General features: G+C 39.0%; 1 protein-coding gene across 1 annotated transcript; it reads left to right on the top strand.

Annotated features, from left to right (window-relative positions):
• The first annotated feature begins 38210 nt into the window (after positions 1–38210).
• Positions 38211–40836, top strand: LOC147605490 (uncharacterized). Its single transcript, XM_086793484.1, has 3 exons — positions 38211–38425; positions 38543–38680; positions 38831–40836. The coding sequence occupies exons 1-3, from the start codon at positions 38315–38317 to the stop codon at positions 40367–40369; spliced, it is 1788 nt and encodes a 595-aa protein (XP_086649610.1). The 5' UTR covers positions 38211–38314; the 3' UTR covers positions 40370–40836.
• Positions 40837–72089: the final 31253 nt, after the last annotated feature.

Raw genomic sequence — 72089 nt, 5'->3', positions numbered from 1 at the left:
GAACATCCCAAGGCTCATGAGGTAGAGCAAGCTGAAGAGGCAGAGCCAAAGCCTGAAGAGAAGACAGACGCGAAGAAGCAGACTGTAGAGGCCGAGCCAGGACCTAGTAGGGAGGCGAACAATGAAGAACCTAAGTCTAATGAGGATCCCAAGGCTAGTGAGAATCCCAAGCTTGATAAAGATCCCAAGCCTAATTTACCTAATGTAACTCAATTTTAAGAATTGTTTCTATTAGGTGTTTTTGTCCCTTAACAATGATTATAAGTTTCAATCATATTTAGACTTATTAAAATCATGTCAATGATGGTTCCAGACGCTGAGGAGGCTTATCATCTTGGATGTTAATGGATTTCTGCTAAAAAGACAACCCAAGAGCTTTGGACCAAGTGTTATAGGGAATTACAAAGCCAAGGAAATGCATGTCATGCTAAGGCCCAAACTGTATCAATTTATCAACTTTGTAACTAAGCACTTTAGATTGGCCATCTAGTCCTCAATTATGAACTATAATTTGAGGCCTCTTGTCATGCTAGTTTTGAGAGAATCTAAGATTGAGGAAACAGAATTGTATTTTGTATATGACCAAAGGCACTGTTACATTGACGCAGGTGTTTTTCAGGACCTTTCTTCCATTGTGAATGAAATTAAAGTGTGCTACTGTATCTTGCAAGGATTCTTCGACAATATCCTTCCTTAGTTGTTGTAAATTGCATTTCTCTCGTATAGAAACAATTGTCCCCAGTGTTGAAGCTTCATCAATCACTTCAATGTCTATGACTTTGTCGTCCATTGCACTTGTGGCTTTCTGATCCATTGGTACCAACTCTCCATTGATGTAGCAGGACCTGCTATACCAGAAGGACAAGATAAAAGTTTGAGTTGCAATCATGTACTTTGTAACTACTGTCTCCAGTGCAATGTTACAATGGATATTGTCAAAAACTTTACTCGACCATCCCTTATCAAGAAGTCTTTCTAAGAGGAATGTGTCTAAATCTTTGCAGACAAGCATGGTTCTCGCTATCTTCAACTAAAATAAGCTAAAAAGTTCCACGAACATAGTAATTGGTAGGTAAACAATAATTTTTACTACATGAGTTGGAATGCTCCCTCATAGAAGGTAAACAATAATTTTTACTACATGAGTTGGAATGCTCCCTTATAGAGAGCGTTTCACATCCTTGAAGAGCTTTCTCTTTGCTGACTCCATTACTGAGGTGTCTCGGATAGGCCAATCCATGTAGTTCCACTCAACTTGCAAAGGTAGCTCTTCCAAGCGGACACGATTGTGTTTCTTGTTTAGAAGACGATAGAAATGGTCATAGAAAAAGATTCCTACATCTACAAGGCGTTTGTTGCTCCTTCCCTCATACTATAGCCAACCAATGTGTGCGTGAACCACATTCGTAATTCCAATGATGCACTGAACTAGCTCCCACTCCTCATATGATGAGGGGTACACATCTGCAAACCATAAACATGGACAGTGTACATATTTCATTAGACCATTATGAGAAAATGAAAGATTGACAAGCGATAGATTAACTTATAGTTTGTTCTATGCGAGGGTAATTTTATGTCATCTAGATTCTCAAGCACAAGCTCATTATGCATATATATATGTTGCACTAGGACTTCCTTGATGGTTGTCCTTCCAGCCTCTATCTTGAAGTCTTTCACTCTTCCTTTCTATGACGCCCTAAATGTATTCTTGTTTCTTGTCTTTCTTCTCTTTCTTGACTGCATAAGGACCCATGTGCCCTTGGTGATCAGCACTTCAGTCCATTGATTTTGCACATTGAGAGATTTGGATACAAGTATAGCAAACACTGATGATCTTGGTCTCCTTGCCCTAGGAATTGAATCATCTATGATGGCATTAGTGGGGAAAAATCGAGATAATATAAAACGAGATTTGCTACCCATCTTTTCAAGAAGAAATGGAGTACAAAAGGCCTATGCTTCAGATAATGGAGTGCAGCAGAAGGTAGAGGAAATAAAAAGAGCATGAGATATTGTTTAAGCCCAAGAGGAAGTTTGAGAAGGAGGGAATTTTCCCTCCTTTGCAAAGATGTGTATTCAATACATGGATACGAATAGAAGTTTCCCTCCCTACAACAGTGTAGGTGTGTTTAATGCATTCGGGTGTGAAAAGTGACTATCAAGTGTAAGTAGAGTACATTTTGAGGTGAAAAAGAAGAGTTTTTGGATTTAGAAAAAAGAAATAACCTATTTTTCAACGTTACATTGCCTTCTTCCTGATTGGATGCGCTCCTTTTTCTCTCTCTACTAAAAGGCCCTACGAATGACCTCCAAAATGTCCTAAAATGAAGGTGCAACCCAAGTTTGGATCCCAAAAAAGCAAAAACGTTCTCCCAATGAAGAAAACAACTAGGTTACACCAAAAAGGAACCCATCAATCAAGGTACACTGCTACATCAAGGCAAGGCTAGTTAAGAAGGGTCTAGTAGATGGGGGTGCACAAATTTGCATTATGACAGAGGACCTTATGCAAAGACTAGGCATGCATATTCATGAAACACCTGAAAATAAGGTGAAAATGGCAAACAATAGCAAAGCAAAGTGTCTTGGGATTTGTAAGAATGTTTCTGTGGAAGTTTTTGGCCTTAAGAAGGTTGTTGATTTTTATGTTATGTCTACCAAAAACCTTTTATTTCTTCCACTTCTCATCACTCCCTCTCAATATCTATTAGAGCTTATTCATACTAACATTTGTGGTCTATTCCCTCCATCCAACTCCAAATTCTGTTTTTTTATTACATTTAATAATTATTTTTCTCGATTTACATATGATTCTCTTCTCTACAACATAAATCAAAAGTTCTCAGTGTATTTCAATGATACCGCAAACATGTTTAACTTCAAACTAGTCAAGCCATCAAAGCCATATTAAGTGACGATGGTGGAGAATACATATCCAATTATTTTGAAGAATATTGTGCTGTTAAAATGGCATTCATCATGAACTTACTATTCCCTATTCTCCTCATAAAAAAAGGAGTTACTGTGAGCATAAAAATTGGACCATTATCAATGCCATGAGGTGTCTTCTTATTCAGGCTGGTCTATCAAATATGTTTTAGGGAGAGGCAATTCTTTACATAGTTTATGTTCAAAATTATTTACCTACAAATGCTACTTCTGGTGATATTCCCATTGCGAGTTGGATAGGTACAACACATTCTATCTCTCATTTATGTGTCTTTGGTTGCATTGCCTATATTCATGTTCCTAAAGAGACACGAACAAAGATTGATACTCTTGCTAAGAAGGTCATTTTCATTGGGTATCCTGATAATGCCGAAGGCTATAAGTTTTATGATCCTATCTCTAAGAAGGTCACTTTAAGCTGTGATGCAATTTTTGATGACCATACTCCATCCTCTTCATTTGGAATGTCTATGTTCCATCCTCTTCATTTGGAATGTGATGAAAATAGCCGTGACATTGATATCTACATTGATCTTTCTAATGAAGATGAACATGGTTCTCATACTCCTCACTCATGAGATGATGACATTGAATTTGATGCCATGTCCATTATTAAAGACCACCTGTTGTTCGCATGACAAGTATACGTGTTCTTTTGGCATTTGCAACTCAATTTGATTTAGAAATTCATCAAATGGATGTTAAAAGAACTTTTCTCAATGGTGACTTGAAAGAAGAGATATATATGGAACAACCACTTGGTTTGGTTATCCTAGGAAAGGAACATCTCGTATGTCATCTTCATCGAGCTCTCTATGGTTTTAAAATTGGCTTCTCATGCATGGTACTTAAAGATTGATGCCTCTCTTCAATCACATGGATTTGCTTCGTGTTCTTCTAATCCAAATTTATACTTGAAAAATGACAATACCACTTATTTATTATTATTGCTCTATATGTGGATGATACCATCTTGGTTGCCAATAGTTTATCCTTCCTTCTATATACTAAGAAGCTCTTATCATCATCAGCATTTGAAATGGTGGATCTTGGTGAGATTCATTCTTGTTTTGGCATTCAAATCCAATGATCTTGTGAGAACGGTATTTTGCTTCTTCGACAAACAAAATTCATTACTAACGCTCCTGAAAATTTTTGATTGGTTGATGCACATCTAGTATGTACTCCTATTATTATGCATTCTGCTAAGAATTAGCCTTCAAAATATGATCATCCTTTGATGGATGATTGCCCATATGCAAACCTGGTTGGTTGGCTGGCCTCAATACACGCCTTGATGTTCTTTTCACTACAAATCTTCTTGGTCAATATATTTCTCGGCCTTCTCATGGCAATTGGATTGAAGAAAATCATGCTTTAGAGTATTTAAAGGGCACTAAAGATCATGGCCTTGCCTATCATCAATAGGCATCTTCATCTCACTCTTCACCTTTATGCTTAGTTGGTTATTGTGATGCTAATTGGGCAAGTTCTCATTATTCAATGAGATCTACAAGTGGAATTTTTTTTTAAATCTCCACACCACCTAAATCTCCTCATGCTACCCTTTATTCTCTTCGGAAAGATACTTCTCAACTTTTCACAGGTTCTCTCACATTTACACATTCTCTTTTTACAGCCTCTTGCTAAGGGCTTGTTCCCGCACACACCCTATTCACTTGTATATTTCAACACTAATCAAAGTGCTATGAGTCTGGCAAAGGACTATATTCAACATAGCAAAACCAAACACATTGCTGTTCATTATCACTATCTTCACCATGAAGTGAAGAAGGGATCTATTATGGTTGAATATTACCCAACTGATTGAATGGTTGCAAGCCCCTTGAGCAAACAAAACCAAAAAAATGTAACGAAAGCAATTCGCTCCATTCACGTTGATTGTGACTCGTAGCTTTTTTTGCTGCTATCTACGATTGTACTCGCGTGCTTGCAGTCTGCTCTACTGCCATGACACCCCTATGCACTTCTAGGGTCGGCTCCCATGGCGTATCATCGGTGAGCAGAAATGTTGTTATTCTCATGGAAGTCCGTCAAGAATGCGATTCACCTAACATCGTCATCTGAGCCCGTGCCGTAGTGGCCGCCTCAAGAGGTTGTTGTTTCGAATCTACCCAACTGCACACGTGCGACCGTGTCCAACATCGCTTTGAAGCTCCAAGTGAATGCGATTGCATCTGGACAGACACACTTGATTTGCATATGTTCAGAATAGTTCAAAGCCTCCTGTAGTAAGCGCACTTCATGTGATGACATCGCAGATTGCTGGTACATGGCACTCACTTCTTGTGCTTTTTCAAGCAAGCACTACAAGAGATGGGGAGCATAGCCGCATGAAGAGGAGAGAGAGTAGAGAGGGAGGACCTGAGGAGGTGCAGAGGGTGTACACAATCACAATTCATGGCTATGAATCAGTGCTCGTCTAAAAAGACTTCCCCGAGGGTGCACTAAGGTTAGCCAAGAACCCTCACCACTTCAAGGCCAGTGCTAGCAGGGCAGTTGAAGACAGAGATGACTCTTCCCCCATTCTAGAAAAAGAAATCGAAACTTTATGTCCAGTGGTGGTTGGGGGATCTCTTTCTCTTTTTGCATGACATTGAAAAATCTTGTGGGATTCACATGGATGAATGCCTTAGCATGCTCAAGATGAAATGTGAATTCCCTATGGATGATTTGGGTACATGAAACCTTGAGGATAACCTCCTGCCATTGACAGTTTCCATGGAGGACACAGTGACAATCACACTAGAGGTAGTGAAGAGCACGAAACAAGCTCTTGTAATGGAGGAGAAGTTTTAGACTGCCTAGAAGAATCTCCAACTTATGGTCATGTCGTACTGATAGAAGGGTGGCGGGAGTCCAAAGAGGGCATGTATGGATGATACGAGGTCTAAGATTGATTTGGAATGCAAAGGAGATGAAGATGAAGATAACAAGCAAGAGTTTGTGGTCGAGGTCGACAGCTAGGCCACGCGAGGTGGGGTGACGCGTAGTTCCATTGGCCCATACCCGGCCCTGAAGCATTATATTCCCCTTATCCATGTGGATGATTTTGTTATAATCGAAAAGGACTTCACCCCATCTGCCACTCTTCCACTTTTTGCATTGAAAGCGTTGTCAAAGCAGTTGTGCGTGGCCCCTTTAGGCCAGTAAGCTAGCTATGTGATATTAATTAAGAATTCTATTGTGTAATAACTACATTTGGTACCAACTAGAGAGGTTACGTGTTGGCCCAAATAGGAATTACACAATCTGCAGGCCAAAACTTACCCAAGGACATAGCAAAAGCCATCATAACAAGGGAGCTACCCATAGCTAAAATTCATCAGACAACCCTTGTAAGATTAATCCCACCCTCTCATATGTAAACTCTTATGTAAACAATCTATTTAGAAATGCATTAGACAACCCTTGTAGGATAAATCCCACCCTCTTATATGTAAACTCATATGTAAACAATCTCTTTCAAATTGTTTTTTTACAATCTCTATGAATTAAATTGCAATCTATAACAATGGGATCTTTCAAATTGTAATTCATCTTTTGTGGAGTTTTTATATGATTCATCTTTTTATGTTCTTGGTGAGCTTGTTCATGTGTTCAAAGTGCTAAAAATGTCAAAATCCAAAGGGGCTAGACGGGTGCAAAAAATGCCTTGTGTGGGCCTCCCGCACAGGCCTTTTTTGTACCCTTCTGGGGCCCATCATGTGGATAGGTATTCTTGCTAGTAAACTTAGTATAGAAATATTTGGACACATATTATAGCATTGATATGCATTAGAAAGTCCACAAACATTACACAAAACATCAAAATCCAAAGGGACCACAGGGGTGCAAAAATGCCCTATACGGGATTCCTGCAGAAGCCTTTTTTGCACCCTTCTGACCCATCTTTTGCATGCATTGGTCTTCCATTTAAGCAAAAAGTAGTGAACTCATAGAACAAGAATCGCATAAATTTTATCAATTGAGTGTAGCGTAAACTCAAAGACCCACCATAGCGTAAATTCATCAAATATCGAGTGTCGGATAAATTCTTAGACCGAGTATAGCAAACATTAATCACATAAAACACTCAATCACAAACTATGAAACAAAGATAAAAAAGTAATATTTCATTGACATTTGTGAAAATATTACATTTGTACTTGATTGTTACAGTTCTGAATCTAGCCATATCTTAATCTACGCAAACATTAAAACTCACTTAATCATGCTATTTCCACATAGCAACACAATCAAATCAACCTTCTCAAATAGCAAAATAAGCATGCATGCCATATCCAAGATTTTTATCACATAAGCAAAAAATCGTAGAATCTCAAACAAACATTCACATAATATAAATCTCTATCAATTAAAGGATAGCATCTCAATTAATCAACATGTATGCGTGTATCACCAAATATTATGTCATCATCACCATGCTCGACAAAATGGTTAGTCATAATGACTAAAATCTAGCCAATCTAGGGTTTTCTCCGGTGCGTGTCCACCCAACCTCCACACTAGACATCGCGGCTATCCCCGGTATGCATCTTTTGAATCTCATCCTCTCTGTGTTTTACCACATCGCTCCCGGAGAGCATAAATCTCGTTCTCTTTTCGGCTTTCCTTGTCTAAGGACGGCCGGCCCAAATCTCAAAATCTCATGTCGAGTCTCATCATACACATGAATATCAATCAGTCATACACGTACATATCAATCATTCATTTCAAAACAAAGCAATCATAACTCATACATAACGTCTCACACTCATCTCTAGTCCATAATCTTTCAAGGCATGCATATTCAAATCAATCACAATCAATTTCAAGTATAAAACAAGCTTTTAATTTAAACAGTCTTTAACTTCTCTTTGTCTTTTAAGTCACATGGAAATCCTCGTTTTTAACATAAGCAATTATCTTGTTCTAGCGATCAATGTCATCTCTAGTCACTATAGCTAAATCCTAACTATGCTTATGCGTTAGTCCATCCGGTCTATATAGATAAGATAAGATAGTCAATATTGATAGCAATTTCTAAGGCAAAGCCTAATAACTGGTCTCTTTGGGAGACTAATATCTTCCAATCTATTTAGAATTAGAGAAAAGTCAAAACTATAGAGTTGTAGGACTTCTAATGCTCTCTAAAACATGTCTTAGTGATGGTTCTCTACAAATGAGTTCTAAGGTATCTTTGAGAGCATTCAAAATGGTCAAAGTTGTGTTTTCAGCATGCAACTGTCAAAAACAACCAAGTGCCCCACTTTGCACTCGAATAACTAAAAAACGAAAGGAATTTTGGCTTTCTAGAGTCTCATACACTCTTGTAGAGTTTCTTGTCATCTAAAACTTTCATGTTTACATTAAAATCTGATTCTAAATGTAGGGAAAGATAAACTCTTCACAAAATATCCCCTAATGAAAGTTTTATCTAGAATCTAGTCAAACTAGTTAAATATTCTATCTTCTAATTCTTTACCTCCAAAAGTTTTTATTCTATGAGTCACATAGACTAAAGAGATCATTTATAATTAATAAAGTCAAGAATTACACATTGTTAACCGCACCCTATATCGACTCAGATTCTCTCATAAATGCACTTATCATTTATTTATTTAATAACAAAAGAATTTAAAGCAAAATAATAAAAAGAGTGTTTGTGTACTTCCTCGATATATTTGCTGATGTCTTGATTGATTGTGGGAATCCATGTCTACTTTTGAGTGTGTTAGAATATCCATGCGAGCCCATGTGGGCTCCCCCATTGACCTGTCATCTTTTGACTCAGTCGTCCTGTCCAAATCGTTTTCACTCCTCTGCACATGGTGTCACTGCTGTTGTTGTTGGTGCCATCATAATCCACAAGCAGCCTGCTTTTCTTTTTACTAATGGAGGAATTAAATTCCTCCTGATGTCCTTGGGAGCTACGTCCCTCCTTCTCATCTCCTCTTCTGTGACTTTCTTGATAGTCTTCTTAGTGCACACCATGGCCTCGAATGTATGAAATGGCCCAAAGAGGATTTATGCTCTCGAATGTATGAAATGTCCCAAAGAGAAAAATATCCTTATATAGAGCTCAAAAAAAGCATCATCGTCGCAAGAAACCCTGATTTTAGGAGGCTTTTCACACGAGCTAGAAGGGTGCAAAAAAGCCTAGTCCGAGCACCTCACACATGGCATTTTTGGCCCACCTTTTTTCCAAAAAAACTCAATTCTATAGTACTTGACAATCTTCCGCGCTTGATAATCCACAATTTTGACATTAAATGCCACTTGGAAAAACAAAAAATTGTAGCAAAATGACACTTGAATCCATATATGGCAAAAAACAAAATTCTCATTTATTGGTATCGTATCGTATTACATAGAGAGTATAAGTGAGTATTATAAGCCAAAATTTGGCATCAAAATTCTATCCCTTACAAGATTCTAACTACGTAAATAGATCATTCGAAGAAAGCTTAGAGCTACATTGTATTTAATTGTGCTTGAAACAGCAGGGGACTCTAGTACTTGGAAAATGTTATGCACCATAGCTTCCCGATGTGCAATGTTTGTGGCATAGCACAAGGCCAAGGCTTCGTCTTCTTGGGGCACTGCAGGGTCACTAGGAGCTCTACCACCCGTGACATGGTGGAATGTACTACGGTTTACACAACAAACTTGCAAAACAAGTTTTTCAATCATAAAAAATTTACACCATGAAACAATGATGCTCGAAGTCTCTTACACATTACTTACCCAAGAAGTATGGCCAATGCGGCCACCAAGGTTTTGCGAATCCTAGATGTGGGAACACAATCTCCCTCTCTCTAAGCGTGCTTCTTGGGGGATAGGGAGGTGGCATCCTCTTCAATTAGAAATGGTAGCTATAGGTCAAGCAAATATTGTGCAAGCTCCTCAATTCTCATGGCTGCCATGACAAGGAGCGCTCAGTGAAAAAATGGAATGGAAAATGAGAGGGGGGGCCCAAGGAGGCTACTGGAAGATCCAACCCTATAACCTACTTCCTAGACCCTAGACCAAAACCCTAAACCATATAACCAAAACGCTAGATGTCATTAGGGGCCCAAAGTTTTCCGACTCTCTTTTAAGTTATCCTCCATGCCGCATGCGGGTCCTGTCCCCACCCTCCACCATGGTGCTTTCTTCCCCTTACCTATACGCTTGGCAAGCGAAGCCATCTTGGACCTTTGAGCTCTCTCCCTTGAAATGCTTCTACCAAAGGTGTATCAAAAGAACCAATCAAACATATCCTTGAGATAGTTTATGCGAGTTTTACTACCTCCATGTCATGTGTTATTGAAGTACACTCCTCTTGCAAGGTAATGAATCTTGTCTTTTCCTTCGGCACTCCACATGTCAAGGGAGCCATATATGTTCATGAACCATGCGCCATGCACGTACAATATGTATTGTAGTTAGAGAACAAAACCACATTTATGTAAAATGCATTAATATAATATATCTTTAGTGCAAACCTTACAAATCTTATGGAATACCATGTAGCGCATGATATTCAATTACCCCCATGTGTTGACCACCACTTTAATGAAGCTTTGCAACTCCACTTGAAATTGTTTACATTGTTCCTGAGTTGTGCTGCTTAGATTCATCAACCGCACAACCTTGTTGAAATCTACACACACGTACTCACGCAAGACAACAATATTTGCGTCCAAGCAATCCGAGGTAGTGCAAGCACAAAGATCTTTCTAGACCTCCCATATCTTTGAAGCTATGCTTTCTACACCTTACCTGTATGCATTTGCTAGAACCTTCTTGCCTACGTTTGCAGGCAACTAGAGAAACCTTCCAGCCCTTGAGCCACAATAAAACCTTTTGCACAACCATATGAGAATGTCCTGAGGTCTTTTGGTTCACTCAATTCTCCATGTTACCACCATGATAACCAATCCCATTGAGAATGTTCTCTATTTTAGTAATCGTCTCATCTTGTCGAGATTTACTAGGCATAATGAAAGCATAGTCTATGTGACACTTTAAGAGGCGGTCTCCAAGATACGCATGAAAGCATGCAAAGTAAAAATTTGAACATTCTTGAGAGGAAAAGGAAGAATGGGGTTCCAACTATTATCTCGCAAATCCCTTGTCAGAGATGCCAGCATAGGTGATGAAAATACACCAACATCCCATTCACCCTTGCAGGCTACCCATTTTGTCACATTCCTCTTCACCAATGTCTCTCCCCTTTCATTTCTTCTTGTCTTTTTGTTTTACTCCACGCATACACCAAGAGCATGGATGAGTAGTATTTGCACCTTCAAAGCAACCAAGCATACACTTGATTATCTTCAGGTCCCCATCTAGATGCCAATCAATTGAAAAACTTTGTAGACCCTCAACATGCAAGTGCTCCCCCTCTATTTGTATCTTAATCACATTACTAACCCAAGGCAATCTCTCAAATACCCATGCTAGCACCTCATCCTTCTCCTTGGGAACCTCAAAGGCTCCCAACTACCATATTTCTTTCTCTGATTGAACACGAATAGAAAGTTAGTATTTGTCCTGCTCTCATCACTAGCTTTATCAGTAGATTCATCACTCAAACTATCAATCTCCCCATCACCAGCTCCATCACGCTCTAATTCCTCATGACCGGCACCATCTTTAAAGGCTCCTTGCCATATCACACTTCATGAGTGTAATACTCACTCTCTCTAGCCTCCTTCCCTTCATTAGTGTAATACTCACTCTTCATGTTTGACCTATGAAATCCACAAACAAACACAATGTTGCGCTCTCTTAGCGAAAACATGCACATGAACAAAAACGTTACAAATCCCACTTACATCCTGTAGGAAATCCATAGAATAATACCATAGCCTTTTGTAGCATATGCAGGTCCACAAATATGTTGTTGAATTCGTTGTAAGGGAAAAAACCATATCATGTGCGGTCTTCTTTCTCCCCCATGTTGCAATGGAGAGAGTGTTGTGGATGTGATAGTACTCACCAATCGTGCATTTAACGTCTTCATTGCTCACTCCCTTATCTAATGATATCCTCTTAGGCAAGCGGGAAAAGGTTATGCATGATACCTTTTGTGAGAAGGGTGTCTCCTAGAAACTGATGAAGTGGCTTATAGATGCTCATTCCCTCGATTTTATTTTGGGCTTGAAATCCTAGAGCCGCTTGTGCCCTCGATTTTGGATTAAAAAAACATTTGGAAATGGAGTTAGAGGGGGCAAAATTTATGATTGTTTTATTGTTATGCAGCTTTTTGGCGTTCTGCACGCACCGTCATGCAGAAGTTTCTTTAGCTTTTTTGCTGATTATTTTTGCCTTGTATCGCTATTTTTGGCATGGCATGACCTTTCATATATACGTTTTGGGCAATTTTTCCTATTTTTCAACATATTATTATTTATTTCCCAAAAAGCAATAACACTGCTATTTTGGTGACGTTCATTTTTATTATCAAGGCTTTTTTGCCTCATATATTCTTTATGTCTCGAGAAGCACTAACACTGCTATTTTGGTGACATTCGTTTTTCTTATCAAGGTGATTATCCTCAAAAATGGCTTTTTTTATTCACACATTTTTTTATCTTCATTGCACTCTCACCATGGCAAATATTTCTCTTATTAATTGTTATCCTTCTGGTCAACGATCGATTCCTATTTTTTCAAGGCCATGGTTTTCCTGGTTGGAAGGCAAAGATGACTTCGATTCTTGAAGGTAACAATCTTTCGAACACTATATATGTAAATTCTCCATGTCCTCAACGACCTATTGATGTTGCTAGTTCACTTATTATGATGTCCTCAACAACCTATTGATGTTGCTAGTTCACTTATTATGATGTTACTGATGGGAAATTATTTATTCATTAGAAAATACCTTCATCCGAATGGACAAAGAAAGATAAGGCTGTATATTTTGTCTGCTCTTCATGATTCTCTTATGTTGGATGTATTTAATCTTCCCACTTCGAATGATATTTGGAAATATCTTATTTCTACTTTTGAGAAGAAATCTATCACTGAAATTCTTCATCTGTGTAATATATTCGACGGGTTGGATTAAAAAGTTTCTACTTTTATGAGTTCTCATATTAAATCATTCAAAGAATTGTTAATCAACTTGCTGCTGCTAGTGCTCCTATTACACGACCTCAACTTGTTGTTGAGCTTCTTCACACTACCAAAGATGATAATATTGTCACGAACAACAACGATGGTATTTATTTTGATAGTTCTTGCATATCTCTTATTGAATATTCACAATGTCATAAACCACGTACAGAGCCCTCTGCAGATGCTCTTCATACACATCACTCATATGCTTCTGAGCCTGCTCTTCTTACCCCCAAAAAGCACTCCTTTTCACACTTCCCTCATAGTAGAAATTTCTATTGTTGTGGAGGATCCTCTTATCGACAATATGGTTCTAGCAAGTATTGCAATTATTGTCACAAAAATGGATATTATAAATCTGATTGTTTTGACGATAAAGAACATGGGTTCTCTCGATCTAATAAGAGACCAACCACAAGTCCACCTATGGCACGTACATATTGTGATCGTACAAATCATACCACTTCTCAATGTCTAAAGAGAAAGTATAAGGATGAACGTAATCAAGCTTATGCTATTGATAATTCTCATGATGATATTGATTACGAGAAGGTGAATTGTGTTAGCCACCATATTTCATTAGATGAAGTGCTTCTTGTTTATGATGGTGCTACATTTATAGTGGATTCTAGTGCCACTAGAGACATGACATATCAAGCTCAATGGCTTCATAATTATTATACTTTACCAATCAAGAAGATAGCTTATCTTGCTGATGGTACTACATGTCTAGTTATGGGTATTGGTGATCTTTTATTCAGAACACACTCATCTATTCAAATTTTGCAAGGTGTTTTACATGTTCCTAATCTTGAATGCAATCTTATATTAGTTTCTTGTCTTGTGGATCTTGGTTTATTTGTCGATTTTGACCATACTCAATGTCGACTTGAGAAGGATGGACATATCATCATAGTAATTGTGCCTCGTTCGCGACGATAATCTATTTAAGCTTTCAATAATAGATGTCATAGCTAATGTTGTGAATAGCAAGCTCTGGCATCAGGGATTTCACTGACGTAAACGAAAACATGTGAACATGTTAATAACATATGTTAATAACACAAAAAATCTTGTGATCACATGTTATATTCACAAAGCTTTCACAAGGGCCTAAAAAAATTATCTTTGTCGGGCATAAAAAATCTTCTTAGGTGGCCACTGACCTGCTATTATGTGAAGATGGTAACATGAGAACATGTGAATAGCTTATTCCCATGTGTAGCCAAGCTTTTAAAGGGTTCCCAAATGGTAAGTGACCTGTTATTTTGTGAACGATAACATGAGAACATGTGAATAACTTGTTCACATGTGTTATTATCACAAAAAATCTTGTGATCATGTGAATATTAAATCCCTGTCTAGCATTCTAACCTTGCCCATGCCGACTTCTCAAAAATTCTTGATTTATATCGTTTTGAATTAGTGCATGGTCTTTAATTGAAGCCTCGCTCAACTCTCGGTGCCTGCGACATTGTGCTTTGGGCAAACATTACCAAAAAACTTTTAATTCTTCCACTTCTCATCACTCTCAATATCTAATAGAGCTTATTCATACTTACATTTGTGGTCTATCCCCTCCATCCAACTCCGAATTCCGCTATTTCCTTACATTTATTAATTGTTTTTCTCGATTTACATATGATTCTCTTCTACGACATAAATCAAAAGTTCTCAGTGTATTTCAATGATACCGCAAACATGTTTAACTTCAAACTAGTCAAGCCATCAAAGCCATATTAAGTGACGATGGTGGAGAATACATATCCAATTATTTTGAAGAATATTGTGCTGTTAAAATGGCATTCATTCATGAACTTACTATTTCCTATTCTCCTCAAAAAAAAGGAGTTAGTGAGCGTAAAAATTGGACCATTATCAATGCCATGAGGTGTCTTCTTATTCAGGCTGGTCTATCAAATATGTTTTAGGCAGAGGCAATTTTTTATGGTAGTTTATGTTCAAAATTATTTACGTACAAATGCTACTTCTGGTGATATTCCCATTGCGGGTTGGATAGGTACAACACACTCTATCTCTCATTTATGTGTCTTTGGTTGCATTGCCTATATTCATGTTCCTAAAGAGACACGAACAAAGATTGATCCTCTTGCTAAGAGGGTCATTTTCATTGGGTATCCTGATAATGCCAAATACTATAAGTTTTATGATCCTATCTCTAAGAAGGTCACTTTAAGCTGTGATGCAATTTCTGATGACCATACTGTAAGTGGTGAATGGTCCATTGATCCATCCGATGATTCACAAACCATTCTAACATATTTTTCTTTTCTAACCAATGAATCTCATATTATTGATTCTCAAGTTAAAGTCTATGTTCCATCCTCTTCATTGGAATGTGACGAAAATAGCGGTGACATTGATATCTACATTGATCTTTCTATTGAAGATGAACATGGTTCTCATACTCCTCATGATGATGACATTGAATTTGATGCCATGTCCATTATTGAAGACCCTTGTATATATGAGAAAGCTATTTTTTCTCCACAAAAGAATCACTGGCAAGATGCTATGCAAGTTGAATTTGGTTCTCTCATCTCGAAAGGTACTTGGATTCTAACTGATCTTCCTCATGGACAAACACCTATCAGGTGTAAATGGGTGTACAAGACAAAAGTTAAATCTGATGTTTCTTTTGACAAAACTAAAGCTCGTCTAGTTGCCAAAGGATACTCTCAGGTAGCAGGTGTTGACTATCATGATCCATTCTCACTTGTTGCTCGCATGACAAGTATACGTGTTCTTTTGGCATTTGCAACTCAATTTGATTTAGAAATTCATCAAATGGATGTTAAAAGAACTTTTCTCAATGGTGACTTAAAAGAAGAGATATATATGGAACAACCACTTGGTTTTGTTATCCCAAGAAAGGAACATCTGGTATGTCATCTTCATCGAGCTCTCTATGGTTTGAAACTGGCTTCTCATGCATGGTACTTAAAGATTGATGCCTTTCTTCAACCACATGGATTTGCTTCGTGTTCTTCTAATCCAAATTTATACTTGAAAAATGACAAAACCACTTATTTATTATTATTGCTCTATATGTGGATGATACCATCTTGGTTGCCAATGGTTTATTCTTCCTTCTATATACTAAGAAGCTCTTATCATCAGCATTTGAAATGGTGGATCTTGGTGAAATTCATCCTTGTCTTGGCATTCAAATCCAAAGATCTTGCGAGAAAGGTATTTTGCTTATTCCACAAACAAAATTCATTACTAACGCTCTTGAAAAAATTTGATTGGTTGATGCACATCTAGTATGTACTCCTATTGTTATGCATTCTGTTAAGAATTTGCCTTCAAAATATGATCATCCTTTGATGGATGATTGCCCATATGCAAACCTAGTTGGTTGGTTGGCCTCAATACACGCCCTGATGTTCTTTTCACTACAAATCTTCTTGGTCAATATATTTCTCAGCCTTCTCATGGGGCAATTGGACTAAAGAAAAGCATGCTTTAGAGTATTTAAAGGGCACTAAAGATCATGGCCTCCCCTATTGTCAACAAGCATCTTCATCTCACTCTTCACCTTTATGCTTAGTTGGTTATTGTGATGCTAATTGGGTAAGTTCTCATTATTCAATGAGATCTACAAGTGCAAATTATTATTTTTATCAATGGATGTTTGGTTTCTTGGACAAGTAAGGAACAACGTTGTGTTATAGTTTCAACTACAGAAGCATAATATGTAGCGGTGTCATTGGCAGCTTGTGAGTTGATATGGTTACATGAGCTACTTTTAGACATTGGGTATCCTCCACCTTGTAGCACTCCTCTTGGATGTGATAATCAAAGTGCTATTAGTCTGGCAAAGGACTCTATTCAACATAGCAAAACCAAACACATTGCTATTCATTATCACTATCTTCACCATGAATTGAAGAATGGATCTATTATGGTTGAATATTGCCCAACTGATCAAATGATTGCAGACATTCTTATTACAAAGGGACTTGGTGAAGTTTGATTCACTTATATACGCAATGAAATTGGAGTAATAGCGGCAATTTCTTAGAAACTCATTTATGATCATCATTGTTTATATTCATTCAAAAGTTTAGACACATGTACCAGATAGAACATTCATCCATGGTTTATGGACATCGTTGTATATATTATTCAACACTTATCACATTATGCACATGTCGATTATCACATTTGTATATTAGCTTTCATGAATGTATATAGGATCTCTATTTTTTCCCTTGTACTCCCCAAAGGTTTTTTCATCCACGTGAATAGAGACCTTAGTTGATCAGGGGTGTTGGACTATATATAGCTCACCCTAGCTTGACCTAGATCTCACCTATATATACCAATGCACTATCAATAATACACACTACTTTGGGAGCGATGTCTCCTTTGTAGTGGATCTCGACCATTGTGCATCCGCGGCTTCTATTTCTCTCTCTCTTGCTATTGTCACAAAGATATTTGCTCTTTTATGCATGAGCTATGCATAAAAGAGAGCTCCTTCAAGCTAGCTCTTAAAATCTCTCTTATGCATAATGAGAGCTATGCATGAGCTCTCTTGCATAACCTCTCATAAGTCATGCATGATTTATGAATAAATAGAGCTTTCTTGTATAACCTTTCATGAGGTAAGCTTGAGCTCTCTTATAACCTCTATTATGTATAAAGAGCTAAGTATGAGCTCTCTTAAGAGCTATGTATGATCTCTCTTATTTTTATGAGATTTGTATAAGCTCATAACATAGCTATACACATAGCTATGCATGAGTCTCTTAAGAGCTATGTCTGAGCTCTTGCATAAGCTCTCATGAGTTATGCATAAAGAGAGCTCCTCTTCTGAACTAGATCTAACTTCATTAACAACTAAAATTAAACTAAATTCTTTCTTATGTTTTAGCTCTATGTTAATGTAAAGACTCTTTAGGGTATCGCTTTCTTGAGGCTGGCTTCAATCCTAAACCCAATGCTTTTGTTTTATGGTTTTGTAATTTCTTCTTTTACATTTATGCATACGCTTATGTAGCTATGCTTCTAAATGTGAAAATGTAGAGCTATGTGTAGCTCTATATGTATGGCAAATATAGAGCTATGTATGCTCTATGTATACATACATAGAGCATGCATAGCTCTATGGATGTATACATAGCTCTATGGATGCATACAGAGAGTATGCATAGCAGAGTACGCATAGATCTATGGATGCATCCATGGAAGCATTCATAGCTCTATGTATGCTTACATTGCATGCTTCTGTGTTTATACTTATGTTGTCTACCTCCAAATGAGAAAACATAGAGCAATGCATAGCTCTATGTCTACTCAAATGAGGAAACATAGAGCTACGCATGCTCCATTTATGAATACATAGAGCATACATAGATTTATGCATGCCGAAACAAAGTAAGCATAGCTCTATGTTTGCATATATTAATCTCCACTACTTTTCCCTTTTCTTTTGCTAGCAAAAAAGTGTCATATGTTTATTTATACATGGGATGTAGATGTCAAGCAACCTACCACAACAAGATATTACATGTGAAGGTGAAGTAGATTTTCCTATGGGTTTTGTAAGTATATTGACTTAAATTATATTTTATCGTTTAAGAAAAAAGTATTATCTTATAAGAAATTAAAATTAATATTCATTTGAATCATATATATAGCTTGAAGCAGTGGATTGGCCCCATATACACGATGAATATGAGACTGCATTAATGAGATTTGGAGGCTGTGTTTGAAAAGGTGCATGAAGAAGGATGGATTATTATTTATGGAAGCCCTACTTGGCAAGCATGGCAAGAGAGTCTTAAACCTATAACCTTTTTGTTTTTCTAAATTGTGTTTCACTTGTGTTAGTTTTGTTGTGTTTCAGGATCGCATTACTACGAATCATGGCCATGTGCAACCAAAAAGTAATAGAAATGATCCAGCCTCAAAATAATAAAAATGTGATTGTTGAAGATAAAGTCGCAAGGGGTGATAACAATCAAAATGTGTGTGAGAGAAAGAATTATAACATAGAGATATGTAGTATTCATATTATTCTCTCCCTCTTGATAATATTATATTTTTATCACATTGTTCTATGGTTCTATGCTTTTTTGTTGCATATTTATTCTATGTTTATGCTTATGTTGCACGCTTCTATGTTTATGTTTTTTATTATACGTTTAGGTCTTCCATCTATCTTGTGCAGCCTCTTGCTTGAGTTCACTTTCATAAGTGGTGAAAAAGTCTGCTGAAATTCCTAGCGATTTGCCATATAAAGAGTAAAAGTTTTTAAGGTCCATGTTCATATAATCAAGCACACAAAGTAACAGGTGCTTCGGCGCATAAACATGGAGCATGATTGTAGGTCGAGTGGACAACACCAATAGTTGCTTCTAAAGGGGGTTGCAAGGTCCCTGCTTGCGGCTGCAGTAGTATAAGCCCTGATCGGGCAGTAGTTCCATCCGGACGGAGCTGTAGTAGTGGACGATCGCGGTTTGGTGGGGCATGATGCTGACTGAGTAGACTGGATCGCCGTTCACACCAAGGTTACAGAAGCCATCGTCCCCGGAGACCCTCAAGAGATTGGGGTCCTGCACCATTTCCTGCGTCCAGCCGGGACACCGGAAGACCACGTCCGTCACCCTGCACCCACAGTCGTTGTGTATGTGGGCGCTTCGTACATTGCCGTGGACGCCGTCCGACACGAACTGTCTCACGTGCATGTTCTTGTCCTCGCTGCAGCAGGCTGCGCACGCACAAACATGTTCGGCTTTAGATAATTCTAGAAAGCAAGGTTTATATGAGCTCTGCACACGTGCATGCAGATCAAGGGAGAGCGTACATGAATATAATTGACGCAAGAATTAACAATGCTTACCTGAAGCGCCCCCTACGACCAGACAAAACCAGAAAAATGTAACGAAAGCAATTCGCTCGATTCACGTTGATTGTGACTCGCGGCTGCTGTACTCGCGTGCTTGCAGCTTTTTTTGGCTGCGATGGATTTGGGATGAATCTATAATTGTGCCAATGGCGGAATGAGCTCCGCATGACACCGTGTTATATACGCAGTCGGCTCCCAGAGCGTATCGTCGGCGAGCATAAATGTTGTCATTCACAATTACAATTCACGGCTATGCTTGCTACTAATACGCGGCTATAGCCGTATATACAGCCACGTGCATAGCTGCAAGTATAGCCGTGTACTCGAAAAAAAAATCCAAACATTCCACATAGCATTCCCGAGATGTGAAAATGTTCCAACATCACGGAAGAAGAAGAAGCAGACAATGTATTGTCATACATATGATACCAATAAATGAGAGTTTTGTTTTTTGCCATATATGGATTCAAGTGTCATTTTGCCACAATGTTTTGTTTTTCCAAGTGTCATTTAATGTCAAAATTGTGGATTATCAAAAAGTGAGGGAGATTTTCAAGTATTGTAGAATGGAGTTTTTTAGACAAAAAAAATGTGGGCCAAAAGGGTGCAAAAATGCCCTGCGTGAGGTGCCCGGACTAGGTGTTTTTGCACCCTTCTCGCCCGTGTGAAAAGCCTCCTAAAATTAGGGTTTCTTGTAACGATGATGTTTTTTTGAGCTCTATATAAGGAGATTTTCCTCTTTGGGCCATTTCATACATTTCGAGAGTATACATCCTCTTTGGGGCATGTCATATATTTGAGGCCATGGTGTGCACTAAGCATATTGTGAAGAAAGTCACAGAAGAGGAGATAAGAAGGAGGGAAGCAGCTTGCCAAGGACATCGTAGAGGAATTTAATGCCACCATAAGTAAACAGAAAAGGAGGGTGCTTGTTGATTATGACGACACCAACAGCATCAGTGATAGTGAGTCCGATTCAGAGAGGACTGAGTCGGAGGACAATAGGTCGATGGGGGAGCACACATGGGCTCGCATGGAGATTCCAGCACACCCGGCAATAGCCTTGAAGACTCTGCCTAGAGGTCATACCCCTCCTAGATAGCCAGAGGCCACCAGAACTCCCAAAGAGCACGAACAACTAGAGTCACCTTTGCAACACCGCCACCGTAAGAGCAAGTTTTTCAAGCCCACTGCACGCATGGCCCACCTCTCCCAAGCTCTTCCGCGTGGTCTAGGATTTGAAACGTGCTTTGACTTCAGAGTATTCCAGGAGATACATCATTACCACAAGTCGACGGAGCTACTAATCTGAAGGGTGCCATTGACATGTAAAGAAATTCTATGGGATTACAAGATGGAATGTTGCATGTAGTCTATTGTCCTGGAAGCATTGCAGGAGGTGGGAGGCCTACTTGGTCACTTTTTTTGAAAACACTAACCTCTGTGCAATTCATGCTAAGAGAGTGACCATCATGATGAAGGACATGCAGTTGGCAAGACGAATTCGTAGAGAAAAAGGGTCGCAAAAATAGACCATCTGACGTTTAATGTAATTTGCCTATCAAGTACAAATGTAATATTTCAGCAATTGTCAATTTAATATAACTTTTTTGTCTTTGTTTCATAGTCTACGATTGAGTGTTTGATGTGATGAATGTCTTCTATACTCGGTCTATGAATTTACGCTACACTCGATTGATGAATTTATGCCGTGGGCCAGTCTATGAGTTTACACTATACTCGATTGATAAATTTGTGCGATTTTTGGTCTATGAGTTCAGTACATTCATTTAAATGGAAGAGCAACGTATGCAGAAGATGAGCCAAAAGGGTGCAAAAGAGGCCTTGCGGCGGGAGGCTTGCAGAGGGCATTTTCGCACCCCTCTGGCCCCTTTGGATTTGATGTTTTGTGTAATGTTTGTGGATTTTTTAATGCATATCAATGCTATAATATGTGTCCAAAGATCGCGATACTACGTTTACTAGAGCAAGAAGACCTATCAAAATGTTGGGCCAAAAGGGTGCAAAAAAGGCCTGTGTGGGGGGGACCCGTAGAAGGCATTTTTCATACCTGTCTTGCCCCTTTGGATTTTGATGTTTTGTGCAATTCGAACACATGAAGAAGCTCATAGAGAACATAAAAATGTTAACCATATAAAAACTCCACAAAAGATGAATTAAAATTTGAAAGATCACATTTTTATACGTTGCAATATAGTTCGACAACGATTCATAAAGATTGCAACAAAACAATTTGAAAGAGATTGTTTGCATAAGAGTTTACATATGAGAGGGTGGGATTAATCCTACAAGGGCTGTCCGACGCATTTTGAAAGAGATCATTTACATAAGAGTTTATGTATGAGAGGGTGGGATTCATCTTAAAAGGGTTGTCCGAAGCATTTTAGCTATGGGTAGCTCCCCTGTTTAAATGGCTTCTACTATGTGCTTGGGCGTGTTTTGGCCTACGGATTCTACAATTCCTATTTGGGAGAACACTTTGCGTCTATAGTTGGTACCAAATGTAGTGATTACAAATAGAATTCTTAGCTAATATCACATAGCTAATTGATTTGCCTAAAATGGCCATGCACAACTACTTCGAAAACACTTTCAATGCAAAACGTGGGAAGGTGGTAGATGGGGTGAAGTCCTTATATTTATAAAAAAATCATCCATAGGGAAAAGGGGAATATAATGGTTCACGGTTGGGTATATAGGCCAATGGAACTACGCTTCACCCCACCTTGCATGGCCCTCTATCAACCTCCACCACAACCTCTTGCTTTTTATCTTCATCTTAGTCTACTTTGCATTCCAAATCAATCTTGGACATGGTCTCATCCATATCTGCCCTCTTTGGTCTCCCGCCACCCATCTCCCGGTACGACATGACCACAAGTTGGAGATTTTTCAGGGCAGTCTAAAACTCCTCCTCCTTAGTTATTACAAGAGCTTGTTCGGTGCTCGCTACCTCTAGTGCGATTGCCACTGTGTCCTCCACGTAATCTATCAATGGTAGGAGGTTATCCTCAAGGTTTCATGTACCCAAATCATCTATTAGGAATTTGTATTTCACCTTGAGCATGCTAAGGCACTCATCCATGTGAATCCCACAAGATTTTTTAATGTCATGTAAAAAGGGAAAGAGAACCCCCTAAACCACCACTGGACATAAAGTTTCGATTTTTATTTCTAGAATGGGGGAAGAGTCATCTTTATCTTCAACTGCCTTGCCGCTAGCACTAGCCTTGAAGTAGTGAGGGTTCTTGGGCAACCCCAGTGCACCCTCGTGGAAGTATTTTTGGACGAGCACTGATTCACTGGGACTAGTAGCAACTACCCTATTTTGCTCACCCTTCTCTGTGACAAATCCCCCAAGGCATAGCTGGGGGAGATCAACCTCACCTTCCTCCTCTCTTTCAGAAATGTGAAAGACAAAACATGCCAACAATGAGAGGAAGTGTTGGCCAATATCCCCTTTGTCGAGCTTGCAAACTTGTTGTTTTATGAAGTGACCTGAGAGTGCTACCATACCTTCAAATCCTTTAGCCATTTTTTGAAGGATTTTTTGTTGTGGGCTATGCACTCGAGTAATTTACATGGCACCCAGAAGCCATCATAATCCCGTAATGCCAGTGAGTGTGCCCTCAAGTAGGTCTCCTAGTAGGTTAGTGTGTCAACAAATAGATCTGAGTGAAGTTGGATGGTGGAGGTCCAGTCAACCACATGAGTGAACGTAGCGTGCACATGCATGGGCTTAGGGAAGTCACTCCCACACGTAGAAAGTCCGTGAATTGCTCTAGGGGCATCATGATGAGGACGGTTGTTTAGGTGCTTTGGTGCTCTGGAGAGTGCAAAGAAAAAAATGACACATGAAAGGGGCCTTGGGTATTTATAGAAGGTTTGTTTCCTATCACACAGGACTAGAAAAAATGCAGAACTATATTTTCCAAAATTGCATTAGTTGAAAAGTAGGTTGAGCGAGACCAAGTACACAAAAACACCAAGTATGAAAATAAACCAACCATACCACAAAACCATAATTGCAATAAACTAAAATGCCTATTTAACAAACCAAAGTACCGTAGAAATTAAATATATTTGTAAAACACTATAACAGAGTGAGATTATAGAACAACTCCAAAATGGAGTGAGATTACGAAACATCTGCCCAAAATGGAGTGAGCTTACAAAATGGACACTTCTAGGATAGGTCCCTTGAGCCAAAATGACGCCATCCTACCCCCAATCCGAGGAAACCTTGGTTCTTGCTTCTAGCCACCTTCCAACCTATCCAAACACACCTCAATGTAAGTGAACCATGATAGTTATGAGAAAATACATTTGTTTAAAGAGAAAACAAGCGTTACCTTTCTGCCTTGCAATTTGAAGTAAGCAATGCTGATTCCCTCGTACCCCAAGATGTGTAGGTGATCTTATGAAAATTCAATAGGCTCCAGTGCTTCCTTGCTTAGACAATCTCTACCCCCACACTTGGTAAGCATATCAAGAGAGATATGGGCTCCGCAACCTCCTCTTGAGCTAGTAAGGGAATCCATGTTTAAGAGAAACAATATCCATAGACTTCGCCTCCTCTTCCTCCTATACTAACTCAATCCCTTCCTCAAGCTCTTCCTCCTCAAAAGGTAACTTATCTTCTTGGGGAATTTTATCTTGAATAGAACCTTCATCATACAGTAGTACTTCACCCCTTTCAGGAAGCTCTTTATAGAGGCAGTGCAAGTAGCAGAGGAATCCAAATGTCTCACACAACAACCTGCAGCAACTTAAGTGCAAAATACACCAAGTAGGCTTGTATAGGAAGATGGGATTTCCTGGTACTTCTTGTTGTATAGAAAATTGTTTGCTTTCTTGCTTCGTGCACAATCCAGCAAGTGCACATAAGCCTAATTGTTTAGCAGTAGCCTTCCTTTGGATACTATTTTTTTGAAACTATCCCTATTTTTGGACAAGTACTCTGCATGATGCTGGTCCAAAATTGACTCTACTTGCAAAGGCTTGTTAAACAACTCAGCAATAATGTGAAAGTTGTTCAGTAGCTCCCGCGTTATAGAGAAAATCGAAAAGTTTCTCATCAATTAGAGCAAGATTATTGCTCTCAAAAAATTCCTCCTGTCAGTGCTAAGACGTTGCTCCTTCTTCTTCTGCTTCTTCCTCTTCGGCATCTCTTCCTTAGCCCTCCATTGAGAAATCAAAATCCCTCTTAACCAAAGAGACTCTGGCGAGCAGGTCGCTTAGAAAGGGACACCAAACTAAGAATAGCTACTTTCTCCTGTTCATATGCCTCCATATCCTGGTCTTCTGAATGGGGTTCCTCATCACTATGATCCTTTACAAAGTAAAGGGGGTAACTTGATTCTCCCGGCTCCATAGTTGAAAACCCTTGATCTTCAGTTTGTCCTCTCACACAAGCTGTGGCTCATCTGTCCTTGCCATAACCTCTGCAGGGTCGTCAGTAATGAAGTCAATAGATCTTTTCTTTGTGCTCATCAACAGCTTTGCAGACTTCATCCGCATGTCGCTCCTACCTGCAGCACTAAACTCAGGATCCAGCGTAGCGACTCCCTGCTTAAGCTTTCTCTGTTCTGGATAAGTAAGACACTGGCATGAATTAGAAAAGGAGAGAAACCCCTTTTTATATTTGTATAATTTGGCGTGATAAAGCAACTCCATTACCCTTACAAGAGTCATATCGCACCAAACTGCACAAACTTCTCTCTCTCTCTCTCTCTCTCTCTCTCTCTCTCTCTGGGTGTACTAAATATGTGTGTCTATGTTGTATATGGTTCTGTGTGTGTGTGTGTGTGCGCGCATGTGTGTGTATCTATGGTGTGATATAAATGTATATGTATGTGTGTGTATGTGTGCAATTTGGCGCGATAAAGCACCTCCATTACCCTTACAAGAGCCATATCGTGCCAAACTGCACAAACTTCTCTCTCTCTCTCTCTCTCTCTCTCTCTCTCTCTCTCTCTCTCTCTCTCCTTGTGGGTGTACTGTATGTGTGTGTCTGTGTTGTATATGGTTCTCTCTCTCTCTCTCTCTTTCTCTCTCTCTCTCTCTCTCTCTCTCTCTCTCTCTCTCTCTCCTTGTGGGTGTACTGTATGTGTGTGTCTGTGTTGTATATGGTTCTGTGTGTGTGTGTGTGTGTACTGTATGTGTGTGTCTGTGTTGTATATGGTTCTGTGTGTGTGTGTGTGTGTGTGTGTGAGATAGAGAGATAGAGAGAGACAGAAATAGATTGTGTCTATATGTTCCTGCATGTGTGTGTGTGTGTGTGTGTGTGTGTGTGTGTGTGTAAAATATTGTGTCTATCTATACATGCATGTCTGTGTGTCTATGTAACTATGTGTGCATGCATGAGTGCGTGCGTGCGTGCGTACGTGCGCGCGCGTGTGTGTGTGTGAGAGAGAGAAGAAAGCAAACTTACCTGTTGCCATTGCTTTCTAGTTACGTGGGCGTGGATGCTGGATTCTCTCTCCATCTGTCTAGATTCTCTCTCTGTCTGTTGGTCCTGAAAACACTAGATGCTCTCTCTCTCTCTGTCTCTCTCTCTCTCTCTCTCTCTCTTTCTCTCAAATACGAGAACCATTAATAGTGGCATGAGGATTAAATAACTTTATACGAGCCCACGTGTGTAGTAATAAAACGGACACGTGTGATGTTGACAATTGACACGTGGGGTTTGTGAATATTAAAACTGACTCTTTTTTTATTCTATTTGTAATGGTTTGCCTGAGAGAGAGAGACAAATCCATCGAGCACACGACAGTGATCCATCGACCACCATGACAGCAATCCATCGAGCCACCGACAGCTTTGGTATGTGTTTCTCTTGCACACACTCATGCGCGCACACACACACACACACACTCATGCAAGAACATAGAGACACACACACACTCATGCACACACACACTCATGCACGCACACAATGAGACACGCATACACACACACACACACACAAGGAGAAACACATACAAAACAGACATACACATCCAGTAATGCTACAGAGAGAGAGAGAGAGAGAGAGAGAGAGAGAGAGAGAGAGAGAGAGAGAGTGTGTGCATGGTTTTTATGATTTGGCGCAATAAGGCGCTTTGAAGCCAAACTAAAGAGCTCTATCGCACGCCAAACCGCACACACATATACACTTACATGACATCCACACAAACACACACACACACAGGGAGAGAGAGAGAGAGAGAGAGAGAGAGAGAGAGAGAGAGAGAGAGGTATCTTTTCGGTTTGGCATGATATGGTGCTTGCATGTCTAACGCAAGTTTGATATCGCGCCAAACTGCACTAATTATTATAGAGGCCTTACTGGTGCGGTCTAACACGTATACACACATAGGACATATAGAGACACACACACACACACACACACACACACACAGAGGTAGAGAGAGAGAGAGAGAGAGAGAGAGAGAGAGAGAGAGAGAGAGAGATTGTGTTATGTCTCTTTCTACCAGGCTAATTGGTAGCTCATGGTGGCGAAAACAAAGGCCACTGCAAGGAGACAGGGTAAGGGGCCTGGATTGTTGGCCGCAATGGTTGCCTCTCAGAAAAGAAGCCAAGGAAAGAAAAACCTATCCATATTCTAAAGCTTGCCAAAATAAGGAGATTTTCACAGAACTTCTACATTCTGAGGGAGATCACAAAGGCACAGAATTGTGTAGAGTTATGTGTTCCCAAGCTCCCTTTCCAGAGGGTGTGCTCGTCTATATGTGAGAACTAGAGCCTATCCATAAGGTGGAAGAGGACAACCTTCTCTGTCTACAAGAGGCTGCTGAAGACTTTCTCATAGAGTACTTCAATGACTTGTGTGTGGTGTGTGCCCACGCACATAGGATGACTATAATGCTCAAGGATAGTGAGACACTGAAGAGGCTTAGGTGGAGGTATGAGAAGCTTCTACACCCTGCAGAGCTTATAGACCCAAAGATGAAAAACATCCTCATGATTCCACCAGCAAGAGCTCCTCAAGATAAAATAAAAATTGTAGAGATTACACATGATATTAACTTAAGAGCCAGGGCAAAACAGGAGGCCAGATGGGAGGAAGAGCAGAAGGCAAAACAAAAGAGAAGGATCAACAAGTAAAAACGAACCCAAAGAATCTCCAAGAATAGTACATCAAAGAAACAGAAGAGTTGGAGTCAGTCAACCTGGAGATTAAGGAGCTTGCAGAGGGGCATTTTTGTCTTCGTGAATATGGAAGATGGTGAGCAACAGCTCTCTCTTGACATCGTGGATGTCAAAATTTTGATGGATAGGACATCACAGATCACAGATACTATCCTATACGTCTGTTTAAAGTGGGTATGTGAATTGCATTTTATGATGATATGGTCCTTCCGTCTTTAGTTCTTCCCTTTTTCCTCAATGAGGTACCCTTGTTTTTGCAATTTAATAAAGTGCCAGCTTCCACGTGAGAGCCATTCTGAGGTGTTTATTCTCAACTCTCAGCTGGCACACTGCTAATAAGAAGAAGTACTTCCTACCAGCAAGAGATTCAAAAGTGGTTCACCTATTTTAAACATGCTGGAGATTACCGTATTAATTTTTCCATACGAATCAGGGTATGTTACTCCTCTATCTTGTTAGTTATATGCATCTAATAGATAGAGGATGCCTTAGTTTTAGATATTTCAGATTTTGTAGGAACCATTGGAGCCTTGCTGTTTTTATAGAATTGGATAAGAGAATCATGTGGACTCTTAATTCAGTACCAAGATCACATCCTGAGTTAGACCTGGAAGTAAACATTCAAAGCACCTTTCTCTAGTATCTATGGCTCCTTGAAGTTGGCAACGTATCTTATTGTAAAAGCTTATTTATTATGCAGGTGTATAAAAAGGCTAAATCTTCATGTTCTTGGTTCCCTATATGGAGACTATGACTTGTACAAATCAGAGGTTAAGCCTGTTCAAGTGCCCAAGCAAGGAGACTCACACTCCTATGGATGGAGATCGATGATACATGCAGAATATATTCTCCAGAGTCTCTTCTCCATGAATCCCTTCATGTCGAAGGTAAGTGGAAGAATCATCGAGTGGACATTGATTTATCTAGATTTGTGGTTTGACATTGTGAATTTTATTTTTTCAGACCGCATTACAAAATTATGATAGGAACTATGTGGAGCAGTACAGAGTGACCATGATACGATTAATACTAAATAATAGCACAGAGATGTCTGAGGAGAACTAACCAGAATTCCCCGATCCTATAGATATGGTGGTGCTCCTTCAGGCTGTAGGGGGTGAGCCAAAGCCGTCTGAGCACATAGAGGTAGAGCCAAGGTCCAATGTGGAGGTTAACATTGAACATCCCAAGGCTCATGAGGTAGAGCAAGCTGAAGAGGCAGAGCCAAAGCCTAAAGAGAAGACAGACGTGACGAAGCAGACTGTAGAGGCCGAGCCAGGACCTAATAGGGAGGCGAACAATGAAGAACCTAAGTCTAATGAGGATCCCAAGGCTAGTGAGGATCCCAAGCTTGATGAAGATCCCAAGCCTAATTTACCTAATGTAACTCAATTTTAAGAATTGTTTCTATTAGGTGTTTTTGTCCCTTAACAATGATTATAAGTTTCAATCATATTTAGACTTATTAAAATCATGTCAATAATGGTTCGAGACGCTGAGGAGGCTTATCATCTTGGATGTTAATGGATTTCTGCTCAAAAGACAACCCAAGAGCTTTGGACCAAGTGTTATAGGGAATTACAAAGCCGAGGAAATGCATGTCATGCTAAGGCCCAAACTGTATCAATTTATCAACTTTGTAACTAAGCACTTTAGATTGGCCATCTAGTCCTCAATTATGAACTATAATTTGAGGCCTCTTGTCATGCTAGTTTTGAGAGAATCTAAGATTGAGGAAATAGAATTGTATTTTGTATATGACCAAGGCACTGTTACATTGACGCAGGTGTTTTTCATCCCAACAAACCTAGGGTGTTCTTACTTATGAAGCGCTATGTGGATATCCAACCTCTATATAATCCCACAAATACATTATTAATTGATGATACCCCTGAGAAGGCTATGTATAATCCCATTGGAATATGGATATCACCCCTTCCTTTTAAAGGTAATGCAGATGATGTTTATTTGGAAGAACAATTGATTCCATATTTAGATGGATTGTACAAATCAAAAGACTCTATACAAGATTATGTAATGAGAAATCCTTTTTTGTAATGTAATGTCTTCAACTATTCTATTCTCACTCAAGAAATGTGTCTTGGAAAATAGTATACATTGTCTTGTTTTTTGAAAGTACTGCATCGAACAAAAGACTCTTGATTAATTATGTTAAAAGAGTACATTCAAATTTGTAATGTCAAGTAGGAGTGTCATTAACAAGATAGACTTGATTAATTATGTCAAAAGAGTACATTGGAGTGGGTATTGTCAAGTAGGAATGATCTTGATTGTGTTACCCAATTCTTTACATTTTATTAGTTGCTCCCTTCTAAGGAGGACCTTTCTTCCATTGTGAATGAAATTAAAGTGTGCTAGTGTATCTTGCAGGATTCTTCGACAATATCTTTCCTTAGTTGTTGTAAATTGCATTTCTCTCGTATAGAAACAATTGTCACCAGTGTTGAAGCTTCATCAATCAGTTCAATGTCTATGACTTTGTCGTCCATTGCACTTGTGGCTTTCTGATCCATTGGTACCAAATCTCCATTGATGTAACAGGACCTGCTATACCAGAAGGACAAGATAAAATTTTGAGTTGCAATCATGTACTTTGCAACTACTGTCTCCAGTGCAATGTTACAATGGATATTGTCAAAAGCTTTACTCGACCATCCCTTATCAAGAATTCTTTCTAAGAGGAATGTGTCCAAATCTTTGCAGACAAGCATGGTTCTCGCTATCTTCATCTGAAATAAGCTAAAAAGTTCCACGAACATAGTAATTGGTAGGTAAACAATAATTTTTACTACACGAGTTGGAATGCTCCCTCATAGAAGGTAAACAATAATTTTTAAACATGAGTTGGAATGCTCCCTCATAGAGAGCATTTCACATCCTTGAAGAGCTTTCTCTTTGCTGACTCCATTACTGAGGGGTCTGGGATAGGCCAATCCATGTAGTTCCACTCAACTTGCAAAGGTAGCTCTTCCAAGCGGACACGATTGTGTTTCTTGTTTAGAAGACGATAGAAATGGTCATAGAAAAAGATTCCTACATCTACAAGGCGTTTGTTGCTCCTTCCCTCATACTGTAGCCAACCAATGTGTGCGTGAACCACATTCATAATTCCAATGATGCACTGAACTAGCTCCCACTCCTCATATGATGAGGGGTACACATCTGCAAACCATAAACATGGACAGTGTACACATTTCATTAGACCATTATGAGAAAATGAAAGATTGACAAGCGATAGATTAACTTATAGTTTGGTCTATGCGAGGGCAATTTTATGTCATCTAGATTCTCAAGCACAAGCTCATTATGCATATATATATGTTGCACTAGGACTTCCTTGATGGTTGTCCTTCCAGTCTCTATCTTGAAGTCTTTCACTCTTCCTTTCCATGACGCCCTAAATGTATTCTTGTTTCTTGTCGTTCTTCTCTTTCTTGACTGCATAAGGACCCATGTGCCCTTGGTGATCAGCACTTCAGTCCATTGATTTTGCACATTGAGAGATTTGGATACAAGTATAGCAAACACTGATGATCTTGGTCTCCTTGCCCTAGGAATTGAATCATCTATGATGGCATTAGTGGAGAAAAATCGGGATAATATAAAATGAGATTTGCTACCCATCTTTTCAAGAAGAAATGGAGTACAAAAGGCCTATGCTTCAGATAATGGAGTGCAGCAGAAGGTAGAGGAAATAAAAAGAGCATGAGATATTGTTTAAGCCCAAGAGGAAGTTTGAGAAGGAGGGAATTTTCCCTCCTTTGCAAAGATGTGTATTCAATACATGGATACGAATAGAAGTTTCCCTCCCTACAACAGTGTAGGTGTGTTTAATGCATTCGGGTGTGAAAAGTGACGATCAAGTGTAAGTAGAGTACATTTTGAGGTGAAAAAGAAGAGTTTTTGGATTTAGAAAAAAGAAATAACCTATTTTTCAACGTAACATTGCCTTCTTCCTGATTGGATGCGCTCCTTTTTCTCTCTCTACTAAAAGGCCCTACGAATGACCTCCAAAATGTCCTAAAATGAAGGTGCAACCCAAGTTTGGATCCCAAAAAAGCAAAAACGTTCTCCCAATGAAGAAAACAACTAGGTTACACCAAAAAGGAACCCATCAATCAAGGTACACTGCTACATCAAGGCAAGGCTAGTTAAGAAGGGTCTAGTAGATGGGAGTGCACAAATTTGCATTATGACAGAGGACCTTATGCAAAGACTAGGCATGCATATTCATGAAACACCTGAAAATAAGGTGAAAATGGCAAACAATAGCAAAGCAAAGTGTCTTGGGATTAAGAATGTTTCTGTGGAAGTTTTTGGCATTAAGAAGGTTGTTGATTTTTATGTTATGTCTACCAAAAACCTTTTATTTCTTCCACTTCTCATCACTCCCTCTCAATATCTATTAGAGCTTATTCATACTAACATAGTTTTGCAATTGTATATTAAGTGGAGGTGGGCATGATTGTCCATGGCATATCACAAGGGGCTTTTGATTGATCCCTAGATAGAAACTAATTTCTTAATCCCTATATTATTTTGAAGGTGAAAATGAATGTTCGCCCTATATCGAAATGGATATGCTATACTTCTTGTGTGTGTGTGTGTGTGGGTGCATGTTGTCTGTATTGGTTGGGGGGGTCATGCATTGATAAATGGAATAGCTACACCATCAAGCTAAATGATTCTTACCTCTTGTCTATGGCAATAGCTCAACGTTGAGGAAGCCAACTAGAGTGGTTTTGCATGTTGTTACTTTGCTGCTTTGATATAAGACACACTTTGTCTCCTTGTGTTCATGAATCCAACATACTTTACTTTATTTTAGTATAACTCTCAACTTTCCCAAATCAATTTTTGAGATAATCTATTTCCTTGAAACATCTGATGGGATTATTTCTTCTATGCCATGCCAACTGCTAGTGAAGCTGATGATGCCTCCATGTTTTTCTTTATAAGTGCTTCCGCCGCACAAGAGGGTCCATTTTGGAGGAAATAGGTTGATCACGAAAGAGGCTTCATGTACTAATGTTGGAATAGAACAGATATACACTATGTTTGTTTTTCTAGTACAACACTTTGTTCCTAGAGCAATTTGGGTTTTTTTACAATGCTACATCATGGATTATACAATGAACATGCTTCAAATGAGCAGTATAAAGCAAGTAAAACAAGAAGGGGTGTGCTCTTTGGATTATGCATATGTTGTTTTTCATATTTTAGATGTGTTTACATACTCCACCAACTAGGGAGTTGCCGCATATATGTGGGTGGGGGTAAATATATGTCGAAAGATGCCATGGCTGGTGTTGTAGAAATTGGCCTTTTGTACAAGCTAGGCAAATTAGAGGGGTGCATATCTAGCTCACATCCACACCTTTCCAAACTTCAAGTCTTTAAAGAACTATTGGACTAACTCTTTTATCATTGAAATATTTCTCATATATAAAATAAATTTATTTAAAATTCATCTTTGAATTTAAATAAAGTATCCATTAATTCCAATATGCTAGGAATTTCACTTTTTCCCTTTCAATGATTGAATTCCAAATGTCATAGGAATTCCTCTTTTATCATTTAAATATTTCTCATGCATAATTTTTTTTTAAAAATTCATCTTTGAATTTAAATAGAATATCCATTAATTCCAATATGCTAGGAATTTCACTTTTTCCCTTCAAATGATTGAATTCCAAATGTTATAGGAATTCCTCTTTGATCATTTAAATATTTCTCATGCATAAAATAAATTTATCTAAAATTCAGCTTTGAATTTAAATAAAATATCCATTAATTGCAATATGCTAGGAATTTCACTTTTCCCCTTTAAATGATTGAATTCCAAATGTCATAGGAATTCCTCTTTTATCATTTAAATAGTTCTCATGCATAAAAATAAATTCATCTTTAAATTTAAATAAAATATCCATTAATTCCAATATGCTAGGAATTTCACTTTTACCCTTTAAATGATTGAATTCCAAATGTCGAAGGAATTTCTCTTTTACCATTTAAATATTTCTCATGCATAAAATATTTTTTAAAAAAATTCATCTTTGAATTTAAATAAATTATCCATTAATTTTAATATTCTAGTAATTTCACTTTTTTCCTTTAAATGATTGAATTCCAAATGTCATAGGAATTCTTCTTTTATCATTTAAATATTTCTCGTGCATAAAATAAATTTATATTAAATTCATCCTTGAATTTAAATAAAATATCCATTAATTTCAATATGCTAGGAATTTCACTTTTTCCCTTTAAATGATTGAATTCCAAATGTTGTGGGAATTCCTCTTTTATCATTTAAATAAAATTACCATAATTTTATCCTTTCTTAATTATTGAATTATACATAAACCTTAAAAATTAGTTTTTCATTGAATGTGATGAAAATCATTCTTTTAGCCTAGCATATTCAATCCTAGAATATGGTAGGAAGTCTTCTTTTCACGTTATGCAGCATAAGAATGAATTATGTATCAATTTCTAAAAAAATTTACCATAGCTCCACTACTATTACTGACAATTTTCAATAGTTTTGAGAAGAATAGGACTTAGTAATGTAATTATGATTACATAACTATCTCTTAAATCTAATTTACGGATTTAACTCATAAGATTACCATAATTTACTAGCATATAAGTATAAAAAATCATTTTCTTAACCTCTAGCTTCACAAGCCTAGAGTTTGATTTGTGAATTGAGAATTTCTCCATGACAAGCATCATTTGAATAGAGAATTGTCATAGGAATGACCATTCTTTGGGGGAGAGAGAGATAAACATAAAAGCATCCTAATTTAAGAATAAATAAAAAAATTTCTTAATTATCATTACAACTCTTAAGAAAAGCTTGATTTGCATTATAAACACTTAATTTAAGAAACTTCTCAAGCTTGAGAGGGGTTGAGAAGTGAAAACATTGAGAATAGTATAGAAAAACCATAAAATTACAGTTTATCTCTTGTTTTTGCTTCTATATCATAGAAGAAGCCCCCAACCAATCAATTGGTTTGTGTGTTGAAAGGAAAGCTCCAAGGATGGTTGAAGAGAGAGAGAGGCTCCACTCTCTCCAAAAGTAGAGGATTTTTAAGGGATAATAAAGAATATCATTATTTTAGTATAATACTAGCATGGTATAGTTCACAGATTTTTATATAAAAGACTAAGGATCTATTTATAGGTGAGGGAGGCCACCAAGTCCAACTAGGTTCTAGAATTTTCCAAGTTCAGTTTGGCTGAATTTGGACAAGATTTGCACCTAGTTTGGCTCCCTTTTGATTTGGTTTGATCCAGGAGAGAGGAGAGATAAAAATATCATAATTTTTTTAAGTTAAAAACTCCACCACATGTGTGAAATAGGTGCCTTCCTGAAGTCCTCCCTTCGCCTTTACCAAGGTGTCAAAAATGTATCATTATACGAAAATATCTCATTTTTTTAGTAATATCTCATAGTTTTTAACTAATAAACCTTATACTCAGTCAACTCTTCATCTTACGTGGGTATTTACTCATTTTTGGGTGTTTTCTTTTATTCATTGGATTTATCTCCTCCCCACACTTGGATTAATCTAATTGGTTCCATAGGAACCTTAATTCGACCATAATCCAAAAAATTCTGAAAATCTTGACTCTTAGGCTAGGGTCCTTTATATACATTTTCAATTAATTCCAATTGCACATTGGAAAGTTCTTTTTTGAAATTCTGTTTCAGGGGAAACCATTTTAGACACTAGGAGGATTTTTATATCCAAAAATTTCTCAATTTTGGATTACCTCTCTCTAGACATTTTCTCTCTCCATGCCAAAACAAGGTAAAACAGGATCTTTCTTTTATTTTTGAGAGGGTAGTAATTACAAGATCAGAAGTGGAGGTTCTTACTCCTTTACACCTCAAAAGCTAGAAGGAGGCCCCACTTAAAAAAACGTGAAATGTCCTCATCTCGCACCTGGAGGATAACCATTTTCCTTAAGATCCAACTGATTCTGGGGTTCCTTATAGTTTGGTCACCCCAACAGAATCCTGGACTAAAGATCCCTTATATAGAACTCATTATCAGATAATAATTCATTCAGATCATATCATTCATATCCTTAACATAATAATGGTCCATTAGATCGAAAACTCCATTTGAACATTCGTCCACGGGAATTTCAATTATGCGGGTTTTTAATTTGTCATCCCTTAACTTGATCCACTGGGTCAAGTGTTAACAATAGCAATTTGTCAACACAATCCACTGATCTCATAGTGATTTGCTGAAGTCATTATCATCATTCCAATTACGAACATCATCACAGGGACTCGTCCCATTCATCATAGGGACTCGTCCCATTCATCCCAGGGACTCGTCCCATTCATCCTCATTGTGGCTTTATTAAACTTATCTTCTTTCAACTAGAATTCACGAATTATCATCTTTCAATCGGAATCCAAATCAACTCATCAATTCTCAACCAAAATTCTAAAATCATATCAAAACCAGCATTTGAATTCATCATCTGGATAGCATTTTTGCTTATAATTTCAATGTCTTAGATTTACTCGTATATACTAGCAGTAAAGAGCCACAGTTATACCCTCGGTATATACGGGTAGTCATGGTCCTTGGAATTATAAGGTAAATACCATCATGTCTAGGCCTCAAGCAAGTCACGGATTCCATACAATTGCGATACTTCCATTTGAAGACCCAATTACCTATTTATGAATCTTCATTCCTGAATATCATGTTCTTTATCGTCAAAACAATCAGATTTATAATGTCCATTTTTGTGACAATAATTGCAATACTTGCTAGAACCATATTGTTGATAAGAGGATCCTCCACAACAATAGAAATTTCTACCATGAGGGAACTGTGAAAAGGAGTGCTTTTTGGGGGTAAGAAGAGCAGGCCCAGAAGCATATGAGTGATGTGTATGAAGAGCATCTGCAGAGGGCTCTGTACGTGGTTTATGACATTGTGAATATTCAATAAGAGATATGCAAGAACTATCAAAATAAATATCATCTTTGTTATTCGTGACAATATTATCATGTTTGGTAGTGTGAAGAAGCTCGACAGAAAGTTGAGGTCGTGTAATATGAGCACTAGCAGCAGCAAGTTGATTAACAATTCTTTGAATGATTTAATATGAGAACTCATAAAAGTAGAAACTTTTTAATTCAACCCGTCGAATATATTACACAGATGAAGAATTTCAGTGATAGATTTCTTCTCAAAAGTAGAAATAAGATATTTCCAAATATCATTGGAAGTGGGAAGATTAAATACATCCAACATAAGAGAATCATGAAGAGCAGACAAAATATAATGTCGAGCAGCCTTATCTTTCTTTGTCCAATTATTCGGACGAAAGTATTTTCTAATGAATAAATAATTTCCCATCAGTAACATCATAATAAGTGAACTAGCAACATCAATAGGTCGTTGAGGACATGGAGAATTTACATATATAGTGTTCGAAAGATCGTTACCTTCAAGAATCGAAGTCATCTTTGCCTTCCAACCAGGAAAACCATGGCCTTGAAAAAATAGGAATCGATCGTTGACCAAAAGGATAACAATTAATAAGAGAAATATTTGCCATGGTGAGAGTGCAATGAAGATAAAAAAATGTGTGAATAAAAAAAGCCATTTTTGAGGATAATCACCTTGATAAGAAAAACGAATGTCACCAAAATAGCAGTGTTAATGCTTCTCGAGACATAAAGAATATATGAGGCAAAAGCCTTCATAATGAAAATGAACGTCACCAAAATAGCAGTGTTATTGCCTTTTGGGAAATAAATAATAATATGTTGAAAAATAGGAAAAATTGCCCAAAACGTATATATGAAAGGTCATGTCATGCCAAAAATAGCGATCCAAGGCAAAAATAATCAGCAAAAAAGCTGAAGAAACTTCTACATGACGGTGCGTGCAGAACGCCAAAAAGCTGCATAACAATAAAACAATAAAAAATTTTTGCCCCCTCTAACTCCATTTCCAAATGTTTTTTTATCCAAAATCGAGGGCACAAGTGGCTCTAGGATTTCAAGTGGCTCTAGGCTCTACGCGAGAAGGTCATTATGAAGTGTTAAGTATCTTGCTGAAAGCTGGAGCTTCTCAACCTGCCTGTGAGGAGGCTTTGTTGGAGGCATGCCTTTCTGGTCAAGTGAAGATGGCAGAACTTTTGATCAGCTGGGAGATGACCAGACCAGAAGTTTCAACAAGTGCCCTGATCCATGCAAGCAGCCGGGGGCTTGTTGGTATTGTGGAGCTCTTGATAAAGGCAAGAATGATTATAGTTGAAACTTTCATCTAATCTACCTTTTTAAGTGGCTCATACAGGGAATTCTTATTTAAAAGACATATACACCTCTCATTTGTTATTTTCTCATGTTTGTAGAGGGGTGTGGATGTGAACTCATGGCACAGGGTGCTGCTTCGTTCATTGAAGCCTGTTCTGCACACAAGTGTTGACTGTACTGCTTTGATTGCCGCTGTTGTTTGCAGGCAAGCTACTGTGGTGAAATATTTGCTACAAGTAAGTGTCACAAGGTTAGCATTGAATGATTTTACTGAACTCTAGTTATGCATTTTAATGTCCATGTACAAGCAAGGAGATGAAACATGAATCCCAATGCATCAAATTAGCTCCATGATTTGAGGCTTATTGATACGGGGGAAATTGCAGGCAGGAGCTAAAGCGGATTGCCAAGCTAGACTTGGAGCATGGTCTTGGGATTTAAGTTCAGGAGAAGTTTTGAGGGTGGGTGCTGGAATGGCGGAACCCTATAATGCAGCATGGTGTGCTGTAGAATATTGGGAAGCAAAAGGAACAATACTTCGTATGCTTCTTGAACGTGTTTCAGTTAATACCGAGCAAATGGGCAGATCACTTTTGTGCCATGCTGTTCTTTGTGGCAATGTCGCAGCAGCCCAGATACTCTTAGAGGCTGGAGCAGATGTTGAGTACCGCGTATGTACAGAAGATGGTGGAGAATTTCGTCCTTTACATTTGGCAGCGAGACAAGGGTATTTACCTGTCTTGAAAACATTGGTAGCACATGGATGTGATCTGAATGCGAGGACGGAAACTGGTGAAACTTCTCTCATGCTGTGTGCAGTGTCCGGTCATCATGAATGCTTTGGCGAACTCTTGATTGCAGGAGGAGATTTTGGTACAGCCAACAAGGCAGGACAAACTGTGATTGACATTGTAGATGCTAGTAGCCATCGTTTCCGTGTACACCAGATTATTTGGGATGCCATTTTGTCAGGGAAAAGGCTGCATTCTGGTAACTTGGATTTGTTTTCTCCTCTCCACTTTGTTGCGCGTCATGGAAATTCGAAAGTTATGAAGAAGATCCTTGAGCAGAAGGATCTGGATTTGAATCAGCAAGATAAGTTTGGATTCTCAGCTGCCATGGTTGCAGCTCAAGAGGGCCATATGGAAATCTTCAAAGTGCTGCTGTTTTCTGGAGCTTCTATTGGCTTGAAAAATGCAAAAGGAGAGACTGTGTTGGTGCTGGCAGAAGGAAGTGGTAACAAGGAGCGGTACGAAAGAATTTTGTTTGATGCAATCCTTGGAAACATTTTAAAAGAGGGTGACTTCAGTGCACTTCATTTTGCTGCAAAAAGAGGAAATTCGGAGGTTCTGGCTCATTTGCTAAAGCAAGGATGTTCTATCAATGCTTGGGATGAGGAGGGATACACTTCATTGATGCTCTGTGTAAAAGAGGGTCATGCAGATGCCTGTAAATTTCTTCTCAGTCAAGGAGCCGATTGTTACCTTGTAAATTCAAGGGGTGACACTGCTTTGTCACTTGCAAGGAAAAGTGCCTCTGGAAAAGTAGTTGAGGGAGTTTTATTGGATCATATGGCAAAGAAACTCGTGCTTGCAGGAGGACAGCTTTCTAAACACACACGGCAAGGAAAGGGATGGCCACATGTAAAATTTGTGAAGATGCTGAAGTCAGGAGTTCTTAAATGGGGAGAGTCAAAGTGGAGAAATGTGTTTTGCAAGGAAGCAAGTTTGGGATCAAGCCTCAAGTTTCAGAAAAACAGAAAGAACCGTGACATGGGAAAACCCGTCATCTTCAGAGTTGTGACAACCAGTGGAAGGGAGATACATTTTGATGCAGCTGCTGCTTTCACAGCTGAGCTTTGGGTTCGCGGGATAAATTTGATCACTAAGGAAGCCATGGGAACAAATACTGCTGCGAGCAGGTGATTATTGGTGGAAGTACATTTGTTAAGAATGTGACACCAGTCTGATTCATGACTCCCTTTGTGAAGATACAACAGGCCAGACATCAAGAGCATTTCAAATGATGATCAGAACTTGTGTCCTTGCTTGTGCCTGGGATTTTTACAGAGGCCAAGAAGTGAGAAATGTTCTCGGAGTGACTTGGATAGCAAATGCTTTTGGAAGTTTATCTGAAGATGACGGATTGTAACGAGCTGTGCAGGTTTGGTAGTTGCTCTTAAATCTCTAGATAGGCTGTGAGTTGTCCCCCCTACGAAAAGTCTGATGTTTTTTGGCTACTAAATTTCTATTTTAAAACAAGAATATGACAAAAATAGTGGTCTGTGTATTGTCTAATGGGCGGAATGGAATCTCATGTGATATATCATGTATTTGTGGACTACCATTTTGGTATTGTTGGTGGTGCATTTGACAGCAGTTGATAGTTCTTCTTAAAGTTGCAAACATGAAGATTACAGGTCTGGTTCTGGCTGTTGAGATGCATGGATCAATGCCAAGTTATGGTGGATCAAAAGCAATGGAGTCCATAATGAGAAGACAGATTATGGAATTGAAAGACTCAATAAAATACTTGTCGCTATCCACCAAAAGCAATGGAGTCCATAATGAGAAGACAGATTATGGAATTGAAAGACTCAATAAAATACTTGTCGCTAATAAAAGAGCTCAAAGGCAATAACTAGATATCACATAAAATCACTCCTTTGTCCATTAGCATAAGGGCTTTAAATAGCCAAGGTGCAAGTGACTTTTCCGTCTTCCGTAACTCCTAAGAAACCTTTCGCATTCCATAACTACCAAAGTAACTCCATGAGTAACATCCATCTTGATATAACCTCTCTTTCTTTTTTTTCTTCTTTTTTTTTTTTTTCTCGGGGAAAAAGATCCTTCTATTAGTTAGCGAGAAAACAACCAAAATGGCTACATACAAACTCGTCCTCAAATGGGAAGCGAGAGTCAAGATGCATAAAAGGGGAGGATGCCCTTCTCCTCCGGTTGGCTACTTTAGGAGGAGAAGGCTAACTCATACAATGGGAAACAACCACACATGTGGTCTATAGTGCCAAGTGGACTTGCCACCACTATTAGTGAGAAAGTGACCATGACGTTAGATCCTTAGGAAGGCCTCTCGGTGCTTCTGCATGCCACCCTGAAGCTGCCCCCTGACCATAGAGGGTATGAATGATATCGAGCCAGATGCTTCGGATGGACTCCGTTGGCGGGGTGAGGGTGCCTTCGATGGCTTTGTTGCATTGAACTCATGTGAAGGTGAGAAACGTGAAGAGCTAGTCCCCTACCTTCCTCCTCATATGACGTGACAACCGCGGTCTAAATGGTCTAAGCAACTGTGCCCAACGTAACAATATGGGTGACGGCTTCGTAGGATTCTCTGCCAAACTTGCTAAGCCTTTGGGCAATCCCAAAGACAACGACACTCTCATGAAAGGGTGATTTTTTGCGGCCGAAAAATATCCCACAACCGCTTCCAAAAATGTGAGAGTGCAGTGGGTGACCCTGGGACTGCCAATGTCTTGTTGCTGCTCGAGTGCCCTCTACCTCTGATATCTGAATTCTGTGGCCTAGCTGTGCAGTGTAAGAAAAAAAGGGGATGCCATGCATCTCCTCACTGTCCTTTGGATCCTGCCATGTCCATTCTCTCGGGTCCCACTTGAGACTCATGAGAGGCCAACCCTCCCACATCCATAACCACCAGAGTCTCTTTGGCCACCTTGGCTGGTGGAGGGTCGATGTGCCACTCATGTGCATGGAAACCAATCACCCACACCCTTTGCAAGGTGCATCCCTTGAGGTTCTCTAAAGGGGGGCTCTGCTCTCTCTAGTCTGCCACGAGGTCCAATAGAGAAGGTGAGTAAGGCAGAGCTCTCATCCGGTCCATGAATTTATGAATACCATCTCATGCTCTGTGGCTTGCTTAGGCCAAGGTGGCCTGGAGAGTGATCATCCACCTTGGCCTTGGCAGGTCTCCTGCTGCCAGCCCACAGAAAGTTCTAGATCAAATGTTGAACCTAACTAATACAGGCCTAGGAGGACTAGTAGGAGGTGATGTACCACATGGTGGTGAGAAGAGCCTGGTTCGCCACCACAACCCGGCTAGCTAAGGAAAGCCTGGAAGAACTCCAGTAAAGCAGCTTCTTCCCCTTCTTCCCAATGCTCCGAAGAAGAGGGGCTAGTTGCTGCTCCGGGGAGATATCAATGCCAACTTGGCATCCGAGATAGCGCCCCTAGGGACCCAGTGAAAAGCCCCAATTGGAAGCCAAGTTGGGGCAGGCGATGAGCCAACCCAAAATCCACACAATTTGTGCTCCTGATGCATGACAGAAAATCTCAATCGCCTTTGCGAATCTCTGGAGATTACCCTTTGCCCCTCGACAGGTGTGTTGCCGTATCATCGGGTGAACTCAAAATCGAGCAACTGCTTCTAAGCTCGGATGGGAAGACGCAGTCCCTATAGTTAGGTTTCCTAGGCAGAAAGAAAATTGCTGATGACCTCGACGACAAACATAGGTAAAGGGCTAGGGAGCACCCTTGCCGGATTGAGCGAGAGCGGAACTCTGTCACCTCTAGCTCCCTGAATAAGAACCTGGCTGTGTGAAGCCGAGTAGAGTCCCGACACACCTCGGACCCACTCCTCTAGGAAACCCATCCTACACATCGGCCCCCAATCTATTCTGTCATAGGCTTTCTCGAAACTTGATATGACATCTTTTGACCTTACTTTCACTAATAACTCCATGTTAACTCAAGATCAACATGACCTTTGACACTCATATACGTCCTCTTTAATCTTTAATGTCTATGACTGCTATCATTACCCAATGTCCATAGCATAACTATAATTGGAGATGGCCATTGGAAGCTAGCTTCCAACATCCCCCCTTGGTTTCTACATGTCTGTATTTTGGGCTCTATGTGGACTCTCAAGGGAAAACCATTAGGGATTAAGAAAGAAACATACCGTAACATGATCATGACATGACATTGAGATTAAAAGGCCCATTCATCATCATAGGGAGTGAGATTAGACTATTTTGTGGGGGCTTCTTGAATCATATTGGTTTTGGCTTCTTCAACAATGTTGACTTTGGCTTTGTTTCTGTGGTAATCTCTCTCTTTAAGGTGTCCAAGTTTCCCACAGTAGGTGCATTCCAACTTTGGTTTGTCTTTGCACTTGCAATACTTGAGCATGTGCCCAAATCTACTACAATGAGTGCATTTTGTACCATTTTCAATGCTCTTTATTTCGGATTTGGGATAGAAGGCTTTAAGATCTCCAAAACCTGAGTTGCTTTTGATTCTTTTTTCTTCTTTACGCAAGACACTTTCTACGCCTTCTAGTATGGGATCCTTCATGTATTTCGAAGTAAGCAAAACATTTTCAAATTCTAGTGGCATAGACTTAAGTAACATAGCAATTGCATCACTCTCTTTTATCTCTTCCTTAATGACAGCTAGTTGAACCATCAAGCTTTTCATTTTGTTGATGTGTGATGCCACCATTTCCTCCATCTTCATGTTGAAGCTGTAGAATTCCACCTTCGAGCTAATTTTGATGTTAAGTCCTTGCTCCAAAAGATTTGTCCAAATTTTTCTTAGCAACTTGAGATGACTCATAACTCCCAACATGATGGATATAGTTATCAAGTCCTAGAACAATCATGGCTAATGTTTGTCATCTTTTGTTTGCCATGAAAATTCTCCATCTCTAGTTTGAGACTAAGGAATTTGACCTTGACTATGCCCCAAACACCTTTCATTAAGAGAAATTTCATTTTGTCTTGTGAAGTGTGGAAGGCATGACCTGAAATCTTTTCAATGGGAAGCAGTGTTATGCCATTTTTGAGAAGATCTTACCTTTGACTCAAAGGTAGTGTCTAGATCTCTTACAAAATTATTAAATCTTGGCTTCTAGGATTGTCTCTCACCATACAAGAGCATATTATTGCAAAGAAAGTATAAAAAAACTAAAGCCTTGGCATACCTCTAATAATGTGGCTTGGGCTTGGTTCTTTTTGTTTTTCTTTTAATAATCTTAGGTTTTTGATTTGAGGATGTATATGAAGAAGGCATGGTGAAGGAACTGTGTGAAGTCAGCATATGAATCTGCCCTTAAAACAACACTTTTTCAAAGGTTCTTAAGACTTTTCACATCAAATTTTTTAAGGGTAAACTTTATTATTATTAAGGCTACGAGGAGGAGAGCATTGTGCTTGTTCTTCGTGCCGATGATGGCCACCGATCTCTACTGGTTCTACCAATCTTGTGTGCTTCACTCAAGGACGACCACCGACCTCTGTTGCAAGAACTAGTAGCATCCAAAAACCTTCCATGCCTTCCCCTCACAGTTAATCTTGCAAAGCTCTGAGCTTCTTAGCACTGGACACAGAGATCAACTGTGTGCTTAGAGCAAAGAGTATGGACAAGCTACAAGCTTGCTATAGTCGGACTGCTTGCAGTCTTCAGTCAATGTGCACAATTGCGTTGCATGCTTTTCAATTGTTTTAGTTAGCTCATGAAAAGAAACAGAGAGATGAAGAGAAGAGTTAGAGAGATGAGGAGAAGAGTTGGTGAAAATGGGGAAGGATAAGCATGCCAAAATTAGGAGCTACAAAAGGCTTACCTAGAACAAGAGGGGAGCCTCTGATACCATGTTGAGATGCATGGATCAATACCATAACTCCCCTGTTATACCATGTTGAGATGCATGCATCAAAAGCAATGGTTTCCATAATGAAAAGAAGCATTCAGGAATTGAAAGACTTAATAAAATACTTGTTTGCTAATAAAAGAGCTCAAAGGCAATAACAACCATTCCTTTGTCCATTAGCATAAGGGCTTTAAATGGCCAAAAAATTGGTGGGTTGAGAATTCGGCTATAATATGTATTGTACACAGAGTTAATATTTTAGACAAGCACATTTATTGGTCATAAAAAAAGTTTAAAGCACAAAGTTAATATTTTAAACAAGCACATTTATTGGTCTTAAAAAAAAGTTTAAAGCATTTTCCCATAAAAGCTAGCACATCACATCGACGATAGGCAATGTTAGGCCTTAGGGGAAATATTTTGGAGTAAACAAATAAACACCAGTAAAATTGTTGATATTGGCCCTGAAAGATGGATGTCCACACATCGACTAGGATGAATTTGTAGAATCAATATGGTAATGTTTGTCTAGGGAGGATGAGAAATTCATTCCTTCAGGGTTGATTTTTGATGCTAATTGTCATGGACATTTTCCATGGTTTTGCACGTATTTTATAGCTTGTAATTTTTCATGCCCATCAACCATAAAGGTCTATATTTTGCATTTTGACTAGTGGCATGGCCCGTCTCTGACGGGTAGGAGATGGGCACGCCGCACACCATTCAAAAGATGACTCTACAAAGAAGGCTTTTTGGCATGCAAAAAATAGAAAGTTAGTGATCCTTCCCTCTTATATGTAAGTAGCTTGACCCGTTTATGATGGGTTCCAAAATCTCATCGTATATTTGTTCCTCCTTGTCACATGTTCAGGATGCATGATCTATTTGAAACAGATCAAAGCATTACTACCTTGGCTTTTATGGGAAATTAGCTTACACTTAGCATAGACCAAGAGACAATGTTCTTGATGGACGACTCGTCAAGAACTTGTACTTTTGTAAGAGCGCCACAATCAACATTTAATTCTATTGTAAAGAAATGGCATGCACAAAAAGATTTGGCACTTCCCCTTTATTGATGTAAATGCATCTCAATTCTTTTTTATTTATATTGTACTTGCTATAGAAACCTATCCATATTGTACTTGCTATAGAAACCTATCCATATTTCTTCCATTCCCACAATGCTAAAAATTTACCTTTCCAAACTCTTACTTTAAAATCATTTAAGAAGCTGCTTTAATAATTTTAAAAAACTCAAGGCAATGAATTTTCAACTAAAATTTTGTCAATTAACAAAATGCTAGATAAATATGAAGCCACACTCGATGAATATGAAAGAAAATTGTGCTTCCATTGATGTGTATAGCTAGAAGGTTTAGCATACATTTTTTTGGATTATTTTAAAATTAATAATAAGAAAAACTTATATTTTTGAACCAATACATTTAATATTTTTTTTTAGCCAATGAGAGAAAATTATGAGGTGCTTAGCCAATGAAAGACAATTATGAGGCGCTTGACACTCACATTTTGTGGACTTGTTCAACATTATTCATCTACTCAAGAAGAAATTTTCAAAAGCTCAATTGCATGTGAAAAGGCTTTTAGCACAGACTCGGGAGCAAAGATCATAATTTTAGAGCAAGAGAGTTTTTAGCTTTAAAATTTCTCAACCAATGAGAAATTAAAAAGGTTGAGAAATTAAAAAGGTTGATTTAATACTAGATCTGAGCCAATGAGCAATCGAGAAATGAGATTTTTTAATATAGGGTAGAATTTTCTTCACAAAACTAGAGCCGCCTCCTCTGTGCAAGCTTCTTTTGCGCCATAGATCCTTTGCTCCATCTCGTACACAAATGTCTTCTCTCTGCACACACTCTCTCTCTTTGACTTACTCACTTTCTAGGGCCATCATTCTGTTTTTTTCTCTCTTTCTTTCGACTGAAAATGCAGATGTATCTCTCTCTCTCTCTCTCTCTCTCTCTCTCTCTCTCTCTCTCTCTCTCTGGCCATTATTCTTCTTTTTTCTCTCTTTCTCTCTGCTGAAAATGTAGATGCATCTCTCTCTCTCTCTCTCTCTCTCTTGTAGTAATAGAAGATATATATTACCAAAATTACTTTACAAAATGGCCACCGGCCCGCCAGGTGATGTACTAGCTTTCCCTCACTAATTACTCCGAACCACAGGTGTAACTCGGAGTATCCTCATCCAATATATAGCCGTGTCATTCTCCACCAAATAAGCTGGCCGCAAGGAAGAGACTTGCCACAATAGTAGCCCTTTTATACAACCTATGTGAGTTGTAATACCAACTTTTGCATCAAATATGAAGGCATTCCTAGTTAACCAGATAATGCCGCAAACCTGTCCACCTTAAAAAATGAAAGAAAACTGAATGTTTTGGGCTATCCGGCCCATTTGGAATCTTGCCAAAAATCCAATCTTTAACCTTTATGGGCCTATCTGTCAACGGAATCCATATGCAAGAAAGGAAATCCCACAGCTTCTTTGCCACCGGATATGAAATGAAAAGATGCGGGCATGTTTCCAAGCATGTAGTACAAAACACACAATTATCAAAAGCAATCCACCCCTTTTGCAATTGGTCCCCCAATGGTAGGCCTCCAACTAGCATGCGCCATAGGAACACCTTCCCTTGATATGGAATCTTAGACCGCTAGTAGCTATGACGGTCCCGAATCTAGCCATATCTTAATCATACAACTTAATCTAAGAAAACATTAAAACTCACTTAATTGTGCTATTTTTACATAGCAATACAATCAAATTAACCTTCTCAAATAGCAAACACGCATGCATGCCATATCCAAGATTCTTATCACATAAGCAAAGAAGCATACAATCTCAAACAAACATTCATATAATATAAATCTTATCAATTAAAGCATAGCATCTCAATCAATCATAATGTTTGTGCCTACCTTAAGATTCTATCATCATCACCATGCTCGATAACATGGTTAGTCATAATGACCAAAATCTAGCCAATCTAGGGCTTTCTCCGATGCCCGTCCACCCAACCTCCACAATGGACATTGCGGCTATCCCGGGTATGCCTCTTTTTGAATCTCGTCCTCTCTGGGTTCTACCACATGGCTCCCAGAGAGCATAAATCTCGTTCTCTGTCCAGCGTTCCCTGTTGAGTCTCATCATACACATGCATATCAATCATTCATACACATACATATCAATCATTCATTTCAAAACAAAGCAATCACAAGTCATACTTATCATCTTACACTATCTCTAGTCCATAATCTTTCAAGTCATGCATATTCAAATAAATCAAAATCAGCTTCAAGTATAAAACAAACTTTTAATTCAAACAGTCCTTAACTTCTCTTAGTCTTTTAATTCTTTCGAGTCATATGAGAATCTTTGTTTTTAACATAATCAAGTATCGTATTCTAACCAACGAGATCATATCTAGTCACTAATAGCTAAGTCTTAACTATTCTTATTATGCGTTAGTCCATCCAGTCTATATAGATAAGATAGTCAATCTTAATAGCAATTTCTAAGGAAAAGCCTGACAACTGGTCTCTTTAGGAGAGTAATATCTTCCAATCTATTTGGAATTAGAGAAAAGTCAAAACGACAAAGTTTTAGGAATTCTAATGGTGTATAAAATATATCTCGGTGATGGTTGTCTAAAAATGAGTTCTAAGGTCTCTTTGAGAGCATTCAAAATGGCCAAAGTTGTGTTTTCAGCATAAAACTGTCAAAAACAGTTAAGTGTCCCACTTTGCACTCGAATAACTCAAAAACGAAAGGGTTCTGGCTTTCTAGAGTCTCATGTACTCTTGTAGAGTTTCTTGCTGTCTAAAACTTTCATGTTTACATAAAAAGCTGATTCTAAACGTAGGGAAAGATAAACTCTTCACAAAATAGCCCCTAATAAAGGTTTTATCTAGAATCTAGTCATAAACTAGTTAAATATTCTATCTTTTAATTCTTTATCTCCAAAAGTGTTTATTCTATGAGTCGCATACACGAAAGTGATCATGCATAATTAATACAGTCAAGAATTACTCATCGTTAAGTATGTCCTATATCCTCGGATTCCCTCATATATGCACTTATCGATTTATTTATTTAATATCAAAAGAATTTAAAGCAAAATAATAAAAAGAGTGTTTGTGTACTTCCTTGATATATTTGATAATGCCTTGATTGATTGGGAATCCATGTCTACTCTCCAGAAGTTGTGGAAGAATTGTTTAAAGATTTGACAAGCCTCCCAGATCTGCTGTAAGGATTGCAACCTGCAACATGTATAACTTTGCGTCGAGTTATCAGAAACTAGTTATGTTGATACTTAAAATTACGAGAACATGTGCGGTCTACAACCTATCGTGGGCAGAATCGCCAAAATCACTTGTATGTGAAAGTAAACTCCGAAAATAGGTCACATTTTATTTATTTATTTATCAAATTTTGATTTGCATGTCCATATACACACTTAAAGGCTTCCTTTGAGCACACTAACTAATTGAAAATTCAATCTTGAAATTTCACTTAATTTCAACACAGAATTTTTACCAACTATGAAGAATTGCTAAAAACCTGCTGGAATTCATTACTGTCCAAAACTTAGGATTATCTTTAATCATAACCTGGTTAATCTCGGAGGTATGTTACACTAGCCCTGTAAGATTACTTCCTCCACTAGGCTCTACTTTTCCTGATGTTCCATACCCTATTAGCCTTCTCAATGATCCAACACTTATCTTTCATCATCATATGGTACACTTGATTTGTTGTACGCTGGACAATGTCCCGAGGCTTTTGAAATTCCCAATTTAACCAAGGTTGCTAATCCTCCAACTGAGGAATATCACAAAATGGTGTAAGTCTTGCTCTCACCTTCTCCCATAATTGTATATATCCACGTGGAACCTGAAAATATTGACGGATTTTTTGAAAAGACAATAAGCGGCCTCTACATGGCAACAACGCATCCATAATTCTCACTAGTCCCAATCGAGCCATTCGATGAATTTTGGCTAAACAACTTTATCAGGCCACTCTAGAAGTCTTGAAGTAGCCACACAACACCTCACCTGCCATAGAGTTCAACGGCGGCAACCACTGATTTGAAGGCTTCCATTTAGTGTATGCCAACACCTCCTTCCATGGGATCATCAAATGAGAAGGGAGAGGTGAAGCCACCACTTGAACCTGTTGGGAACCATTCACTACATCCCACCATGGACCATCAATCATGGTATTACCATCATGCACAAGTGCAACCTCCTCTATGAGGGCTTTAGCCATTACCACCAATGGCTCTTGAGATACACACATATCTTGCAATAAAGGCCATCTCCTAGCGACCATATGTAATCTGACATCAAACACGGCTGCCCCTCCACTTGTCTTCGGAGTAGTAACATGTTTCCAAGAAATCCATGTCTGCCCTGGCTTGTTTCTTGCTCTTTTCCATAGCATTAATCTAATTGGCTGTTGTATCTGATGCAAAGCTTTGATTGTCCATGGCAATAAAGGCAAGAAAAAAGATATCATATTAATCACATTGTGCCACTTTGAACCAAACATTCATAAGCCAACCCTGAGATTTTCAATACATAAATTTATCATTTATCCTTGCAGAAATCCATGCCAATGAAGCCTTTGAATCAACATCAACTCCAATTGGATAACCCAAGTGGCGTGTGATGCATCCCCTTTGTATGACCTGTCCATTCCATCCCAAACCAAGCAATTTGCTCTTAGTATAACTTATCAGAGCATATTTCTGCATATTAATCTATAACCCTGAAGAAATACCAAAAGTATCCAAAAAAACCATAGCAATGTGAACATTATCTCTTTGAAATCTCTCTCTCTCTCTCTCTCTCTCTCTCTCTCTCTCTCTCTCTCTCTCAAATGCACACATAATGCTCCTAGTAGACTCTTTTTCTCTCATACACATAGCTTCTTGGCAGTAGACACACACACACTGTCTCTTTTAGGAGAAAAACCCTTATGCTTCATGCATTTTACGCAATCCAAACCTACATCATGAATTGATTCCCCCCCTTATTAACCGCTCTTATGCTACCACACTCTTTTAGCGTGACCACAATTGGAGAAAAACCCTTATGCTTCATGCATTTAACGCAATCCAAACCTTTCTCATTAGAAATATCCTAGGATAAGTTCCTTTTAAGAGACATCATGCCAAATTATATCATGAAAACATAAATTCTCTTTGTCAGCTACTCCTCTACTACAACACACTTTCAACATGTAATTGGAAAGACACTTGTGTTCAATCTATTAAAAAAAGTTTAGTGCTGCTCACTTGACATATCTCATGATTAGTACATTTCAAATGACAACATGCCAAGAAGGGACCTCCTCAAGTACTTGTTCTTATGCCAGAGCACTGCACTTGGCATACATATTTATCAAAGCATTGCAAAGCACAACATTATTTCTTGGCAAACCATGTGTAACAATCACATCATGATACACATGTCTACATATACATTTGTGTATGTGTGCTTTTCTTGTAAATTAAAGCTTTCTCTAATATTGGCCATTCTAACTACAATCAAGCAGCTACTCTCTCTTCACATTGCCCCTTATCCATGTGTCTCCCTCTCTACCTCTTCATGTTACCCCATACTGATCTCTCTCTCTCAATCTCTCTCTCTCTCTCTCTCTCTCTCTCTCACACACACACACACACACACACACACACACACACACACACACACACAAACACACACACAAAGAAATCTCTTTATCTTTCCTCTCTCTCTCTCTCTCTCTCTCTCTCTCTCTCTTATCCATTTGATGCTTCATTAATCGTTTATAAGAATAGCAGGAGATAAGTAGGTGAAAGTTTACTCTATAACCTTTCAACTCCTTCTTAGAACTATACTTGTGGGGTTTTGTTTTTCAAGTGAGGTTTTATTTATTTATATATTTTTAGATGTGCTTGAATGATATTTAATATGTAGTTGTTAAGTTTTTGTCGGTGAGGTGACAACATATAATGTTGTTTGTATTCCATTTTGAAAACTTTCATTTTTCAACTATTCTTGAAAGGTTGATTATGCTATCATTTCTTTAAATTCGCAGAGTGCAGATAAATGTTATCTTTACATTCCTCTTATAGTGTAGTCACACTGGTATGGGCTCAAAGTGCATCATTTCTTGTTGCATTTTGTAGCTTATGCACTATCAAAAGTACATTGCTTATAATAAAAATATCTAGAAACTAATTTTATAAAATCAATATATATATATTTAGATTCTATAAAATTAGTTTCTAGATATATATATATATATATATATGTATGTATATATATATATATATGTATGTATATATATAACACAAAATGTAGCCATGTACAACCACATGATATAATATATAGAAAACTAAATCTATAAAATATGTATGTATTTTACTATTACTTTAGACCTGTGTATAATTATACATTCCCATATTATACGTACACAAACATCCATACATACATATAACCTCTCTCTCTCTCTCTCTCTACTATATCTTCACACACACTCTCACTCCCTCTCTTTCTAATCTAGTTCCACACACTCTGTCTCTCTCTCTCTCTCTTCACATAGTTTGTCAAAAAATAAGCTATACACAAGCACCTACCACATGAAATACTAAGCCATGTGCTTTTGCTGTAACATACCCATATGTACATATTTTTAGATCCATTTGATTGGGTGATTATTTAGCATCTATATTTAATGTTGAAAAGTAGGAAATACTTAGACGACATAAAAGATTAAGTTTGGTCACAAATTTAGTAATTTAGATATGTCGATTTCGGGTCAATTTTGGGACTTTTTATGCATGTTTTGGGGTGTCATTTGTATGCGATTTATATTCTATACTTAACCATGTTAGATAATGTACAAGACGGTTTAGCCTAAAGGAATCTCATATGGGGGTTTACATAATAAGTATAACTGCAACAAGGAGCGCCGGACACCAATTTGACCCTTAATTTTTAGTAACGGCCTCGCATGAGTGAGTTAGCCTAAAGGAATCTCATATGGGGGTTTACATAATAAGTATAACCGCAACAACGAGCGCCCGAAGCCTAAAGGAATGGTGGCTTTTGTGGCTCAAAATAGCTCTCAATACAAAAGTAGCTTGCTTTTCTTTATAAGCAAATCTTTCTTTTAAACCTAGGTCTACAAGAGAGCTTTCTTTCACACGCTCTATGAAAATAATTATTCAATGCCAATAAATAATATGAACGCCGCCCAAAGTAGAGTAAACGACTGGAACCCAACACAATGAGATAATGGGAGGTGATGTTGGCATTCAAGGCAAGCATTTAATGGAGGGGGGAAGGCACCTGCACCCCCCACTAAGGGCGACGGTCGCCCTTAGTTGGTGGAGGGGGAGGGGGGGTCGCCAACTAAGGGCGACGGTCACCCTTAGTTGGTGACCCCCACCAACTAAGGGTGACCGTCACAATTAGCACTCTATTCATAGTGAGTGGTTTAGCCTAAAGGAATTTCACATGGGGGTTTACATAATAAGTATAACCGCAACGAGCGCCCGAAGCCTAGACACCAATTTGACCCTTATAACGGCCTGGCATGAGGGTGTAGATAACTTTATTTGTCAGAGAGGAGAATTAAAGAAAGTTAGTTCATCAAACAGGACGAATAAAGTCCGTGTTTAGATAATTGGGAGATTCCGTATGGAGTGGCCGATATTCACGAAATGAATCCGACACCACTTTCTAGTGTAAAAAAAAAAAACGTATCTTCTCTAATATGGTTCAAACGCATGTTTTTAGAAAAGATTTTCTATCTTTGATGATTTCGTGTATGATAATCTACTAATTCTCATGGGCTATTTTTTTTGGGGCTTCTTCCAGAGCCTTGAGGATTTCCTATGCAGGATAGAGAGAGAGAGAGAGAGAGAGATTTTGAGGTTCGGGACCATCCTTAGACAAGGAATGTTGGACATAGATTGTAATTTATGCCCTGTGGGAGCCATTTGGTAGAACCTTGAGTGGACAAGATTTACTAGAGGCATACCCGGGATAGCCGCGATGTCCAGAATGGTGGTTGGGTGGACGGGCGTCAGAGAAAGGCCCTATTGGCTAGATCTTTTGTTGGTGATTCTCTCTATGATTTTTTTTAAGATTTTTGTATTGACGGATATTACTGTTACTTTGGATTTTTCAAATGAATATGATTTATTGAAAAACTCTTCGTTTTTCTCAAGTATGAGTGATTTTGTTTTCTATATGATTTGGGAAATTTTGTGTTAGAATATAGAACAAATTTTGGGTACATTTCATTTGCAAACTATACACCTAGGGTCTGCATGGTTGTGGGATTTAAATAATGATGAGAAAATAGTAGATAAGGGGGTATCTAGGAAAGGATTTGAGATAAAACTCTTTGATCAAGCTCACAACCAAGTAAACATATTTATTTTATACAATTCAACTATATGTAAAAGTGGATAAGCATGTATGAAGATGGAATGCAAGTACATAACAAAGACATGGCAATGTACATAGATAGAGTTGTACACGTTCTCTAGATTTGGCATAGTGACCCACTAAAAAGGCACCTGAGGTAAAAAATTGTCTCATGAGGAGATAGAGATATCCATAGGTTGTGATTGCATGAAAGTCAACCCCATGACCTTTTGGAAAAACTTATTTTTATTTTCCTTTCATATATTGTTAGACTACTCACTTATGCATTGATTCAACCTTGAATTTTGTGGGCATACAATCATTGTTTACGAATTGAAAGGATTAATCATGGACAATTCACTATGGACTCATGTCTTGTGGCCTCATTTCAACAACAAAGTTAAGCTAGTGCTTGAGACACAAATGTTGTTGGCAGTGAACTAGAATACATAGAAGTGCTTGGGCAAATGACTCAAGTTAAGGAAACTAATAAATTGGATAGCATTGACTCGTTTGAAAAAATTTCCTTGACAACAAAGCTATATTTGGCCTATTGATGGTATATTACTTCATCTCATAATACATTGACACATTACAACACCAGCGTGCACATCTTAGCTCACTACCACATGCTCTTGGAGTAGGAAATACCATTAATTATCCATCAGGTCTTTATGGGCATGCCCGCCTAAATTTGAGATTTGGACACCATTTCTTGATGTATTGTTTGTACATGATTTTGGTGTGTCCATCCTTGATCTTTGAGTTTGGTGTGTCCATCCTTGAAATTTTATGTAGATTACTCATTGTTGGCATACAATTGGACGTGGCAAACTTATTAACCACAAAATGGGTTAATATTCCCACTTTTTGATGTCGATCATGTCCTTGGGGATCAGATTGAAGACTTTGTCGAGGGGTAGACGCATGCTTAGTGTTGATAAGTAAATGTTTCATGTCTTTGATCCTCCAAAGGGATGAAGAATCTAGTTAGTAAATGAAAATGTTAATAGTAGATGGGATTAGGGTGGGGGGACCTTGCTTGTGATTTCTTTGAATATTTTTATTGTTTGAATTTTTTTGGCAATCACATGTAAGATCACAATATTTATAGAGGTTAGCAAGGATTGTACTACAGTTAGCAATGGTGGAAGAAGAGAGGTGGAGGTCAAGAGGAATAGTGTGACAAGCAAGCACTGTGAGCACTTCTTTTTGGTTTAATGTGACTCTTTTGCGGGTTGTTAGAGGATCTTGTAGTGACTTGACCTACTTTACTTCCCTTGTACTTTTTTATGTATTAAGAACAATTAGGTGCTCTTTGACCATTGGAAAAATTGATATACCATAAAGTACAAAAGGGTGTGAGTCCTTAAACTCTTGTTGGAGCTATTATAGTTGAAACATTTGGAGAATATTGAAAGAATTTAGTCGACCTGTGAGGTTGTGGAGCCATTTGTTAAAAAATTTCAAAGGTTATTTGGATATGATCATTGGTGGGCTATGTTGAAATATACAAGTGAATAGGGTGTGTGTGGGAACAAGCCCTTAGTTAGAGGCTGTAAAAGAGGATGTGTAAATGTGAAAGAACCTGTGAAAAGGTGAGAAGAACCTACTGGGAGAGAATAAAGGGTAGAATGAGAAGATTTAGGAAGTGTGGAGATATTCTGGGAGAGGTGGAGAGGTGGAGAGAATCAAGCAAAAGAGGTGGAGTGAATCAAGCCTTAGGAGAAATCAGTGGGATTAGATGCTTGGATGTAAACTCTATAAATTGAGGCATTGGCCTAATGAGAATTTGCTGGTTTTTGATTATCCATGCCTACATTAAGCTATTTGTTAATTACTCACATCTTAATTATTTACTAATCACTTTGTTAATGATGTTGATTCTAATATTTGATCCACCATACCTCATCACATTGCTCTAATTTCAACATGGTATCAGAGCCAAGCCTAGAATCCATCAAGTTTATGAGCCCATTATCTAGTTAATTAGGATTAGTAGATAATTAAAAATTAATCAAATTTTTAGTTATTTTTCAACTCACTTCTGTACCCCCAACTGGTGGAGGAGTGCTAGCTCCTTACACACTCAACATTAGGCCAAACCCTTATAGCCCAACACAGCCAGCCTCTCCACCACGATCCAGCCCATCAAGAAAGAAGCGCAAACGGCCGCCGGACGAAGGAGAAATCACGATTTTAGCAGGCGCCTGTTTCTGGGAGAAAAACTCAGATCTCTACTTCATCCAATCAAATGGGTCTAATTCCTCTTAGCCCCAAGTGTTTTCAAGCATGCTCTACAAGCTACTGAAGTCAGAATTCAATTTGATCAAGTCTACAGTGAGATCCAAGCTCTTCATCAAATCTGCAGGTGACTTTGGTAAAACAGAGATTAAGCATTCAATATTTGGTCAAATCTTGTGTTTATTAGCTTAACTCTACTAGACTCATTGCTATTGATGGCATTGAAAGAATTTGAGCTCATTTGAAGTCTAAGGCCTTAGATCTGGACTCCCCGCATACTCTATTTTTTGCACACAAAACAGAGGATTAATTTGCTAATCAGTGGATAATCACTGTATTTTGGTGAAATTGAGGGTTCAAATTAACCATTAGGTATCTGATACAGATCCCTATAACTTTAAATTAACCATTAGGTATCTGATACAGATCCCTATAACTTCAGATTGCAATTCAGAGTTGGTTTGATACTCCAACCATTCTGTACAAATTGGTTACTCTTGATTTAATGTAATTTCTGGTAAAATTATGCTGATAAATTTATGATAATCATCATTTTGCATTTAACCCTTGGTTAATGCCTGTAAATCTCACTCAAATTCAAGATTATTCACAGCTAGAGTTGCATTCGGGAATGTTCATAAGAATGAATGCTATATGCATTATGTATTGGGCACATTACATCAGTGTAAAAATGGGATCAGACACTGCCCTTGTTCCCAGAATAAGGCAAGAGGTAAGACCTCCCACATAGATTTGGGTTTGCATTGCATAATGATACAAGATAAACATCAAAAGCCCAAAAAAACTGTCAGCAAAACATTTAAACATGTTGCTCACATGGAGCAAGAAGGCTTGACGGACAAGCTCATGGCCCCAGCCATGAAAAGAACATCTCCTTCTTCCAAGAAGAAGATCCACATCAAGAAGATCTAGAGGAAGCATTGAAGAAAGACATGGACACGAGAAGAGAAGCTGCCCCAAGAAGACTGAAAGAAGAGACGGACGCGTGAAGAGAAGCTGCCCCACGACAAGAAGATTGAAGACAAGAGAAGATGTGAGGCTCCAAAGAGTGAGGAGCCATGTGAAAATCTCAGAGAGAGAGAGAGAGAGAGAGAGAGAGAGAGAGAGAGAGAGAGAGAGAGAGAGAGAGAGAGAGACCCCACAACCCAATGTAACCTATCCCAACAAAGTAAAACCACCTCTCCGATGATGTAGGCCACGTGGTAGATGTATGTGTGAGCACTTTAGTCAAGGTCGCAGGCACTTGTAGTAGCCTTGGACATATAGAGAGAGAGAGAGTGTCAAGGACTATGAGTTTAGGGACTTGAGGCACTGGTCGCGGGCTATCAAGTAAGAGAGAAACTTGGTATAGGGTCCAGGTGTGCTAAGTTAACTTGAGGGGAGGTGTGCTAGACACTGGTCGCGGACTATCAAGTAAGAGAGAAACTTGGTATAGGGTCCAGCTATGCTAGGAGTATTCACTTGAGGGGAGGTGTTGAAATATACAAGTGAATAGGGTGTGTGCGGGAACAAGCCCTTGGTTAGAGGCTGTAAAAGAGGATGTGTAAATGTGAAAGAACCTGTGAAAAGGTGAAAAAAATCTACTGGGAGAGAATAAAGGGTAGCATGAGAAGATTTAGGAGCTGTGGAGATATTCTGGGAGAGGTGGAGATATTCTGGGGGAGAGGTGGAGAGAATCAAGCAAAAGAGGTGGAGTGAATCAAGGAGAAATCAGTGGGATTCGATACTTGGATGTAAACTCTATAAATTGAGGCATTGGCCTAATGAGAATTTGCTAGTTTTTGATTATCCATGCCTACATTAAGCTATTTGTTAATTACTCACTAATCACATCTTAATTATTTACTAATCACTCACTAATCACGTCTTAATTATTTACTAATCACTTTGTTAATGATATTGATTCTAGTATTTGATCCACCATAGCTCATCACATTGCTCTAATTTCAACAGGATACTGCTAGGTGATGAGGAAATCCTTTGATGGGTTCCTTTTTGGTGTAACCTAGTTGTTTTTTTCATTGGGAAACGTTTTTGCTTTTTTGGGATCCAAACTTGGGTTGCACCTTCATTTTAGGACATTTTGGAGGTCATTCGTAGGGCCTTTTAGTAGAGAGAGAAAAAGGAGCGCATCCAATCAGGAAGAAGGCAATGTTACATTGAAAAATAGGTTATTTCTTTTTTCTAAATCCAAAAACTCTTCTTTTTCACCTCAAAATGTACTCTACTTACACTTGATAGTCACTTTTCACACCCGAATGCATTAAACACACCTACACTATTGTAGGGAGGGAAACTTCTATTCGTATCTATGTATTGAATACACATCTTTGCAAAGGAGGGAAAATTCCCTCCTTCAACACCATATTGGGGAATATGGGAATTTCTCACAAGTTTGGGACACGTGGTCAAAAGTTTGGATTAACCATAACTTGAACACTACTAATCCAAAATGAGCGCTTTATAGCTCTTTAGATTCCATTTTTCAAGCGCTTTCCAACGATAGGTCATATGATAGGGTTTTGAGAAACTTACAAACATGTTATCCATGTCCCCTTTTTTAAGTATTCAAAAATGGGAATTGGGAAATTCCCAAATTCACTAATATGGTGTTCTTCTCAAACTTCCTCTTGGGCTTAAACAATATCTCATGCTCTTTTTATTTCCTCTACCTTCTGCTGCACTCCATTATCTGAAGCATAGGCCTTTTGTACTCCATTTCTTCTTGAAAAGATGGGTAGCAAATCTCGTTTTATATTATCCCGATTTTTCCCCACTAATGCCATCATAGATGATTCAATTCCTAGGGCAAGGAGACCAAGATCATCAGTGTTTGCTATACTTGTATCCAAATCTCTCACTAATGCCATCATAGATGATTCAATTCCTAGGGCAAGGAGACCAAGATCATCAGTGTTTGCTATACTTGTATCCAAATCTCTCAATGTGCAAAATCAATGGACTGAAGTGCTGATCACCAAGGGCACATGGGTCCTTATGCAGTCAAGAAAGAGAAGAAAGACAAGAAACAAGAATACATTTAGGGCGTCATGGAAAGGAAGAGTGAAAGACTTCAAGATAGAGGCTGGAAGGACAACCATCAAGGAAGTCCTAGTGCAACATATATATATGCATAATGAGCTTGTGCTTGAGAATCTAGATGACATAAAATTGCCCTCGCATAGACCAAACTATAAGTTAATCTATCGCTTGTCAATCTTTCATTTTCTCATAATGGTCTAATGAAATGTGTACACTGTCCATGTTTATGGTTTGCAGATGTGTACCCCTCATCATATGAGGAGTGGGAGCTAGTTCAGTGCATCATTGGAATTATGAATGTGGTTCACGCACACATTGGTTGGCTACAGTATGAGGGAAGAAGCAACAAACGCCTTGTAGATGTAGGAATCTTTTTCTATGACCATTTCTATCGTCTTCTAAACAAGAAACACAATCGTGTCCGCTTGGAAGAGCTACCTTTGCAAGTTGAGTGGAACTACATGGATTGGCCTATCCCAGACCCCTCAGTAATGGAGTCAGCAAAGAGAAAGCTCTTCAAGGATGTGAAATGCTCTCTATGAGGGAGCATTCCAACTCATGTAGTAAAAATTATTGTTTACCTTCTATGAGGGAGCATTCCAACTCGTGTAGTAAAAATTATTGTTTACCTACCAATTACTATGTTCGTGGAACTTTTTAGCTTATTTTAGATGAAGATAGCGAGAACCATGCTTGTCTGCAAAGATTTGGACACATTCCTCTTAGAAAGACTTCTTGATAAGGGATGGTCGAGTAAAGTTTTTGACAATATCCATTGTAACATTGCACTGGAGACAGTAGTTGCAAAGTACATGATTGCAAGTCAAACTTTTATCTTGTCCTTCTGGTATAGCAGGTCCTGTTACATCAATGGAGAGTTGGTACCAATGGATCAGAAAGCCACAAGTGCAATGGACGACAAAGTCATAGACATTGAAGTGATTGACGAAGCTTCAACACTGGTGACAATTGTTTCTATACGAGAGAAATGCAATTTACAACAACTAAGGAAGGATATTGTCGAAGAATCCTTGCAAGATACACTAGCACACTTTAATTTCATTCACAATGGAAGAAAGGTCCTCCTTAGAAGGGAGCAACTAATAAAATGTAAAGAATTGGGTAACACAATCAAGATCATTCCTACTTGACAATACCCACTCCAATGTACTCTTCTAACATAATTAATCAAGTCTATCTTGTTAATGACACTCCTACTTGACATTGCAAATTTGAATGTACTCTTTTAACATAATTAATCAAGAGCCTTTTGTTCGATGCAGTACTTTCAAAAAACAAGACAATGTATACTATTTTCCAAGACACATTTCTTGAGTGAGAATAGAACAGTTGAAGACATTACATTACAAAAAAGGATTTCTCATTACATAATCTTGTATAGAGTCTTTTGATTTGTACAATCCATCTAAATATGGAATCAATTGTTCTTCCAAATAAACATCATTTGCATTACCTTCGAAAGGAAGGGGTGATATCCATATTCCAATGGGATTATACATAGCCTTCTCAGGGGTATCATCAATTAATAATGTATTTGTGGGATTATATAGAGGTTGGATATCCACATAGCGCTTCATAAGTAAGGACACCCTAGGTTTGTTGGGATGAAAAACACCTGCGTCAATGTAACAGTGCCTTTGGTCATATACAAAATACAATTCTATTTCCTCAATCTTAGATTCTCTCAAAACTAGCATGACAAGAGGCCTCAAATTATAGTTCATAATTGAGGACTAGATGGCCAATCTAAAGTGCTTAGTTACAAAGTTGATAAATTGATACAGTTTGGGCCTTAGCATGACATGCATTTCCTCGGCTTTGTAATTCCCTATAACACTTGGTCCAAAGCTCTTGGGTTGTCTTTTGAGCAAAAATCCATTAACATCCAAGATGATAAGCCTCCTCAGCGTCTGGAATCATTATTGACATGATTTTAATAAGTCTAAATATGATTGAAACTTATAATCATTGTTAAGGGACAAAAACACCTAATAGAAACAATTCTTAAAATTGAGTTACATTAGGTAAATTAGGCTTGGGATCTTCATCAAGCTTGGGATCCTCACTAGCCTTGGGATCCTCATTAGACTTAGGTTCTTCATAGGTCCTGGCTCGGCCTCTACAGTCTGCTTCTTCGCATCTGTCTTCTCTTCAGGCTTTGGCTCTGCCTCTTCAGCTTGCTCTACCTCATGAGCCTTGGGATGTTCAATATTGGACCTTGGCTCTGCCTCTATGTGCTCAGAGGGCTTTGGCTCACCCCCTACAGCCTGAAGGAGCACCACCATATCTATAGGATCGGGGAATTCTGGTTAGTTCTCCTCAGACATCTCTGTGCTATTATTTAGTATTAATGACATCATGGTCACTCTGTACTGCTCCACATAGTTCCTATCATAATTTTGTAATGCGGTCTGAAAAAACAAAATTCACAATGTCAAACCACAAATCTAGATAAATCAATGTTCACTCGATGATTCTTCCACTTACCTTCGACATGAAGGGATTCATGGAGAAGAGACTCTGGAGAATATATTCTGCATGTATCATCGATCTCCATCCATAGGATTGTGAGTCTCCTTGCTTGGGCACTTGAACAGGCTTAACCTCTGATTTGTACAAGTCATAGTCTCCATATAGGGAACCAAGAACATGAAGATTTAGCCTTTTTATACACCTGCATAATAAATAAGCTTTTATAATAAGATACATTGCCAACTTCAAGGAGCCATAGATACTAGAGAAAGGTGCTTTGAATGTTTACTTCCAGGCCTAACTCAGGATGTGATCTTGGTACTGAATTAAGAGTCCACATGATTCTCTTATCCAATTCTATAAAAACAGCAAGGCTCTAATGGTTCCTACAAAATCTGAAATATCTAAAACTAAGGCATCCTCTATCTATTAGATGCATATAACTAACAAGATAGAGGAGTAACATACCCTGATTCGTATGGAAAAATTAATACGGTAATCTCCAGCATGTTTAAATAGGTGAACCACTTTTGAATCTCTTGCTGCTAGGAAGTACTTCTTCTTATTAGCAGTGTGCCAGCTGAGAGTTGAGAATAAACACCTCAGAATGGCTCTCACGTGGAAGCTGGCACTTTATTAAATTGCAAAAACAAGGGTACCTCATTGAGGAAAAAGGGAAGAACTAAAGATGGAAGGACCATATCACCATAAAATGCAATTCACATACCCACTTTAAACAGACGTATAGGATAGTATCTGTGATCTGTGATGTCCTATCCATCAAAATTTTGACATCCACGATGTCAAGAGAGAGCTGTTGCTCACCATCTTCCATATTCACGAAGACAAAAATGCCCCTCTGCAAGCTCCTTAATCTCCAGGTTGACTGACTCCAACTCTTCTGTTTCTTTGATGTACTATTCTTGGAGATTCTTTGGCTTCGTTTTTACTTGTTGATCCTTCTCTTTTGTTTTGCCTTCTGCTCTTCCTCCCATCTGGCCTCCTGTTCTGCCCTGGCTCTTGAGTTAATATCATGTGTAATCTCTACAATTTTTATTTTATCTTGAGGAGCTCTTGCTGGTGGAATCATGAGGATGTTTTTCATCTTTGGGTCTATAAGCTCTGCAGGGTGTAGAAGCTTCTCATACCTCCACCTAAGCCTCTTCAGTGTCTCACTATCCTTGAGCATTATAGTCATCCTATGTGCGTGGGCACACACAACACACAAGTCATTGAAGTACTCTATGAGAAAGTCTTCAGCAGCCTCTTGTAGATAGAGAAGGTTGTCCTCTTCCACCTTATGGATAGGCTCTAGTTCTCACATATAGACGAGCACACCCTCTGGAAAGGGAGCTTGGGAACACATAACTCTACACAATTCTGCGCCTTCGTGATCTCCCTCAGAATGTAGAAGTTCTGTGAAAATCTCCTTATTTTGGCTTGCTTTAGAATATGGATAGGTTTTTCTTTCCTTGGCTTCTTTTCTGAGAGGCAGCCATTGCAGCCAACAATCCAGGCCCCTTACCCTGTCTCCTTGCAGTGGCCTTTGTTTTCGCCACCATGAGCTACCAATTAGCCTGGTAGAAAGAGACATAACACAATCTCTCTCTCTCTCTCTCTCTCTCTCTCTCTACCTCTGTGTGTGTGTGTGTGTGTGTGTGTGTGTGTGTCTATATGTCCTATGTGTGTATACGTGTTAGACCGCACCAGTAAGGCCTCTATAATAATTAGTGTAGTTTGGCGCGATATCAAACTTGCGTTAGACATGCAAGCACCATATCATGCCAAACCGCAAAGATACCTCTCTCTCTCTCTCTCTCTCTCTCTCTCTCTCCCTGTGTGTGTGTGTGTTTGTGTGGATGTCATGTAAGTGTATATGTGTGTGCGGTTTGGTGTGCGATAGAGCTCTTTAGTTTGGCTTCAAAGCGCCTTATCGCGCCAAATCATAAAAAACCATGCACACTCTCTTTCTCTCTCTCTCTCTCTCTCTCTCTCTCTCTCTCTCTCTCTGTAGCATTACTGGATGTGTATGTCTGTTTTGTATGTGTTTCTCCTTGTGTGTGTGTGTGTATGCGTGTCTCATTGTGTGCGTGCATGAGTGTGTGTGTGCATGAGTGTGTGTGTGTCTCTATGTTCTTGCATGAGTGTGTGTGTGTGTGTGTGTGCGCGTGCATGAGTGTGTGCAAGAGAAACACATACCAAAGCTGTCGGTGGCTCGATGGATCGCTGTCATGGTGGTCGATGGATCGCTGTCATGCTCGATGGATTTGTCTCTCTCTCTCTCTCTCTCTCTCTCTCAGAGGCAAACCATTACAAATAGAATAAAAAAAGAGTCAGTTTTAATATTCACAAACCCCACGTGTCAATTGTCAACATCACACGTGTCCGTTTTATTACTACACACGTGGGCTCGTATAAAGTTATTTAATCCTCATGCCACTATTAATGGTTCTCGTATTTGAGAGAAGAGAGAGAGAGAGAGAGAGAGAGAGAGAGAGAGAGAGAGAGAGAGAGAGAGAGAGAGAGCATTTAGTGTTTTCAGGACCAACAGACAGAGAGAGAATCTAGACAGATGGAGAGAGAATCCAGCATCCACGCCCACATAACCAGAAAGCAATGGCAACAGGTAAGTTTGCTTTCTTCTCTCTCTCTCACACACACACGCACGCACGCATGCACACACAGTTACATAGACACACAGACATGCATGTATAGATAGACACAATCTTTTACACACACACACACACACACACACACACACATGCAGGAACATATAGACACAATCTATTTCTGTCTCTATCTCTCTATCACACACACACACACACACACACACACACACACACACACAGAACCATATACAACACAGACACACACATACAGTACACCCACAAGGAGAGAGAGAGAGAGAGAGAGAGAGAGAGAGAGAGAGAGAGAGAGAGAGAGAGAGAGAGAGAGAAGTTTGTGCAGTTTGGCACGATATGGCTCTTGTAAGGGTAATGGAGGTGCTTTATCGCACCAAATTGCACACATACACACACATACATATACATTTATATCACATCCATAGATACACACACATGCGCACACACACACACACACACACACACACACACACACACACACACACACACAGAGAGAGAGAGAGAGAGAGAGAGAGAGAGAGAGAGAGAAGTTTGTGCAGTTTGGTGCGATATGACTCTTGTAAAGGTAATGGAGTTGCTTTATCGCGCCAAATTATACAAATATAAAAAGGGGTTTCTCTACTTTTCTAATTCATGCCAGTGTCTTACTTATCCAGAATAGAGAAAGCTTAAGCAGGGAGTCACTACGCTGGATCCTGAGTTTAGTGCTGCAGGTAGGAGCGACATGCGGATGAAGTCTGCAAAGCTGTTGATGAGCACAAAGAAAAGATCTATTGACTTCACTACTGACAACCTTGCAGAGGTTATGGCAAGGACAGATGACCCACAGCTTGTGTGAGAGGACAAATTGAAGATCAAGGGTTTCCAATTGTGGAGCCGGGAGAATCAAGTTACCCCCTTTACTTTGTAAAGGATCATAGTGATGAGGAACCCCATTCAGAAGACCAGGATATGGAGGCATATGAACAGGAGAAAGCAGCTATTCTTAGTTTGGTGTCCCTTTCTAAGCGACCTGCTCGCTAGAGTCTCTTTGGTTAAGAGGGATTTTGATTTCTCAATGGAGGGCTAAGGAAGAGATGCCGAAGAGGAAGAAGCAGAAGAAGAAGGAGCAACGTCTTAGCACTGACATGAAGGAAAAGAAGGAGGAATTTTTTGAGAGCAATAATCTTGCTCTAATTGATGAGAAACTTTTCGATTTTGTCTATAACGCGGGAGCTACTGAACAACTTTCACATTATTGCTGAGTTGTTTAACAAGCCTTTGCAAGTAGAGTCAATTTTGGACCAGCATCATGCAGAGTACTTGTCGAAACACAGGGATAGTTTCAAAAAAATAGTATCCAAAGGAAGGCTGCTACTAAACAATCAGGCTTATGTGCACTTGCTGGATTGTGCACGAAGCAAGAAGGCAAATAATTTTCTATACAACAAGAAGTACCAGGAAATCCCATCTTCCTATACAAGCCTACTTGGTGTATTTTGCACTTAAGTTGCTACAGGCTGTTGTATGAGACATTTGGATTCCTCTGCTACTTGCACTGCCTCTATAAAGAGCTTCCTGAAAGGGGTGAAGTACTACTATATGATGAAGGTTCTATTCAAGATAAAATTCCCCAAGAAGATAAGTTACCTTTTGAGGAGGAAGAGCTTGAGGAAGAGATTGAGTTAGTATAGGAGGAAGAGGAGGCGAAGTCTATGGATATTGTTTCTCTTAAACATGGATTCCCTTACTAGCTCAAGAGGAGGTTGCGGAGCCCATATCTCTCTTGATATGCTTACCAAGTGTGGGGGTAGAGATTGTCCAAGCAAGGAAGCATTGGAGCCTATTGAATTTTCATAAGATCACCTACACATCTTGGGGTACGAGGGAATCAGCATTGCTTACTTCAAATTGCAAGGCAGAAAGGTAACGCTTGTTTTCTCTTTAAACAAATGTATTTTCTCATAACTATCGTGGTTCACTTACATTGAGGTGTGTTTGGATAGGTTGGAAGGTGGCTAGAAGCAAGAACCAAGGTTTCCTCGGATTGGGGGTAGGATGGCGTCACTTTGGCGGACCTATCCTAGAAGTGTCCATTTTGTAAGCTCACTCCATTTTGGGCAGATGTTTCGTAATCTCACTCCATTTTGGAGTTGTTCTATAATCTCACTCTGTTATAGTGTTTTACAAATATATTTAATTTCTACGGTACTTTGGTTTGTTAAATAAGCATTTTAGTTTAATGCAATTATGGTTTTGTGGTATGGTTGGTTTATTTTCATACTTGGTGTTTTTGTGTACTTGGTCTCGCTCAACCTACTTTTCAACTGATGCAATTTTGGAAAATATAGTTTTGCATTTTTTCTAGTCCTGTGTGATAGGAAACAAACCTTCTATAAATACCCAAGGCCCCTTTCATGTGTCATTTTTTTCTTTGCACTCTCCAGAGCACCAAAGCACCTAAACAACCGTCCTCATCATGATGCCCCTAGAGCAATTCACGGACTTTCTATGTGTGAGAGTGACTTCCCTAAGCCCATGCATGTGCATGCTACGTTCACTCATGTGGTTGACTGGACCTCCACCATCCAACTTCACTCAGATCTATTTGTTGACACACTAACCTACTAGGAGACCTACTTGAGGGCACACTCATTGGCATTACGGGATTATGATGGCTTCTGGGTGCCATGTAAATTACTCGAGTGCATAGCCCACAACAAAAAATCCTTCAAAAAATGGCTAAAGTATTTGAAGGTATGGTAGCACTCTCAGGTCACTTCATAAAACAAGTTTGCAAGCTCGACAAAGGGGATATTGGCCAACACTTCCTCTCAATGTTGGCATGTTTTGTCTTTCACATTTCTGAAAGAGAGGAGGAAGGTGAGGTTGATCTCCCCCAGCTATGCCTTGGGGGATTTGTCACAGAGAAGGGTGAGCAAAATAGGGTAGTTGCTACTAGTCCCAGTGAATCAGTGCTCGTCCAAAAATACTTCCACGAGGGTGCACTGGGGTTGCCCAAGAACCCTCACTACTTCAAGGCTAGTGCTAGCGGCAAGGCGGTTGAAGATAAAGATGACTCTTCCCCCATTCTAGAAATAAAAATCAAAACTTTATGTCCAGTGGTGGTTTAGGGGGTTCTCTTTCCCTTTTTACATGACATTAAAAAATCTTGTGGGATTCACATGGATGAGTGCCTTAGCATGCTCAAGGTGAAATACAAATTCCTAATAGATGATTTGGGTACATGAAACCTGAGGATAACCTCCTACCATTGATAGATTACGTGGAGAACACAATGGCAATCGCACTAGAGGTAGCGAGCACCGAACAAGCTCTTGTAATAACTAAGGAGGAGGAGTTTTAGACTGCCCAAAAAAATCTCCAACTTGTGGTCATGTCGTATCGGGAGATGGGTGGCGGGAGACCAAAGAGGGCAGATATGGATGAGACCATGTCCAAGATTGATTTGGAATGCAAAGTAGACTAAGATGAAGATAAAAAGCAAGAGGTTGTGGTGGAGGTTGATAGAGGGCCATGCAAGGTGGGGTGAAGCGTAGTTCCATTGGCCTATATACCCAACCGTGAACCATTATATTCCCCTTTTCCCTATGGATGATTTTTTAATAAATATAAGGACTTCACCCCATCTACCACCTTCCCACGTTTTGCATTGATGTTTTCGAAGTAGTTGTGCATGGCCATTTTAGGCAAATCAATTAGCTATGTGATATTAGTTAAGAATTCTATTGTAATCACTACATTTGGTACCAACTATAGACGCAAAGTGTTCTCCCAAATAGGAATTGCAGAATCCGTAGGCCAAAACAAGCCCAAGCACATAGTAGAAGCCATTTAAACAGGGGAGCTACCCATAGCTAAAATGCTTCAGACAACCCTTTTAAGATGAATCCCACCCTCTCATACATAAACTCTTATGTAAATGATCTCTTTCAAAATGCGTCGGGGACAGCCCTTGTAGGATTAATCCCACCCTCTCATATGTAAACTCTTATGCAAAAAATCTCTTTCAAATTGTTTTGTTGCAATCTTTATGAATCGTTGTTGAACTATATTGCAACGTATAAAAATGGGATCTTTCAAATTTTAATTCATCTTTTATGGAGTTTTTATATGGTTAACATTTTTATGTTCTCTGTGAGCTTCTCCATGTGTTCGAATTGCACAAAACATCAAAATCCAAAGGGGCAAGACAGGTATGAAAAATGCCTTCTACGGGCCTCCCACACAGGCCTTTTTTGCACCCTTTTGGCCCATCATTTCGATAGGTCTTCTTGCTCTAGTAAACGTAGTATAGCGATCTTTGGACACGTATTATAGCATTGATATGCATTAAAAAATCCACAAACATTACACAAAACATCAAATCCAAAGGGGCCAGAGGGGTGCGAAAATGCCCTATGCAAGCCTCCCGCAAGGCCTCTTTTGCACCCTTTTGGCTCATCTTCTGCATACGTTGCTCTTCCATTTAAACGAATGTACTGAACTCATAGACCAAAAATCGCACAAATTTATCAATCGAGTGTAGTGTAAACTCATAGACTGGCCCACGGCATAAATTCATCAATCAAGTGTAGCGTAAATTCATAGACCGAGTATAGAAGACATTCATCACATCAAACACTCAATCGCAGACTATGAAACAAAGACAAAAAAGTTATATTAAATTGACAATTGCTGAAATATTACATTTGTACTTGATAGGCAAATTACATTAAACGTCAGATGGTCTATTTTTGCGGCCCTTTTTCTCTACGAATTCGTCTTGCCAACTGCATGTCCTTCATCATGATGGTCACTCTCTTAGCATGAATTGCACAGAGGTTAGTGTTTTCAAAAAAAGTGACCAAGTAGGCCCCCCATCTCCTGCAATGCTTCCAGGACAATAGACTACATGCAACATTCCATCTTGTAATCCCATAGAATTTCTTTACATGTCAATGGCACCCTTCAGAGTAGTAGCTCCGTCGACTTGTGGTAATGATGTATCTCCTGGAATACTCTGAAGTCAAAGCACGTTTCAAATCCTAGACCACGCGGAAGAGCTTGGGAGAGTTGGGCCATGCGTGCAGTGGGCTTGAAAAACTTGCTCTTACGGTGGCGGTGTTGCAAAGGTGACTCTAGTTGTTCGTGCTCTTTGGGAGTTCTGGTGGCCTCTGGCTATCTAGGAGGGGTATGACCTCTAGGCAGAGTCTTCAAGGCTATTGCGGGGTGTGCTGGAATCTCCATGCGAACCCATGTGTGCTCCCCCATCGACCTATTGTCCTCCGACTCAGTCCTCTTTGAATCGGACTCACTATGACTGATGCTGTTGGTGTCGTCATAATCAACAAGCACCCTCCTTTTCTTTTTACTTATGGAGGCATTAAATTCCTCTACGATGTCCTTGGCAAGCTGCTTCCCTCCTTCTTATCTCCTCTTCTGTGACTTTCTTCACAATATGCTTAGTGCACACCATGGCCTCAAATATATGACATGCCCCAAAGAGGATGTATACTCTCGAAATGTATGAAATGGCCCAAAGAGGAAAATCTCCTTATATAGAGCTCAAAAAAACATCATCGTTGCAAGAAACCCTAATTTTAGGAGGCTTTTCACACGGGCCAGAAGGGTGCAAAAACACCTAGTCCGGGCACCTCGCGCAGGGCATTTTTGCACCCTTTTGGCCCACCTTTTTTTTGTCTAAAAAACTCAATTCTACAATACTTGACAATACATTGTCTGCTTCTTCTTCTTCCGTGATGTTGGAACATTTTCACATCTAGGAATGCTATGTGGAATGTTTGGATTTTTTTGGCTGTATATACGGCTATAGCCGCGTATTAGTAGCAAGCATAGCCGTGAATTGTAATTGTGAATGACAACATTTATGCTCGCCGACGATACGCTCTGGGAGCCGACTGCCCTAGATGTGCGTATATAACACGGTGTCATGCGGAGCTCATTCCGCCATTGGCACAATTATAGATTCATCCCAAATCCATCGCAGCCAAAAAAAGCTGCAAGCACGCGAGTACAGCAGCCGCGAGTCACAATCAACGTGAATGGAGCGAATTGCTTTCGTTACATTTTTCTGGTTTTGTCTGGTCGTAGGGGGCGCTTCAGGTAAGCATTGTTAATTCTTGCGTCAATTATATTCATGTACGCTCTCCCTTGATCTGCATGCACGTGTGCAGAGCTCATATAAACCTTGCTTTCTAGAATTATCTAAAGCCGAACATGTTTGTGCGTGCACAGCCTGCTGCAGCGTGGACAAGAACATGCACGTGAGACAGTTCGTGTCGGACGGCGTCCACGGCAATGTACGAAGCGCCCACATACACAACGACTGTGGGTGCAGGGTGACGGACGTGGTCTTCCGGTGTCCCGGCTGGACGCAGGAAATGGTGCAGGACCCCAATCTCTTGAGGGTCTCCGGGGACGATGGCTTCTGTAACCTTGGTGTGAACGGCGATCCAGTCTACTCAGTCAGCATCATGCCCCACCAAACCGCGATCGTCCACTACTACAGCTCCGTCCGGATGGAACTACTGCCCGATCAGGGCTTATACTACTGCAGCCGCAAGCAGGGACCTTGCAACCCCCTTTAGAAGCAACTATTGGTGTTGTCCACTCGACCTACAATCATGCTCCATGTTTATGCGCCGAAGCACCGGTTACTTTGTGTGTTTGATTTTATGAACATGGACCTTAAAAACTTTTACTCTTTATATGGCAAATCGCTAGGAATTTCAGCAGACTTTTTCACCACTCATGAAAGTGAACTCAAGCAAGAGGCTGCACAAGATAGATGGAAGACCTAAACGTATAATAAAAAACATAAACATAGAAGCGTGCAACATAAGCATAAACATAGAATAAATATGCAACAAAAAAGCATAGAACCATAGAACAATGTGATAAAAATATAATATTATCAAGTGGGAGAGAATAATATGAATACTACATATCTCTATGTTATAATTCTCTCTCTCACACACATTTTGATTGTTATCACCCCTTGCGACTTTATCTTCAACAGTCACATTTTTATTATTTTGAGGCTGGATCATTTCTATTACTTTTTGGTTGCACATGGCCATGATTCGTAGTAATGCGATCCTGAAACACAACAAAA

This window comes from Cibotium barometz, chromosome 59 (genome assembly GCF_041138505.1).
Source record: "Cibotium barometz isolate CiBa-2024 chromosome 59, ASM4113850v1, whole genome shotgun sequence".
In the NCBI taxonomy this organism is placed as follows: Eukaryota; Viridiplantae; Streptophyta; class Polypodiopsida; order Cyatheales; family Cibotiaceae; genus Cibotium; species Cibotium barometz.
This window is presented reverse-complemented; position numbering and strand designations above follow the sequence as displayed.

Bases quoted from the DNA above. Each gene is read 5' to 3' on its own strand.
- LOC147605490 (XM_086793484.1), top strand. From the start codon at position 38,315: ATGGCAGAACTTTTGATCAGCTGGGAGATGACCAGACCAGAAGTTTCA. The intron at 38,426-38,542 runs GCAAGAATGATT...TCATGTTTGTAG, and splicing joins TTGTGGAGCTCTTGATAAAG to AGGGGTGTGGATGTGAACTC. The intron at 38,681-38,830 runs GTAAGTGTCACA...GGGAAATTGCAG, and splicing joins TGGTGAAATATTTGCTACAA to GCAGGAGCTAAAGCGGATTG.